At 35.2% G+C, this 72089-nt stretch overlaps 1 protein-coding gene across 1 annotated transcript; it reads right to left on the reverse strand.

Moving 5' to 3' along the window:
* Positions 1–24113: 24113 nt before the first annotated feature.
* On the reverse strand, positions 24114–51666 carry LOC145691820 (uncharacterized). The gene is made up of 2 exons (XM_081767133.1): positions 51567–51666; positions 24114–28264 (listed from the first exon to the last, which is right to left on the reverse strand). The coding sequence occupies exons 1-2, from the start codon at positions 51621–51623 to the stop codon at positions 24320–24322; spliced, it is 4002 nt and encodes a 1333-aa protein (XP_081623259.1). The 5' UTR covers positions 51624–51666; the 3' UTR covers positions 24114–24319.
* Positions 51667–72089: the final 20423 nt, after the last annotated feature.

The following is a 72089-nucleotide window of genomic DNA, read 5'->3' on the forward strand; positions in this document are numbered from 1 at the left end:
ACTACCCTACACATAAAATGACTTATGTATGGCTAATCGGACAGTAAACACGTGAAATACCTGGTAATAAACTACCTTCTAAGCGAGAAGCAATGGCTTTTTTTTTTTTTTTTTTTTTTTTTTCATTTTCATCTGACTGAAAAGGAAACTGTTCGGGAAAGTGCGACTTTAGCTGCTGATGCTACCATGAAAATTTGGGATAAAGCACGGTTTCCTACTCGACCCTAGAAACACGTAATTGAAGCTGTTGAAAAAGTTTTCCATGAGTGCCGGAAACGTAAGAGAAACCAGAACAATGAGAAGAAAAGATCTGCAACATTGTTTGAAAAGGAAACAGTCTTCAGTGCCAGCCTTGATGATGCGCTTTTTGACATTGCCCATTCAAACGCACTAACAATGATTAAAATAGTAGAGGACCAACAGTTTCTTCAGACGCAGAGGGAAGAAGGGCGACGCGGGAAAATGTCAGGAGTTGATAAGGCTCTAGAAATTCAAGAAACTAGAAGAGAGGAGCGAGAGACGAAATGTTAATAACGAATTGAAAAATGTAAGAAGGAAACTAAAGCGAATTATGTTGTTACTTTGTGTTCCTCATCCTCCAGCAGTGATTCTGAGGAAATGGACCGTTGTAGTTATTACGGTCAGATGTTCAAAAAACTCAACAAGACCGCACAACATCTCTTGAAAAATCGTCTCGGAAACGAGGAAGAAATCAGTTCATGACATCAAGCTTGGTATCTGTATTGGATCGTACAAAGGTGAGCGACTCAAATGCTACTGCGTTACTTCTGTCTGTTGGGGATAGTCTAGGAATGACTTTTCTGTAAATCGTTCATCAATTCGCCGCAGTCGCAATAAGCAAAGAAGAACAACGGCTATGAATATAATGTCTAATTTTAATCCAACAGTGCCCCTGCCCCTGGTCGTACATTGGGACAGCAAGTTGCTGCCAGATGTTACTAGAATGGAAGTGGTTGACCGTCTTCCTATTATAGTTACAGGAGATGGAATCGAAAACTGCTTGAAGTTCCTAAACTTTCAGCTGGGACTGGTTTGGAAATGAGCAATGCTGTTGTTCATACTTTAGAACGGCGGAAGCTTGCAGAGAGAGTGAAAGGGATGTGTTTTGACACTACTGCGTCAAATACTGGACGAAAGAATGGAGTTTGTGTCTTAATTGAACATAAATTAGAAAAGAACCCTCTCTACCTACCCTGCAGACATCATATACTCGAGTTCCTAGTAAAAGTTGTCTTCTCTGTCACCAAAAGCAAATCAGCAAACCCAGAAATAACAATTTTCAAGAAATTCCAAGTGCAGTGGACTTCACTTGATAAGGCTGTATACAGAACTGCATTAGATGATCACTTTACTGCCAATGCTGTTTCCGACAGACTAATTAAATAATAACCAACCTCGCGATGACTACAGAGAGCTTCTGGAGATCTCAATCACCTTTCTTGGAAGTCAACCTGCTCGTGGAGTTAGATTTCATGCTCCTGGTGCAGTACACAAGAATCGCTGTATGACCGAAACCATTTATTCCATGAAAATATAGATGTTTTAAGGTCAGTTTTTGTTAACTAAAGAAGAGGAATCTGGGCTACGGGACAAAGCCATTTTGGTTGTGAGATTCTATTTAAAGACATGGTTCGAAGCTACACTTCCAAATTGCTGCTCCTTCAAATGACCTGCTCCTATTGAAAAACCTCCAAAGATACAAGACAGTAAACTTCCAAGTTTGTAATATTGCCATGAAGGAGCTTGGCGGTCATCTATGGTACCTCAGCGAAGAATTGGCTGACTTTGCTTTCTTTGATGAAAGAGTGTCAGTAAACACCAAAGCCAAAATGATTCAAGCTCTCCAAAATGAAGGTTTAGAGAACACCCCAAAGCGAGTAACGGTTGATCTGGATACCATCTTGGAGAAATATTTAGACCATTTTGCGTCAGTCAACACATTAAGGTTTTTCGACATACTAGGACTTGACTCGAAATTCACTGAATTAGATCCCGAGTTGTGGCCTTTTGATGTAAACTACATTGCCACGAAAAAATTGATCAGGTTCATCAAATGCATTAATGACACGGCAGAAACGGGAGTTGCTCTGATCGCGGAATACTGCCAATTGTATACAAAGGATGAAGAGGAAAAGCAGTTTCTTTTGCAAGTTGTCAGTGATCACTGGAAGAGATATCCGGACTTCAGGAAAGAAATGCTTACCAATAAGAATTAATGTTCCAATGTGAGTGCATTGCTTAAGTATTGTTCTGTATTTGTATGTTCATTGTGTTTTTGTAGCATGGATATTGTCAATTGTAAGTTAAAAGTTTTTAATAATGTATTACGTTATATACTGCTTAAAATACAGAAACGTTAGCATTTCAAACTTCGGTAGCGATCTCTAAATTTTATTCAAATTTGCCCAAATTTTGGAAATATTAGTTTTTTTTTTTCAATATTGAAAAAAGGATGAGAGGGTGCCCCGATGAAAATTAAATTTTGTCCCTATAATAAGGACCAACCTAGTGGAGCCTATCCTCGGAATTCTGAATCGATTGCCAAAAACCGCATCTTGATATCTTCATCATTTTTTGCTCTGACACCTGTTGACAGACAAGCGGACAAAGCCGTTTTATAAGACTTTCGACACTTATACATAGCAGAGTTTGGAAGTATAATAATAATAATAATAATAATAATAATAATAATAATAATAATAATAATAATAATAATAATAATAATAATAATAATAATGATAGTTTTTAACTTTAAACAAAATTAGAGCTTTTAATTAAGTACGATTTTAAACTAATGTACAGAAAAGTATACAACGATCACGAATCAGTGAATTATGTGTTTTCTCCGGTTAACCCGGCCCTAGGGTCTCGCTTCTCAAACCCGGTCTCACTCGGTCAAACCTCCAGAACTGATGACCCAGAAGCAGCCGAAATACCAGCTCTAAATTATTACTGGAGAATTTTGAGTGAATTAGTTATGTGCTCTACCGGGACCTCGAATATTCACATGTTGGATTGTCGGTGTGACATTTCTTAATCAACATACATCTTGACTCACTGAAATATAGTTTCTTGTTTATTCGTCTTCTCATCATAAAAAGTACTGTAGTGTTTTAGAACACAGACTATAGAATAAGATTTAACAAAACACTGTTATACTCTTATATTCTAAACAACAAGTTTCACGTTCACTATCGATTATATTTTGTCGATCCCTTACAAGAAAAACATGTAACTTTTCTTATCTGTGTTTTTCACGCGTTTATACTTTGATAGCCTTGTAGTTCTTTCAGTAAAATGCTTTGACACACAAACGCATACAACGTGCGATAAAGAAACAATATAGATTTAGCAAAATGAGGGAGAGAAGAGAATCGTGTTTCTTAGAAGTACATAAGCAGTATCTTTACATACGATGACAATCATCCGTTATCTCCGGATCCTAGACTAAATCGAGTATCTTCAACTCACTGGTTTACCCGGCTCATGGGCCTGTTCGGGTCAACAGACTTGCTGGGTAAGGGGCTTCACTGGTCTTGGGTCTTTTGGGTCACGTGCTACGAAATGCATGACCCTTCCATCTCTGGCAGCGAGTCGAACGCATGGGGGGAAAGAATCAGTACAAACAATAAAAGAGAAGTACAGTTAAGAAGGCGTCTGCAATGTATTACAATACAAAAATACCCCAAATAACAAATATACTCTTATAATGTTGTTACATTATATGTAATAATCATACAAAAATACGTTATTCTGAACAATGTTATACAGCAGAGATCTCCAAACTCGCTAGCCCTGATAGGGCAGCGGTGGCTCAGTGGTAGAGCGTTCACCTCTGGTGCTTGGGGTCCCGGGTTCGATTCCAGCCCCCGCCAAGTGAACTTTGTGGTGGACAAACACCGTGTGCGGGGGTTTCCATGGGGTTCTCCTACTTTCTTCATTCCACCATTTTCTTTCATTACTCATCGTCACCGTCTCCTTTAGCCTAACCGGCATAACCGTGGTACGTAAGACTCAAAGATTTCATTTAATTTTTTTTCGCTAGCCCTGCTACGTAGGCTATATAATTATGAATGCTAACAGAGGCGTCGTGAGAGAATGGGTGATGATAATGCCGGCCCAGTGTGACACAGTTTATTGGAATGAAAGGGAAGACACAATTTTCACATAAAAATATATTTTTCCGTCGCGTTTTCTTTTGAATACATAACACCATTATTTATTTTCATTACGTCATACAATGATACGTATTATGTTTTCCCTTGCCTACATCTATAAGAATACAACACAATATGCATGTACTACTATTCCCACGTATATTTTCTAATATAATTTCATAATATTTGCAAATTTATCTGGTAATGAAACATATAGGTCTACTATGTATTTAATGTTCTATTTCATCTGCATAGTCGTTTTAGCAATAAACTTTATTTTTTTATGGTTTCTTTAAGTTTTTTTTTTAATCTTGGAAAATGGATCTAATGGTTCCAAAAGAGAGAGATCCGTCATTGGGTTATAGCTTCTGTACAGGGAGTCCATAAAGTCCTGCTGGAAAGTAAAACTCTGTAACTTGGAAAGTACGTAATGTATTAACAAATACTTTTTGGTGTACTTACAGAAAGGTTCAAAGTTTTGTTTCAGCTAGTTAAGGTTCATCGCCAAACCTCCAATTGTACACCATTCACGTCCAAACACTCTTGCAGCCTGTTTTGGGAAACCAAGAATTGCGTGTTGGCGGTGCTCGTCTGAAATGTTCAAAATTACATCAGTTATTTTGCTCTTGAGATCATGCAGATTAGCTGGCTTCTGCGAATACACCTTGGTCTTCACTTGTCCCCACTGCCAGTAATCACAAGGCGACAAATCTGGTGCTTTTCCAGGTGTGGGTCCTTTTCGGCCAATCCATCTCTCCTTAAATTCTTCCTTAAGAAACTGTCGAACTTGAAGGACATAGTGTGGCGGTGCCCCTCTAGTAAGTTCTGGCAAAAGAAATGTCTGTAGCATGTTCAGGTAATTATTACCATTTAAAGTCTCTTCCTAAAAGAAAAAAGGGCCGATAATGTGGTCCATGTGCAGTGATACCCTTCTGCCTAAGCTACTCATTAATTGAATAATCATCAACTTTGTTATTCTCACATACTTAATTGGATGCACATAGTTATGATTTTATTATTATCCTATTGCAAGCAGTGTCAGATAGTGATATTTTTCTTTTATTTTTCCCATTTCTACCATTCATATAAAGTCGAAATCAATCGAATGGACTTCATAAAACATTTTTTCTTTTTGTATAAATAGTTTAATAACACTTTTTTTACAACTTGTGATCTTAATTTTGGTTTGTGTCAAAAATCCATGTTCCAACTGTAAATAATAATAATAATAATAATAATAATAATAATAATAATAATAATAATAATAATAATAATAATAATAATAATAATAATAATAATAATAATAATAATATGTGTGCATGTAGTCTATGCATAGTGAATTATTAATGCTTTCACATCCTGAAACAAGACTTTCGGCTCGCTTTTAGTATGTAAAAGTACTATTTCCCTTGAAAAAGAAAATCATTCCTGCCCAGACAAGCTGCTGGGTACACCCTTGCAGGCATATATACAGGAACTTATTTCGAGGATATCCAAAGCTTTTCGGGGGGTCCAAATTCCATATAAGGAATTAAAGTTTTTAATAGCACCCCTAAAATTAAGCATATTCTAGATTTCGAGGGCGAATCCTCAGAACTCATCCCTGCACCTTTGTGTTGACAGTCTTAAAATAGGAAGAATTTATCAGAAACTTCGTTCCCAAGATACAATGGATACATATACGTAGATAAGATAGACCATAAATACTTCCTCGCTCTCAGGAAGTTTACAAACTGAAGATTATCCACTCATTTTCCTTCTATTCTGGTGTTGATTACAGAAGTAATTCATTAGTTATTTGGTAGATGGCAGGCTCTTACGTCAATTTGAGTCCATTTCCAGCTATGTAGTACATTTCCTCGCCAGCAGATGGGCACAATCCATCAATCTACATACAATGACTGATGTAGTCATTTTGGCGTCCAGTTTTATGCACAACCTTCACTACATGAATTCACTTGAAAGCTTTATTTGCTAGAAGGTGACTATAGCTCTTTTCGCTTGCTATATTCAAGTACAGTGAAACCTGTGTATGTTGGCCACTAACGGTTCGGCTGAAAAGTGGCCAACTTAGAGAAAATAAAAGTATTTTTCTAATTGAGTCCCTGTTTTTATTAATGTTCTCAATAAGATGCTTTGAGAAGGAAATTCATAACATCCGCTACCTTTCGACAAGCCAGATGTCAACAGTTGACAATTGCGATGGTTAGCTTTAACCTTGACAATTTTCCGAAATTATCAAAGCTTTCCAAATGGTTTTACCAAAGCAGACAGGGTAAACAAATACGTACTTACAACCATTTCCTGAATTCCTGTACGTGTTTTTTGTTATTCACATCTTCCTTCACCACCCCTTTATCAGGGTAGTATTCTGGCCATTGACCTCGAAGAACGAATCGTGGGAATCCATGTTTCTTTGTCTCCAGTCACAAATACAGAACATACTGTATGCCTCTAATATGAAAATACGAAAGACTTAAGAAAAATAATAAAACGGTATTTTCAATGGCCAAAATACTTAGGTAAATTTATCATTATCATATAGGGTAAACCTTGCTTCAATGCAGCCAACTTCCAAGATAGAAGTGTGCCCAACTTACAGAGTAACAAGTAATGAATGTCTTATGGGAAAATGCACGTTCAAGACGAACCAGGCCAAGATGAGCAGGTGACCAACTTAGAGAGGTGGCCAAGTTGACAGGTTTTACTGCAGCATACTTCTTAATTAGCGAAAATAGAAGTTTAAAGACTAAGTGTAAGTTTATTCTCTTATAAACACAAGTTAAGTTCTTCGATTAGGTAATGAATGAATTTAGTGTTTTCAGATTTTGTTGAGGTTGTCACATTTTGTAAACGAAAAACCGGAACACCAATCTCAGGTTATATATAAGGCCAGGGTTCCTACTCATTCGGTCAGAATCAATTACCTGTCATTTCCAGATTACTATACTCAATTTTCCAGTTTATTCTATACATAGTTAACACAAATGAAGTCCAACAAGGGATGTACTAGGAAAGTTTTGCAATACAGTTTTATTTATTTATTTATTTATTTATTTATTCAAAATAATTTCCACCACATTCAATACACCTCTTCATCCTCCGAAATCAATCGTTAAACCAGATCTGCCAATTTTCACTAGGGAGTAAGGCATACTCTTTGTCCCAAACCCTCATAAGATCCTCATCACTGTAGAACCGCATCCCTTTCAGCTTCATTTTCACATACGAAAATAATGCAAAGTCGCAGGAACCAAAGTCTGGACTGTAAGGAGAGTGCTCCGTAGTAGTCAAATATTCGGTGCAAGCTTTCGCGCGGTGAGCTGAAACATTGTCGTGATGGAGGAAGCAGGTATCCATTCTTGAATTTGGTCATAGGTTCTTCATAGATTCGATCTCTTTAGGCAGGCACTGTTATGTGTACCAGCTAGCTGTGACTGTCTTTTTTGTGTGTCCAAAGCGACACGCTCCACAATTCCACTCAGTTTGAAAATTACAGCTATCATTTTCTTCTTTGCTGATAGGGATTTTTTGCCATCTAGAGATGTATCCTCATCTTCAAAGACCCGAACTTCGTTTTGAGTTTTTCTGCACATTATAATAGAGAAACAAGTCTCGTAACCTGTCACGATGTTGTTCACATAATTATCCATTTGTCTCTAACCAAACATTTGCAGCATCTCCTGCAGCCATATCACACGTCATGTCATCTGCTCTTCAGTCAGTCTATGCAGCACTCAGAGACAACAAAGTTCCTTCATGTGCCAACTAATCATGCAGAATCGAACGAATTGCTGGTACATTTACGCCTAAGATATCCTCAATCTGCTGGTAAGTCACTTGCCTGCATTCGTCAAGTATTTTCCTCCGTAACTGATGTTTGTGGCCTTCCACTCCTCTCAGCATCCTCCATACTGAATAGTGTTAGGAGCCAAAATGGATTTTACTGTCGCTGTTGCTTTAGTTCTCTCAAACGCAATGTTTATTGTTTGGGAATCACTAAAAATGTTAGTTTAGCTTACTAGTACAATCAATCTATTTAAGTGACATAAGATATTTCATTGTATGGAAGCACATTGTTAATGCAGCCGCTTGTACCAATTTTTCCTGTTCGGAAGATTTGGAAACAAAATGACTGTCCAGTCTTTTAAGAAGTGCTAGCAGAATACATGTTTGATTTATCTTTTTTGCATGCTATGTGGTCTTTGATATCTGCTCGTCCCCCATGCGCTATGTTAATGTAACACTTACACATTTTAAACTCCACTTGATGACGATTCCACTGAATATTGCGCTTGGGCATGAGGGAAACACTATACACCAGACCAGCAATGTGAAACAAGAATGTTGACTTCACTCTTCACCGACAAAGAAATTTAATTCATTCCACTTCGCTTGCAAAGATATATATATACTGTATATATATATCACAGTATGTTGCCATATATCCGTATTTTGTACGGACTGTTTGTATTTTTGAGTCCGAGTCCGTGTCCGTATCGTACAAAGCATGAAATAGGAAAATGTCCATATTTGACAGTTTTTGAAGCTGCCCGAAACTTTCCGAGTTGGGAATCGTTAAAATCTCCGGCGGAAATAATTGTTTTTATCATATACAATCATAATTTATACTTTAGGTTCTATTAATAAAGTACGTTATGTTTTTAAAAAGTGTCTAAATTTTCTATTCCAGGGTTTTGGTAAGATTTAATGTATGTAATTTAATGGAATGATTTATTATATTTGTGTTAATGAAAAATATAAAACATGTTAGCTTGCAATAGTCTTTTAAATATTATAGTAAACAATTGTGATAACCTAAAAAGTTGATTTTTAGTTAAGAAATTTCAAAATATTTATTCTGTGTTCGGGCTCCGTATCTTTGATGGGTCGTAATTTAAAGGCTTGTACGCATTTTGGATCAAAAATTTATGGCAACCCTAAGTATCGCCATTGTTGATTGAAGTTCCAACAATGAAGCAGTTCTGCGCTGTAGATTGAAATACAGTAGAGCGTCGATTATCCAAACGTCGGTCAACCGAACGACCGCTTAACCAAACTGTGTACTCTCTCGCACCTGTTACTCTCCCACCCTACCGTCCATCATCCCCCTCACTCCCAAACCAAGTTTCCCACAGTAGTCGCCGCACTGAGCCACCGCTGGCGGAACATTGCTTCTAATGGGGTCTTCATAAGGCGCTGCTGACCGGCCAAGCCGCCAGTCGCTGTGTTTCAACAATCAGCACACTTCTGTCGGTTTGGCACTGGCTGTAAAAGTACAGTACAGTACAGTACAGTACAGTTCGATTATCCGAACAAACCAGTTTTCCGAACACCCATGTCCCCCAATTACTTCGGATAATCGACGCTCTACTGTATAAGTAGTTAAAGCCCGTCACAAGGAAAAAGACGTTCTTTTCTACTGAAAGTGATGTTCAAGAAAGTATTACCATACCATATCCCCCTCTTTAATATTTTTTTAAAATCCCTTTTTCCCCTTTGGAAGCTAAACAATCCATAGGACGAAAGAATAGTGTGATATTCAAACTCCTTGTTGTTTATTTAATAAAATTAATTGGCTACACACATTTTCCGAAAATCTGTTTTCAAATGTAACATACTAGTTCTTGCAGGTTGATATTTTTCAATCTGAAGAACGAAAACCGGGGCAAACAGGAGTTCCGAAAGCAATTTTCGGGACATTTAATTCTTTCATTGAAAATCGGGACTGTCCCGGAAAACCAGGACGTCTGGCAACCCTAGAACGTTAAGTTCCTGAAACTGTACCAGTTTGTATTTCAGTTTTTAATAAGTAAGTACAATAAGCTCAAGTTAGAAAATATTAGTTACTTGTGTAATAACTTTCAAAACTATAATTTAATCTTCGTTTGAAAAAAATTCGAAATTTTATAAAATCGTTTTATATTTTTCTAACAAATAGGGGTGCAGATTAAGGATATGAGGTCTATTTTCAAAATACTGGACTATTTTGAAACGCAAGAGACCTCTTCCTCCCTGGCGTAAATAACGATAAAACCATGAATGGCCTACCTATCCATATGGATTGTCAAATTATACCATTTCGACGAGTGTCGAGTTGTTTATTTCCTAAATCTTGTCACCTAATCTACAGCTTTGCACTATGCACAGGCACTTATGAACCAGATTTCATTTTAGATGTTAGAAAAACTTCGTAATATATGTAGGTAAGCCGTCCGTGGGAGGACAAGTGGAGCGATCTCCCCAGTCATCGGAGGTAAGAGTTAGACCCTTCTGGAAAAGTAACAAATCTATTAGTTCTAATTCATTTTTGAGATTAAAAATACTGTTTGGAGGTTGGATGCAACCTTTGTTTGGTGCAACATTTTCTATGATTCTACCGTTAATGTTGCGAAATATAATGGGATATCACTGTCATTGATATAAAAAAATATGAAGTTGGTGCAAAGTAATTTATTTTTGATGGACACGGATTGTTATTGTATTAGTATACAGTTGATTAAAACAGTTATTCCCAACTATCGTGTCGCAAAACAACAGAAATTTTAAAATTTAAAATTCGTGAAAATTTTCATAATTAATTATTATTGTCAATTTTGCGAGAGACTGTATCAGTCAGCGCTCTCAGCGGTAGCAATGATGCTCAGCACTACATAGAGTCACTACTCTAGACCTTATTGAAAGTTATATCCTTGCACTATTATACATTTTATTACTATTGTTATTAATAATAAATCAAACAAGTATGTTACGATGCCATAGCTGTTCAGTAAAATGTACCATGAGCCAAAAAAAGAAAAAAGAAAAGAAAACTATTCGATTAAATACAAATGTATATGTGATTCTCAAACTCAGGGATAAGGGCAAACCTTCTCTACTCCCGCTAAATTACGCCCTTGGTTTCCAGTTGTCAAATAGTTGTACTCTTACAAGAGTACCCTCACTGCATGCTCCTTTATGAGGATCACACTAGTGGGCCTCATAACATAGTAATATTAGTACACTCTTTACTCCACAGGACAACTTTTAAACAAAAGCGAATTTTCGAATTGTGTTTTCTGCAGTAGACAGCTTAGAGCGATTATATTACCTCAGCCATGTTGGTTAATAGAGTCAATTCGTTAACTTTTTCCCTGGAACGGTGACTTTAGAGGTGACTATGTATTACCATATATGGAAATATGCGCTAAGGTTAAGGGTCTTCACTACAGCGAAATTAAACTACCGCTAATTTTAGGTTTTTTCTATAATACCTTCAAAACAAATAAAAACATTCGAAAAGCAGAAACGTAGTGAACTAGACAATACAATTTTACATGTGATACCGTTATCACAACTCATCTATCTGTTTTCGATTTGGAACTGTACATAGGTTTAGCATTTTTTTTGCGGGTTTTGTAAATAGCGGCGTACCAAAAGCAGATTGGTGAATTGTGGTAAAGGTATCACATGCAAAATTGTATTGTCTAATTCACTACGTTTCTGCTTTTCCAATATTTTTATTTGTTTTGAAGATATTACAGAAAAACTCTAAAATTATCAGTAGTTTAATTTAGCTGTAGTGAAGACTCTTAAGAAGTAAATATCTTTGGAGGTTTAAAGTTAACATTGGTTGAGTCTTAAAAGACATTGTTTAAGTAAAAATCCCACATACTTCTGGTACAAGAGGGTATATAAAATCTCTAGCATTGTTGTTGTTTGGCATTAGTTTAATCAAAGCCTAGAGTTTAGTTGTTGTTTGGTATCAGTTTAATAAAAGCCTAGAGTATTGTTGTTGTTTGGCATCAGTTTAACCAAATCCTAGAGTATTGTTGTTGTTTGGCATCAGTTTAATCAAGGCCTAGAGTTTAGTTGTTGTTTGGTATCAGTTTAATCAAAGCCTAGAGTATTGTTGTTGTTTGGCATCAGTTTAACCAAATCCTAGAGTATTGTTGTTGTTTGGCATCAGTTTAATCAAGGCCTAGAGTTTAGTTGTTGTTTGGTATCAGTTTAATCAAAGCGTAGAGTATTGTTGTTGTTTGGCATCAGTTTAACCAAATCCTGGAGTATTGATGCTGTTTGGCATCAGTTTAACCTCCAATATGAGGTTTCTTTGTTTAAATGATGATCACATACTTACGTTAGTGTAAGAGAGGATAATGCTGGCAGTTTCAAATACAGCATAAATTCATAAATAAATGTGTTTCGCAGTATCCTCTTTATTGCCTTTACTTGATTTTATTAAGAATTTCGAAACAAATTAACCAAGCTTAGTTCATATTTAATTTCATGTAAAAAGTACCGGTAAACGTAATTATCTGCCAATTATTAAAAACTAGGATGGCATATTTAGTGAAATGGTTTCGGTCGTTACTGTCACACGAACATGTAGTGTGAGTATATATATATATATATATATATATATATATATATATATATATTGTCACTGACTGTCTAGTAATGGGATGATTAAACGAGTCACTTGGGGGTCATGACCTTTTGGTCCGGCTCATTGGGGTGTGGATGTAGCTTCTCAAATTCGGTGACTTGGAAGCTGCGGAAATTATCAGATCCACACTAGGCATTACTACAGACTCTTATATTTGTGATGTTCACTTCCAGTACTTCAGAAGGAATATCTGTACAAGTTTGACTTCCTTTATAATATATTTTTTTTTCAAGATATTATACCTTGATTATTTCAAGTATAAGTTCATATTTATTAAACTTTTCGTCCTTGAAAATAGTGGAGTGGTTTTGAACACTAGCTATGTAAAAGCAAAAGATTTGACAAAACACCTCTTATATTCTACACTACAAATTTTACAGACTCTCTCTGTTAAATGTTAACGATCTCTTATAAAGAGAAAGTTTGATTTTTCTTTTCTGTGATTATTCTCATACATTTGTTGTCTGATAGACCTTGCACTTATCTTTCAGTACAATGCTTCAGTACAATCAGACGCACACAGACACACAAAAAGATAAAATGATAGATTTAGTCAGAAGAAAGAGGAGAGAATCGTTTTTATTTCTTAGAATTACGTATACATTAGTTGCCTTATACTTCCTTTTCATGTGAATGATGTTCCATCGTCAACCGGCCAAGGGCTATTTCGTTCATACCAGGTCTGTTTGGTCCACTAGGTTTGGTGAGTCACACGTCACGGGCCCCATTTCATCACCGGGCTGTACACCAACGCAAGACAACGTAATTATTTATGTGTATCCAATATAATGTAGAGATATGTGTATTTGGATTTTTTGTGGATTTTGTTTTCTGTCTTTTCTTTAATGCAAAACTTTAGTCAAAAATGCAGTAATTTTTGGGAAACACAACACTAATTTCCTTCCTCCCCCCAAAAATCATAAACTCTATGTGAACACTTACAGATACGCATATTTTGTATTGATTTTGAAGAAACTAATTAGTGTTATTACATATATACGTATATTAATGATACACAATTCAAATTACACTCCCAGATTTTCTATGTGCATTCACTATTTCGCAGTTGCACCGGAACTAGGTGAAGTAAAATCTTACATTTCACCTGTTTTGACTTACTTTGTCAATTTAATTTGATTTTATATTTTCTTGTCTGATAGAGTAGGAATTAATCCCACACAAAATAATAAAAAATAGTCCATTATTTACTCTGTCTTTAGTGTCACTTGCAAGTACACTGCATGCTATCTCAAGTAAAAGAAAGTAATCTCCCAAAGATGAGATGCTAGAATGTTACTTTCCAAGGCAGTATTAATTTCCAGAACTAGCTAATTTCTATGGATATCAATTAAACTATTGTTACTTGTTTTATAGTTTTGACAGAACTATTTCAGATTCTATATTCATCAAACTGTATATTTTGCCAATAATTCGAAACGAGTAGACCAACTAGACTTCTGTTTTCTTTGACGCACTCAGAGAGATTGGTTGGTTGATTTAGAGTTCCATTTCAGTATCGAAGCTATGTGAGACATGGACATACATCTTAACGTGGGATCGAAACCAATTAAGCCCACTCCAGAAATCCAACCCGGGTCCACTTAGCAGAAGGAACGTAGGCCTATGTTAACTAATGGATCACGGGGAATCTCACAGTCAAAGAGAATATAACTTATGTAGCTTTCTGTGAGTTAATGAAAAGAAATGATGGATTGAAATATCTCATCTTAATTACCGACAAAAATATGTAGATCTGTTGAGTGAATATTTTCCTTTCCTGGTGGTTATACATGCGTACGTAATACTTGATACTTACACGTGTGCTGTCTTGAGTAGACTCAAATCTATGTAATCTTGTTCCGCATGTTAAAACATGAGTAACCTTGAGCATTTTTCCACCTGCCACTGACAGCAACTATAAGTGTCCAAATCAGGCGCCGCACTCGACTACTATCAATGACAGTATAATGAACAATGCTGGGCAATCATCATTTTTCTTCACACTGACTGCTAAGCTGTCGGTTAAATCTCTTTTCTCCGTTCTACGGACGTATGCACAAACAGAGGCTTCAGAAGAGTTTTTGGACAAAGGTAAACTTCTGGTTCAAGGTAAGGCAACACTTTGGAGATCGAAAAGCGAATCCAAGGCGATCCTATTTTGGACTACTACTCATTTTTGTATCCATAAACCCTCATCCAATGTATTATTCAAACAACGTAGACTGTTGCATATATATGGAACCGTCAGTTTTATATTTGGCAGCTATTACTTGTACGCGAAAATTTTTTTAAACCTAAAGCATTACCAAAGCTTGGATACTCGTACGTATGTTTGGGGCCGCGGTGGCTCAATGGTAGAATGTTCACCCCTGGTGTGTAGGGTCCTTGATTCGATCCAAGCTAGCATAAAGTGAGCTATGTAGTGGACAAACACCGTGTGTGTGGGTTTCCTCGGGGTTCTCCCGTTTTCTCCCACTTCCTTCCTTCCACCATTTCATTCATTTCTCATCACCCTCTCCTTTGTCGTAACCGGCGTATGCGTGGGACGTAAAACTTAAAGATTTCATTTCATTTCATTTCGTACGCATGTTCAGAAATAACTTTTTGTTACGGAGGTATTGTATTTCAGTAAGAGCAGAAGAGTTGGTAGCTAGGTGGATTTAGATCTCCGAGATAAGAAAATATTTATTACAGAAGTTTGAAATCTTATTAATATTTTCAAAACTTCAATACTATTAAACTTCAATAATAACTAGAAATTCTCTTTCCAGCTCGAGAAATAAATCAAACTTTAAGAGTCTCTTTTAGCCACAGAGTTACAAAGAGAAACAACTATTTTTTATTTAATCTCGTGTATCTCATTTGCATGCATCTTTTTTATTTCTTTTTAAATGAAAGATGAGTTATTTTGATTCCTTATGCAACACCCAGATCATGAAAAATGGATCTTCTATTAACATGAATTTGAACCTCGAAAAGTTCTTAAACTCGGCGCAATTTATGTGTGTACAGACCATCGTGGAAAATCACCCCTCACAGCAGAAGTCGTTTCCCAAGGCAACATTTTGCCTGCAAGGGAGGTGGATTACAAAACCAAGTCACCGGCTCCGTTTTTTTAAATACATAAAGTATTGCAACTAGATTCTATGTGCCAATTTAATTTTTTAACCACTGTAGTCTCTTAGTTGCAAGCAGATCATATTGGAGTCAGAATACCTTCCTAACATTAATATTTTTTGTAAAATAATCTTTGTATTACTTGTGTATTTACTCGTTTCTTGAAATGTATCGTCCTTTTTCAGTGCCGAGCCTTTATCAAATCTGGACCTACCGTTAACATTTAGTCCAAACCACCGTTACGCGTTCAAATCTCAATATTCTTCTACCGAGAGTCAGACCCAGGGCCCCATGTGTCAAAGGAGCACGCGCTTCCATATTATTTACGTATTACAGTATAAGCGAGCCATGGCCTTTTTTTCTCTTTTGGGGAGAAGGGGAAAACATACCCCCTTTATGTTACCCATTTCCAAGACAAATACCCAGTAAGTATTTCCTCAGTATCGAATGAAACACACTATTTTTCATTAAAAAATGGGCATTTCTGCTAGCTAGGATCGAATCAAGGACCCCACACACCAGGGGTGAACATTCTACCATTGAGCCACCGCGGCCCCAAACATACGTACGAGTATCCAAGCTTTGGTAATGCTTTAGGTTTAAAAAAATCTTCGCGTACAAGTAATAGCTGCCAAATATAAAACTGACGGTTCCATATATATATGCAACAGTCTACGTTGTTTGAATAATACATTAGATGAGGGTTTATGGATACAAAAATTTCAGAAAGAGTATGGCCATCTCAAGAAGGACGAGGGAGGGTTTAAATTAATCTGCCAAAATTTAGATTGGTAGTTTATCCCAAGAATTCCTGCCCAATAGCGGGCCTAGTTTTTCGTATAACATTAAGATGATGGTTTCAATTTTTCCCTATTTAAAATACCCATATGAAAAATATTATCATGAAATAACGTACGAATAAAGATATTATTCCCCAAAATATAGTTGCTACTAAATTATCCCGAGCTTCCACATTAATTCTGAGTATAATTATAATCACCTGGATATCATATATGAATCGAAACATATTAAAAAAGAATGCATGGTACAGTACGTGATAAAATTAGTGGACCCCTCCGAGCGAAAATTACATTACATAGTTGTAATGGTACATTACAAAGATTCACGTCATATGATTTTATTACAGAAAAAGAATGTTCCAGAATTTACGAAAGGATGTTAGAATGTTGTTTCCGGATGATCACAGGATCGGAAGTTAACTTTGGGATTCACTAAGGAATATGCATTGCATTAAGTTGTGCAGCATAAAAAAAAAAAAAAAAAATACGATGTAGATACATCAATTTGAGACCATAAAACTAATCAAGGTAACTATTAAGTTAAATATGAATGCCACTGTGGACTTTAGTTTAACATCGGTGTACCTCAGAAAACAAAAGGAGCAAAGGAACAACAATTCTTATTAGTTTTTATAGGCGCAAGTAGGATTGTTACTAAGCACAAAATGACTTAAATATATGTCAATATAAGCTATGGAAATTCCAAGAAGGAATGCTTTTAGAGTATTCCTATCTTTCTGTTAGCTATCGGGTGTTATTAATTTAAAATACTTAAAAGTTCCCTCAGATAATGGGACACCACCATTACTCTGTATTTAAAAAAAAAAAAAAATCTTTCATGGAAAAGAGTAGAGTTGTTATAAAATTCAGCTTAAAATAGTTTTGGAGGGTCTAATTTTAAAATAAAGGAGAGATTTTTCTTTAGTTTAATGTTCCACGAGATGAAGCGAGATTCAAGGAAATGGTGATAATAAGATGGATCATAATGGTTGAATGAAGAAAGTGAAAGGAAATGAGAGAAATCCGGGAACATCCACATTTACGGAGTTTACCTACAATAAAACGCAGGGACACCACGCGCCAAAAACAGATTGTTTAAAAATAGATTTAAAATTTCAAAGGCTCTTCTCAACCGTGTTTGTGTCTAAATACTAATCACAGAATTACTTGCTGATAAACTTTACAGAAAATAAATTACAGAAGCTTTTATCTGTTTTTCTGAAAATATATCATTTTAAGAGCCCAAATTAAAACCGAAAAAGAAAAGTAGCTCGCCTTATGTGCAACAAAATTTATTCAAATTTTGGTTTATTTTCTCCTGTAGCATAAGGGAACTTTACTCTGGCATGAAGGTTATAGCACTGTTATTGCAAATAAATCTGATTTTACTTTGATTTTTGAAATATCCAACTCTTTTTAGAAACAAAGACCAGTTCCTTTTTAATATCTTAGTCAAAAGATGAGTCAAATGAATACATGTTATATCAGAAAACAGCAGAACGTTTTCAAATATTTTTGCTTTGATCATGCTAATATCAATGTTTCATATATATATATATATATATATATATATATATATATGGGGTGTCTCACCTAACCTTGCGACCTCAAATATTTCCCAAATAAAAAACAATTTGACAAATCTGGTTAAGCAAGAATGTATACTCATGACAGGGGCCATAAAAGTTTGTAAACAACAAGTGCCCCCAGAGGTCCCATCATAGGGCCCCAGGGGACAACTTGAAAGTTTTAAATGGAAACTCCCTATTTTTGTTGCAGACTCGAATTTGGGATCGAAAATACTCAAATTTTACTTGATATACTTTTCGTTACCCGCCTAAATGGCGTTGTAATCCCAAAAAAGAAATATCATTGTACGCTACCTGGGATTGATAATAAACTAAATTTCAAATAAAAACGCCCTATTTTTATTGCAGATTCTGATTCTATGATCAAAACTAAGCAACTTTTAGTTGAAGCAATTTTTCGTTATTCTAATAGATGGCGCTGTAATCACACACAAAAAAAAATGAATATCATCATACGTACGTCTCCTAACTTTGCAACCTCAAATATATTCTAAATAACAAAAAAAAAAAAAAAAGTAACAAATCTAGTTACGTAAGTATGTACACATGTCAAGGACCTATAAAACTGTGTAAACTACAAGTGCCCCCAGGGGTCCCATCATAGGGCCCTAGGGGCCAATTCGAAAATTTCATAAGAAAAACCTTATTTTTATTGCAGATTCTGATTCTACGATCAAAACTAAGCAACTTTTTCTTGAAGCACTTTTTCGTTATTCTAATAGATGGCGCTGTAAAAAAAATGAACATCATCGTACGTACACCCCCTAACTTTGAGGCCTTAAATATTTCTGAAATAACAAAAATGTAATAAATCTAGTTACGTAAGAATGTATACATGTCAAGGGCCTATAAAATTCTGTAAATAATTGCCCCCAGGGGTCCTATCATAGGTCCCTATGGGCCAACTTGAAAATTTCAAATATAAACTTCTATTTTTATTGCAGATTCTGATTCTACGATCAAAACTAAGCAACTTTTACTTAAAGCACTTTTTTGTTGTTCTAATACATGGGGCTGTAAACGGAAAAAAAAGAATATCACCGTACGTAAGCCTCTAACTTTGCGACCTGAAATACTTCTGAAATAAAAAATGTGACAAATCTATTTAGGTAAGAATGCACACATGTCAGGGGCCTATAAAATTCTGTAAACAACAAGTGCCCTCATGGGTCCCATCGTGGGGCCCCAGGGAACAACTTGAAAGTTTTAAATGGAAACTCCGTATTTTGTTGCTGTCTCGAATTTGGGAACGAAAATACTCAAATTTTACTTGAAGTACTTTCCGTTACCCGCCTAAATGGCGCTGAAATCCCAAAAAAGAAATATCATCGTACGCTACCTGGGATTGATAATAAACTAAATAACTCGGGAAATACACGTGCAATCAAAAAGCACGAAATATGTGACCAGTATTTTAAAAAGGCTTAGCATAAAACAAAATTGCTTTCATTTCAATGCGACCTTGGTAGACAATTACGATATGGAAAAGAAAGATTTTGTGTTTTGCAACAAAAACATCTTCCCTAGAATTGTAAAGGCCAAATAGACCAATATGTTCGTTAAATATCACGTGGCATGGACAGATTAAATAAAATCATTATTTCACACTAATACACAAAAGCACAAATGACAAAGGAGATTTCACAGGAGAACAAATTTACAAAACCTGGATAAAGCGCAAAGAAACTTAATTGATATACTGGACTATTTAAATGATCTTCACCATTTCAAAGGTTAGTAACTCAACTTTGTTTAGTCACAATGACTTGCAGCTTATGTTAAATTAGAGAAAACTCAAAATTATTTTTTGTTTATAAACACATGCGTGTTGTGTTCCTTGTCAAAGCTGCTCAAGATGAGTGCAGTTTGTAATTCAACATACATCAGTTTGCCAGTATAATTCTTGGCACACTCTTTTTTTACATTCCAGAGGCAGTAAATCCATATGCTTCTTAAATAGGTTCTCAAAGTTCAGTTAAATTGTTAGGGAGGGGGACTGATACACTTGGATTTAACATAACCCTAACTTCGTTGAAAATTCTGTTCCACATGAAAGTAGAGAATAAAGAAACGTTGTCCTGTCTTCGTTTCCTGCTATCTAAAATTACTGTTACTCTCGTTAGAGGGAATGCGTAACTACACATCAGCTTTACCAGCCATATAGTGTCTTCTCGTTTTTTTTTTTTTTTTTTTTCGAAGAACTTGATTATCATGAGTCCCCTTGCCTCTCTCGAGTTGGTTGTCTAAAATTGCCAGATGAACAAAGTGTAACTGATATTTCACAACATACGCTCAAACTGCAAACCTTTCTTGGTCTGGCAGTGAGCAATTCGATGGTAAAACACAAATACTGCATTCCTGGTGACGTTCAGTTCAATAAGTGCAACTTCAGCAACAACCATTTGACGAAAATTATCCAAAGTGGTTGGTATTGTTTGATATAGAAAAAATACTCGGAGTTTTAGATAAACCCAGAAAAGTAGTATAGCAGATGTAAATCAGGGAAACAGAGAATGAGTTCGGGCCACCGAATCTCACCTCCTTTGCAAATCCGTTATTTAGGAAATTCCGTGTTAAGAAATTGCTACATATTTACACAGTTGTGCAGTCTTGTACATCTTACTGAAACCATCTGTGGGCAAAATTGTCTTCTGCGGTATCTCTTATTGCTGGAACTATTTGGTTTCGAAGTATCTCCTCACTCAGTTCAGAAATCAAATTGTTATTAATAAAAAAGGACCCAATTATTATATATTTAGCACCGCCGTCTAGATATTCAACTTTTCAGGATGTAGAGTGTGTTTGAAAAGACCAATGAGGTAGTTGTCAAATCAAAACATGCTATTACGTCTGTTAATGTAACCGGTTAGGTGGAAGTGCCTTCATCAGAGAACACAATGCTGGTAAGAAACATAGGATCATCATTGGTTTGTTTCATCATATCTTTACAAAATTCTACACGGCGATCAAAGACATCTTCATTCAGTTGGTGTATCACATGAAATTTGTATGGGTAGAACTTCATTTTCTTTAACATTCTTCTCGCAGACATGGACTAATGTCATATTGTTCCGCAGCTTTGTGAATGCTAAGTTGAGTATTTTCAACAAATGACTGCAACATCAAGCTGTTTGTCGCCGATTTCGGACGACCAGGAATGTTACAATCCTTTATAGTTACCGTTTTCTTGACGCGCCTTACGATACACTCGACAGTAGGTCTCGAAATGGGATTGTGTGGAACGCGAATTTTTTCGTTAAAAATTACCCTTACTTCAGCACATGACCTTCGGTTATTGCCCATCCTCGTATCATCAAGAGCGTTAGAACTATACTTTGAGAGCAGTTGAAATACAGTAGAAATATAGTTTGAGTGTTGAGAGGTTCTCTGTAATAACGCCTACTGCTACCAATATCTAATCATGGCTTCTACGTTGCTGGACCGTAATTTACAATCAACCATAAGTATTACAGAACATGACATAGGGGTGACACATATGTGTCTTCAGGTCGAATGTTATTTGTTCCACTAAATTTGTAAGAACCCATTTGCTCTCTTAGATCTACCGATCAACTTTACATGTTCATATTTACTTCCACTTCTCAAGTGGAATTATATGCAGTTTCAAATCATATCGTAACTATGCACATCTACATAACCATAACAATAAAATAACGATGTTCTTTTAAACTTTAATATATCCACCGATCAATCTTAGGTGTTCACTTTCAATGTTATCTTTCAGGTAAAATCACATGGTCAATATTCAAATCAAATCGCATTATACATATCTACATAAACATGGCAAAAATGAATAACCTTATTCTCTTTTGACACTATGCCCGATTATTAATTGAAACTTTATGGCCCAACGGAGAGCTAAAGTAAATCAACTTTCATAGTGTCCACAAGCTCACAGAAAAAATATCAGTTCTTGAAGAATATTATTATCACAAACTTGTGTTCTAACTTTGTTTGCAACTCTTAGCAACAACATCACGCAGCATATACAGTTCTTAAACCATCTCTTTATTTATCAACCTCAGGTACAACGATATTATTATTTTTGCGATTTATGTGTTATCTAGCAGGACAACGAAAAAGTACTTAAACGAAAAGTTGCGTATTTTCGGGCGCAGTATCCGAATCTGCATTAATGGACTGGATATCTATTTGGAATTTTGGGAAGATGAAGATAACTTCATTTTATGTTAGTTGGATAGATCTTTTAAAATGATTCGACACGTACTTAAATTGCAAATGTATTTCTCGGGGTATTTAGATTATCACTAGCCTTGGGTGACGTACAAGGGTACGATGATATTCAATTATTTTTGCTACAGCTCCACCTAGTAGAATAACGAAAATGTACTTCAATTAAAGTTTTTTTTTATTTTCGATCGAAGAATCAGAATCTGCAATAAAAATAGGGGGTTTCTATTTAAAACTCCCAAGTTGGTTTCCGGGGCTCTATGATGGGACCCGTGGGGGCACTTGTTGTTCACAGAATTTTATAGGCCCCTGGCACTCTTAGGTAAATAGATTTGTTACATTTTTGTTATTTCGGAAATATTTGAGGTCGCAAAGTTAGGGGACGTACGTACGATGACATTTTTTTTTTTACGATTACAGCGCCATCTATTAGAATAACGAAAATGTGCTTCAAGTAAAAGTTGCTTAGTTTTGATCGTAGAATCAGAATCTGCAATAGAAATAGGGGGTTTCCATTTGAAATGTTCGAGTTGGCCCTGGGGCCCTATCATGGAACCCCTGGAGGCACTTGTAGTTGACAAACTTTTATAGAACACTGACATATGTACATTCTTACGCAACTAGATTTGTTACATTTTTTGTTATTTCAGAAATATTTGAGGTCACAAAGTTAAGGGACGTAGGTACGATGATATTAATTACTTTTACGATTACACCGCCATCTATTAGAATAACGAAAAGGTGTTTAAGTAAAAGTTTCTTAGTTTTGATCGGAGAATCAGAATCTGCATTAAAAATAGGAGGTTTCCATTTGACATTTTTTTGTTATTTCGGATATATTTGAGGTCCGCAAAGTTAGACGAGACACCCTGTATTTATTTATATATATATATATATATATATATATATATATATATATATATATATATATATATATATATATATATATATATATATATATATATATCCTTTCTCGTTTTGCTTCCAGGGAAGGTGAACGCAAAAAGGCATGTTTTGGGGAGACTTGTATTTGCAGCGAAACAATTAACAAATCCTGTAAAGCAGATGGTTAATCATCTGTAGTTATGATATTCTCCTATTTCTATCGCTTTTCAAATTGTTCTAGATTGAACATAGAAATAATGTAGTACATGTGCAACTTAAACTTACAGTAATTTTCTATATTGTAGCTATTTTCTTTATCTACAACAAAATTATCATATGCATACTGCAATATTATCGTTCAATTTCTGCCCTGACTGGCAAAAATCCAAGGAAAATGATTCAGACCTAAAGGAATTTCGTAATGATCTAGGTTCATTTTTTCGGACTTTGTCTCTGGAAGGTATTTTAGGTTACCTTCAACAGAAGTGTATATAACCTCCTTTTAGTTGGCTTGGTATATTTGTGATCGTTCCTTTATAGCCCAGTGACAGTAAGAAAACATTTGCTACTTATTTTCTAATGGGAAAATAAAACATTTATATATGCTTCTTTATACTCATGTGGTAGTAGAAACCGCTTCTTGCCTTGTTTTCCAATAGGAATAACGCATATTTATGTACATTTCTTTATATCCTTGTGACAGTAAAGAAACACATCCTGTCTTGTTTCCCAATGAGAAATAATGCAAATGCGTATATTTCTTTTTGTTTATATCTATATAATAGTAAGAAACCCCTTCTTGTTTTGCCTTTAGATGGACAAATTATGCATTTTTGTGCATATTCCTTTGCATGCATGTGACAGTAAGAAAACACTTCTTGCGTTGCTTTCCGATGCATTTGAGAAATGTATTGCAGTTTACATTGAATTATAATTGAATCCAAAATATTTAAGTTGTGAAGTTAAGTAAAGATATTTAAATACTATCAGTATTGAAGATAACGTATTTTCTTTATTGATGAATTCTGTAATACACTTTGGGTTTGTGACAATTTCAAACAGTTGTCCTGGTCACATGATGTAACTGTAGTATAGTTAAATCTTCAACACTTACGGTAACTGCGAAATTTCTTCATTTTGTATAAGCTTTGATTTTGGACATGTTATTAGAACTGAGTTTCCTTTGTACTGTACTTTGGGTCTTCGACTTTTCCTCGCCTTCTTCTTACCATAATTCATAAAAAGTGATTGCAGACTGGATTTTGGTTTCAACACATATTTTTTCTGCTTTGAATGGTCCATAATGCTAGACGGACTTGTGAATTTCATGGTTACTTCTTCTTGCAAGACCTTTAAATCATCATCTTTGTTAGTTGGATCAGGTGAAATTAGTACTGGATCTTCTTCTTCTGTGAATAAACTACGCGCCTTTACTTCTGTTTCGGCTTTCTTGGAGGATATGTTGCATGCACTTCCATTGCACTCTGGATTACAAATATCATTGACACACGTAAGTTTAGGCTCATTAGTTGAAGTGGCACTTCCATTTTCTGAACTAGTTACAACAGAAATTTTATCATAGCTACTAAGTGAGTTCGAAGATAAAGATTTGTTATTGCTTTGAGATTGTGTGGAGTCCGTTTGAAATAGAGAATAGTTATTATCCAACTTTTCCAAATTCTCATTATTTGCCTTACCTAATGAACTGTCATTGCCTTCTCCAACTTCTTCCACAATTGAAGCACCATTTTTGTTAACAATAGTATCATTAATTAGATCACTGTTAGGAATTTGTTTGATATGTACGGAATTTTTAGATAATGGATGTTCCGGGAATAGAAGTTCACCAACTTTATTCTTGGTATCTATTAGTCTATTCATTATTCGGGAAAGCAAAGAATTACTACTACCTTCACCATTATTGTCCGTTATGGCATCGTTCATAATTGCACTATCATTCGAAACTTCATTGATTGGTATATGTGGCTCTGGTAATTGATGCTCCTCGAGTAATATTTCGTGTTGGAAATCGCTGGTATGACCGATAGTTGACATATTTTTATTCTGTTGTAAATCATTCGAATTTTCGTTACTAGAAAAGGCCAAAGCTTTCTTATAGTCATTAATTGAGCTGACAGACAAATTCAACTTCTCCGAACTTTCTTCGCTCTTCTTACCTAACGAACGAGGAATGTCTTTAGAAATTGTTCCCAAATTTAAAGCGTCTTTCTCGTGCCCAATAGCGGCACTTATCAGGTTCTTTTTAGGTGTTTGTGTGGTAGATACGGAATGTTTAAATACTGGCTCAACCGATAGTCCATGCACTGTTCGGGGAATCAAGGATTTACTTCCAGCTTCATACTTGTTAGCCATAAGGGCATCGTTCATGGTTGGATTGTCACTGAAGATTTCATTGATTGGTATTTGCTCTCTTGAATGTTTATAGTTATTAAAATACTCATCATCCTCCCTAGTTAACGAACTGTAAGAGTCTTGAGGAAATTTTTCGTAAGCTAAAATACTGTTCTCATCTATGTTAGCGCTATTCATTTTGCCATTATTAGGTGTTTCTGTGAGAGGTGCGGAATGCTGTAATAATGAAAGTCCTGGAATCAAGCGTTTGGCAAGTTGTATCTTTTTATTCAGTAATCCACGCACTAGCCGGGGAATTAAAAAGAAACTTCTTGTTCCATAGTTGTAATCTGTAGGAGCGTCGTTCATGATTGTACTGTCATTGAAAGTCTCATTAATTTTTACTTGTGGTTTTGTATGTTTATAATTTTTGAAATAATAATATTTTTTCTTATCTAACGAAGTGTCCTCATGAGTTGTATCGATAGGTGTAGCACCATTCTCATCTATATTAGAATTATTCATTACGTCCCTGCCAGGTATTTGCGTAGCAAGCACGGAATTTTTATATAACAAAAGATCTGGAAATATACGTTTGACAGGATGTTTCTTGGTATCCCGTATTCCATTTATTATTCGTGAAAGTGAAGAATTACTTCCAGCTTCGTGATTGCTAAATGTAAGGGCGCCATTCATAATCGTGCTGTCACTAGATGGTTCACCGATTGATATTTGTGATTCTGTAAGTTCGTGGCGCTTGGGTAATGAAGCAGTTATTTCGTCTTCTAATTTGTCACTACGACCAGTAGTTAACCTATTTTGATGTGCTGTACTAATCTCTTGTGAAACAGAAGATTTGATACTTTCCTTTTCTTTTACGTTTGCATCTAACACTCTACTTGCTGGTTCGTCACTCATTAGTAATATATCTTGGCCATCTTTCTTAACATTTAACAATTTCTCTAGACCTTGTATAGGTACTTCATTAATGATTGAAGCACTATTGTTTTTATGTGAGGCCGCTTTCCTAACTCTTCCCTGTTCTGGTTCATTTGGTTCTTCAACATAGCCTTGGGGCACAGGTGAATCCGCTAATAGCAGCAAATTTCCATTTAATTTGCCTATATTCTCATCAGTCCTGTTTTGTGACAAATTATACGTATCCTCTGAAGTTTCTTTGACAATTGATCTACCATTTTCGTCCATAACAGCATAATTCATTAGGTTAATATCAGACGTTTGTTGGGAAGGTGCTAATATTTTAAATAATGGAAATCGTGAAATTAACCTCTGACCAAGTCGTTTCTTGGTCTCTAATAATCCTTGTAGTATTGATCTTGGTTTGAATAGGGATGAAGGAGTACTGTCATCCTCGTAGCTGCTTTCCGGTACGACGTCACTCATGAGAGTATTATCTCTCTTCGTCGTTTGAGGAACACTAGAAGATTTACTGCTTTTTTCTTGATTTTTTACTAATCCACTTAGTATAGGTATATGGGATATAATTTTGTTAAGCACTGTACTAATAGGCCCATTATTAAACAGTGCTGTGTCTTTAGCAGGTTTCTGCACTTTTAATGGCACATCTTGATCTTTGGCATTGGAAAATTTTCCGTTGTGCGTAGAAATGTTATTGATAATAGTTGAAACAGCCTTGTTGTTTTCATGATGCTTTTGTCCATTTGGTTGAATGTTGTTGATAGAATTGTGTGTCGGAACAAATCCTATCTGTGAGTACTTATTGATATTTTGATTTTCCACAGTTTGGTCTTGTCGTTTTGTTTCCAGTATTGTTGATACAGTTTCTTCATTTGTTTCTTCAACAGGTAAATATCTTCTTTGTGATATGATTGTGGATTCAGACTTTCTAGAGTTCTTCAAATTATTATTATCACTTTTCCCGAGGTTTAATACAGTCTGCACTCCTTTGTCTATGCTTTTCAATAGCATACCGCGTTTCTTCGAGATCACATCGGTAATATTAGAATCGTCGTCGGGGAAAAAGTCGTTTGTTGAGTAGTCATCGCTTTCTTGTACATTAATTTTGTTTGTTTCTTGTGGATGTTCTGTTTTTATTTCGTCACTAATATCACTAAGTTGGTAATGCATTAACGATGGCTGTGTGGATTCAAAACTGTTTGATACAACTTTTGTTTTCAAATCGTTTCTACTAGCATTTTTCCCTTTCTTTAATTCATTTTGTATGTCTTTCAATATAACTTCACCCTTTCTCGACAGAATATTACCAATACTGGGCAAAGAATCAGAGAAAACGTTTGTTGACAGATCGTCAGCTTCTTGTGCATTATCGTTGTCTGGTTCCTGATCCTGATGTCCCTCTATTTTATTGCCGGTACTTATGCTTATAGTTCCTGGATTCACAGGCAATGTTTCCTCAGAAGCACTAGAGAGTGTGCTACTTACAACATGGTTTGTAAAATATTTTAATAGAAGTGTGTTTTGGTTTTTGGAAGCTGGTGAAGATGACGTTACATTAGTTACCTGTTGGTCTTTAATATTCGCATCCAGAATATTATGGAGTCCTTGTTGAAAATATTCATAAGATTCGTCGCTTGATGAAGCGTTTTCTTCCTCACTGCTTACGTCATTACCATATGATAATAGAAGCAAATGCAAAAAATCAGCGGTGTGATTCTCATTTTTATGATTTTGGTCGGGTTGTTTCAGAGCCGAATGCGAACCCTGAAAAGAAACAAAAATATTTTGTCTTAGTGATGATATTATATTTTCTATTGATTAGCGTTACAAATACAAAATTTTATTTATAGAAATGTTTTTGAAAGTTGAAGAAAATGAACACTTCTGTGCACAAGCAAAATTTTAAAACAAAACTATCACCTTCTGTTTTGGTTTTTTGATTTATTTTTTCATGTAAATATGCATGACATTTGTCACAATTTACATTTAATACATTAAGTAAGTGATTGAGAAAAGACCAATATAAAAAGCAGTAGAATTCCTCACTGGAACAACTCATTTAGGTTACAAAAACTTTGCCTCGGCCATGTAAATGAAAAGTAGCAAATATTCCGCTTGATATAACAACCAAATACTGTGAAAATAAAAAAGAAATAAAACAAGGGGTAGATATCTAAGGAACATATATACGAAGAATCCATTTAAATAAGGTGAAATACAAGAAGACTGATGAAGTGCAAGTACAAATGTTAATGGAAGTGTTAACAGTTCCATTCCCTTATACATTACTGATCCCTTATAACGTCTAAGGCTAAACATTTTATCATCCCTCCATAATATACAACCATTTCTATAAACACCACCTATAAGAAGACCTTTATGTGTGAGGAGGGGAGGATTCGTGCTACAGTTAAATTTAGAGTTATGTTGGCAGTAGTTCCCTGCCGAATTATTATAAATGGACTAGCCAGCTGAAAAATGTTCTGGGAGAAGGCAGCATTCTCTAGAAGTCAAATTGGCTGAAATCATACGGATTGGTATGGCAAGTTGGACATTAGTCACAGGCGTGGTCAGAGTGACTTTAACGGCTGGGGCACTGAGGGGTGAAAGGCAACGGGAACCCACCACTCTATTTTCACAATGTGCTGGCAGCTAAAAGAGAGCATATGTACAATGGTCTTTCGCAGGTTAAAATATAGTTCCGGAGGTCCCCTTCGGATCTCCAGGAAGGAGATAGCTTAGGAAGGACTATTGGACGAGAAAGTAACAACGTGGAGAAGATAGATAGGGAAAAAAATACACGCTAGAACAAAAGATTTAGAATAGGACGTACGTACCATGTTACAAATAGGGAAATTAGAAAATATTAAAGAGGAAATGAAACAAAGTACTCTAGATATGCTAGGAGTCTGTGCAGTTACATGGGAAGGAAATGGGATGTTGAACAACAAAGAATGTTTTACTCAGGTAATGAAAAGGGTGGTCATAATGGTATAGGAATAATTCTTCGTAAACACTTCAAAGAGAATGTAGTGAAAGCAGAATGTGTTGATGATAGAATTATGATCTTAAGACTTAAAGAAAAAAGAAGGATCTAGTAGTGATGCAGACATACACATTGATCACTTCGCATACAATTGAAGAAGTAGAGGAAAATTATGAGAAAATAGAAGAAATCATAGACAGGGAGAAGTGGGGTGCACGAATAATTGTAGTGGAAGAAAAACAGGAATGTAAAGTCGCAGGCAAATACTGTTTAGGCGAAACAAATGAAAAGGAAAAAAGTGATCAATTGCTTATAGACAGAATTCACTAGTAATGGGGAACACGTGGTTCAGTCAGCGCAAGAAAAGATATACGTGGAAATCCTCAATAGACGGCTGAAGACATCAGATAAACTATATTATGATTCAGAACAAGTATCGGAATAGCTTGAAAAACGCAAAGACTCTTCGCGGGACTGACACTTTTCCTAATCATTATCTTGTGACGGCCGAAGTGGATATTCAACAGAAAAGTGAAATCAGATGAAAACTAGGCAACAAGATGCTGAATACCGAAAAGTTGAAAAACGAGGAAGTAAGAAATTTTTCGTTCTAGAATTCCAAGAAAAATACTCAAACGAGAAAAGAATAGGTGTAGGTAGTAATAGACGATGGGAACATAACAAAATTTGTATTCAGCAGGCTGCAAAAGAAGTAGTTGATTACCGCAAACACAAAACTGCTAAGAAACCATGGGTTACAGAACATATGTTGGAGAAAATGAGTGAAAGGAAGACGTGGAAACAGATTGATACGAAACAAGGCAGAACGATGTACAGGAAGTTGAACAACGAGTCACGAATATAACCAGATAGAGGATATAGAGGAATTGGAAAGAGTTTGGAAATTTGAGAAAATGTACAAGAAGATGAAGTTTATGGGACTTCGAAGGAAACAAGGGGTATTATGATGGCAGTAGAAAAATGAGAATAGAAAGAAAGTCAACAAGAGAAGTGAAGTCTTAGGAAGATGGACAGAATATGTTGAGGGCTTATATGAGAGTAGGGATAAACACTGTGGCCTAGGTATTGAAGTAAAAAATGAAGTAACCGGGGATGATAGAGTGTTTAGTCTTCTTCAGGATGAATTTGAAAAGCCATATACGAGATTAGGAATGGAAAGGCAACGAGGATAAATAAGGTAGCAATCGAATTCGTTAAGAATGTGGGAGACAAGGGCAAGGAAAAGTTGTTCTGAAAATATGAAATATGAGAGTAGCTAAAAGACTTCCTGAAAACGATCATGATACCGATAGCTAAGAAATCGAATCCAGAGGGATGTGAAGATTATAGAACTATTAGTCGCATATCTCACGTAGCAAGATTTTTGCTTTGAATTCTGAATAGAAGGTTGTCTGGAAGAACAAATGAAAAAGTTGAGGAAGAACAGTCCGGATTCAGGAGAGATAAGAATACAAGAGAAGCGATTGTATTATTAAGGGTGATCGGTGAAAAAGGAAAAGAGGAGTATGTGGTATTTATTGATCTCGAAAATCCTTTTGACAGCGTGAACTGGGAATTGTTGTTGGAAGTTCTTAAGAAAGTTAGATTGGAATGAAAAGATCGTAGACTCGTAATAAACTTATATATGAACCAACAAGTAAATGTTAGAATATAGAAGGAAATGGCAGAAGAGAGTGCAATTGGGAGATCGATAGGGATGCTGTTTTTTTGGCAAAATTATTTAGTATCTATCTAGAAGAGATAGTGAAAAAGAGCCTACAAAATGAAGACGGCACGGTTTGTACATGGTATGCTGCTTAATGCAGAATCTGAAGCTAAAATCAATAAGATGTTAGAAAACTAGAGGAAGATCTGTGAAGAATATGGGATGAAAATAAATGTTAGAAATGCAAAAGCCATGATGACTGAAACGAAGCTGTGTATGGCAACCATAGAAGTAGGAGGGGAGAAAAAGGACAAGTGATTAGTTTTCGATACCTGAGTAGTATTATTAGTGATGACATGAAGTGCGAAGGTGAAATAAAAGCGAGAATACGAATGGCGAGAAAATTCGTACGTGAAGACGTGAAGAGGTTAGCGGAAATCCATGGAGTATGGAACCTTCTCAGTTGCGACAAGTAGTCTGCCAATAATGACAGAATACCTATGAAGACGATGATAATGTACAACGCAAATTCATGCATAAAAAAGATAAAGGAGGCTGGATTTTTCACTTATTTCTTGTGGAGCTTATTTTCCTTTATATCTATTCAAAACACTCTTCCTCTCATCCAGTCTACATATCAGTTTAGTCTTCCTAAGTTATTTCCTCTTATTCAAGAGTATCCAAGAGTATTATTCCTTGTAAACTTCAGCTATATATGTACAGGAGGATTCAATTACATATATTTCCAATAACACATTAAAAGTAATCTTCATGGATTTAACGAACGCTTTTGATTCGATCATGCATACGTATCTAGTGTAGAAACTTTCTAACAGGTTCAAATTTATAGAAATTTTCTGGCCTCGATTGGTTCTTATTTGTAATATCGCTTTCAAAAATTATTTGTGGAATATACTGCATCCTCTATTAGTAAGCAACAGTTACAGTGATGCGTGGAAGTGTGATTGGGCACTTTTACTGCATTAGATATGGGCAATCTAGCTAGTAAGAGGGTCTTTTCATAAATAATGCACGCTATTTTTTGTTTACTTGTTTAGTGTTTTTATAGTATTGTGTTACAAGCCTTCAATGCTGTACGCCAATGTCTGCTCGTCAATGAGCGATATCCAATGTCCAGGAATATTTAGTATTCCATCCAAAACGCCATTTTTGTTCAGTTGTCGAATGGCTCTGCTAGAAAAATGGTCGCTTTTATTGGAAAGATGGAAAGCGACGTCTATGCATACGTTATTTCAACTTTGAGAATTGGTCTAAGTCTGTCATCGGATTCATGCCAGAATTGCAGGATGTTTAAAGTAACACTCCTAGTCGTATTCGCATAACTTTCCATTTTCGATTTCCCGAAATGTTGGTGACCATCACTATGCAGAATAAGTGGCCGAGCTTCGAGCAACCAAGGTTCGGACTTGGTGCATATTCTCTCCAGTTGTAGCAAGAAGTCAAAATAATATACTGCTGTGCAACTTCTTTTACATAAAACTATCTGCCATGATGATTTCTTGTTGTCCATAATCTTGTTAATTGAGCTCGTTGACATTTTGTTGATCTTGGGGAAGGCGGAGTTCCCCACTGGTTGAACTATGATTTCAACTCCAGCTCAAAGACTCTGACCCATATTTCATCAATAGCAACAATTCGATCCTGATCTTCAAGTAGAATTTTTGTTGAAGCAGGGTTCCATTGTCTAGATGTCTCTGTTTCTATTCAGCAGTCAACAAGAGACGGTTTCATCGAACACAGATTTTTATCTTTAAATCATTGGTTAGAATTCGGTATGCTGAGGCCAATGGAATACTTGTGGTTTCAGAAAGTTCCTTACCTTACGCACATGGGCGTCATTTGCGGAGGACAAGGAAGGCGAATTCCCCTTCTGAGTTTGAGTGATACTGAGATTGAGTGATCTGATTTCAAAAAGATCTATTCAACTAACATAAAATGAAGTTGCTCTCCCCCTCTTCTACAGGGAGGGGAGGGGCAACTTTAAAATTTTAAATAGCAGATTCGGATTCTCGCGACCAAAATTAAACAACTTTTGCTGGAAGTACTTTTTCGTTATCTTTCTAGATGGCGCTGTAATAGCAAAAATGAATATCATCGTACCGACGCGACGTCCCCTAACTTTGTGATCTAAAATATTTCCTAAATGACAAAAAAAATTGACAAATCTAGTGACGCAGGAATGTACCCATGTCACAGAACTATAAAATTCTGTGAACAAGTGCTCTAGTGGTCCCATCATATGGCCCCAGGGGCCAACTTGAAAATTTCAGATGGAAACCCTCTATTTTTATTGCAGATTCTGATTTTGTGATCGAAAATATGCAAATTTTCAAAGTTTATTTGAAATACTTTTCGTTATCTACCTAGTTGGCGCTGTAATCTCAAAAGAAGAAATATCATGTACTTTACCTGGGATTGATAATAACCTAAATATTTCGAAAAATACACGTGCAATTAAAAAGCACGGAATACGTTATCAATATTTTAAAAAAGACTTAGCTTAAAACAAAATTGCTTTCATTTACATTGCAATGCGACCGTTGTAATCCATTACGATATGGAAAGGAAAGTGTTTGTGCTTCACAACAAGACACATCTTCCCTTCAATTGTAAAGGTCAAGTAGACAATATGTTCGTTAAATATCACGTGACACGGACATATTAAATAAAATCATTATTTCACAGTAGTACGAAAAAGCACAAATGACTAAGAATATTTCACAGGAAAACAAATTTACAAAACGTTGATATAGTCTAATTCTTGGTACACTCTTTCCTACAGCCTAGAGTCAGTAGATTCACCTGCTTTTTAAATGCGTTCTCAAAGTTCAGTTAAATTGTTAGGGAGGTGTGACTCATACACTTGGATTCAACATAACGCCCACTTCGTTGAACACTAACTACATTCCGTTTCACATGAAATTCGAATGTAAAGAACGTCGTCCTGTCTTCATTTCCTGCTATCTTAATTTATTGTTACGCTACCTGCAGAATGCGTAACTACACACTAGCTTTACCAGCCACGTACTGTCTACCCGTTTTTCTCGAAGAACTTGATTATCGTGGTCTCCGTGCCTCTCACGACTTGGTTGTCTAAAATTGGCAGATGAACATAGTGTAACTGATGTTTCATAGTCTGTGTTCAAACTGCCCACCTTTCTTGGTTTGACAGTGAGCAATTCGTTGGTAAAAGACAAATACTGCATAACTGATGACGTCGTTCAGTTCAATAAGTGCAACTTCATCAATAATCCTTTGAAGAAGATTATCCAAAGTGTTTGGCATTGTTTGGTATACTTGGATTTTTAGATGAATCCAGAAAAAGTAGTATAGTGGCGATAAAATAGGGGAACAGAGAACAAACGAGCCACTCAACCTCGCCTCTTCTGCCAATCCGTTGTTTAGCAAATTCCGTCTTAAGAAATTGATGCATATTTTCACTGTAGTCAGGTCTTGCACCATCTTCCTGAAACCATCTGTGAGCAAAATTGTATTCTACAGTGTCTCTCCTTGATTGAAGTACTTGATTTCTAAGCATCTCTTCACACAGTTCAAAAATCAAATTGTCATTAATAAAAAGGGAACAGTTATTGTATTATTTAGCACTGCTTCTCAGATATTCAACTTTTTAGGATTTAGGGTGTGAAAGGACCAATGAGATTGCTGCCAAATCAAAACCTGCAATTATATCTGTTAATGTAACCGTTTAGGTGGAACGTGGCTTCATCAGAAAATACAATGGTAGTAAGAAAATTAGGATCATCATTGATTTGTTTTATCATATCTTCAGAAAATTCTACACGACGATAAAGACATCTTCATTCAGCTGATATGTCATATGAATTTTCTATGGGTGGAACTTTCATTTTCTTCAACATTCTTTTCGTAGACATGTGGCTAATCTCATGTTGTTCAGCAGCTTTATGAATGCTAAGGTGAATATTTTCAACAAATAAGTGCAACATCAAGCTGTTTGTCGCCGATTTCGGTCAACCAGGAATGTTACACTCTTTTATAGTTACCGTTTTCTCGACGCGTCTTACGATACACTCGACAGTAGATCTCGAAATTAGATTGTGTGAAACGCGAATTTTTTTTGTTAAATATTACCCTTACTTCTGCACATGACCTTTGGCGATTGACCCATCCTCATTTCATCGAGAGCGTTAGAACTTTACTTTGAGAGCTCTGAAACAAACCAGTTGAAATACGTCACGAGTGTTCAGAAGTTTTCTGTAACAATGATTACTGCTACCCATATCTAATAGCTTCTACGTTACTGGACTGTAATTTATGATCAACGATAAGTATTTACAGAACACGCCATAGGGATGACACATACCTATGTCTTCTGATCAAATGTTATTTGTTCCACTAGTTTTATAAGAGCACATTTGCTCTCTTTTCTAATGACTAATTGATCTATCGATCAACTTTACATGTTCACATTTACTTTTACTTCTCAGATGGAATTACATGCAGTTTCAAATCAAATCGTAATTATGTACATCTACATAAGCATAACAACAAACTGATGGTTCCATTTTAAACTTTAATAGATTCACCGATCAACATTATGTGTTCATTTTCACTTTTACCTCTCAGGTAAAATCACATGGTCCATGTTCAAATCAAATCGTCATTATAATATCTACATAAATATGACAAATATTGAATAACTTAATCGTCTTTTGACACTACGTCCGATTATTAATTGAAATTTCATGTCCCAACGGAGATCTGGCGTTAATCAACTTTCATAGTGTCCACAATCTCACAGAAAAATCTCAGTTCTTGAAGAATATTATTACAAACATGTTCATAACTTTATTTGTTTGAAGGTCTTAGCAACATCACACTGCGTGCCCAGTTCTTGAAGTAGATTTTCATTTATTAACCTCAGCTGTACAATGGTATTATTAAATTATTATTATTATTGCGATTTATGTACTTTTTATGAGGATAACGAAAAAATACTTAAAGTGAAAATTGCTTACTTTCAATCGCAGAATTAGAATCTGCAATGAAAAGGGGGGGGGGTTCCATTTGACATTTTTAAGTTGGGCCCTGGGCCCCAATAATAGGATCCCTGGGAACACTTGTTGTTCACAGATTTGTATAGGCCCCTGACATGGTTACGTTCTTGCGTAACCAGATTGTCACTTTTTTTGTCATTTTGGAAATATTTCAGGTCGCAAAGTTATGGGAGCTCGGTACAATGATATTCATTTTTTGCGATTACAGCGCCATCTAGAAAGATAACGAAAAAGTACTTCCAGCAAAAGTTGCTTATTTTTGGACTCAGAATCCGAATTTGCAACAAAAATAAGGGGTTTCTATTTAAAATTTTATAGTTGCCGCTTCATTTTATATTAGTTGAATAGGCCTTTCTTAAAATATTGGACACGTGTTTCGTGGTTTTTGAATCTCAAGTGTATTTCTCGAGGTATTCCACTGTCCCGACTTTTTGTTACACCGTATATATATATATACATATATATATATATATATATATATATATATATATATATATATATATATATATATATATATATATATATATATATATATATATATATATATATATATAATACTGTTTCTTAAAGCAAAACAAAATTGTAGCTGATAATTGGTTTGTATGTTTAAATCAGTCTTTTCCGTCCAGCCCCTAAAATTTCAATGACTCATATTTGGCTCATGACCCTCCTTGTGTAACCCAAATTTAATATCTCCTCTTCTTAACCATATAAACTTCATCATATACACTATAGTAGTAAAATTTAATTTTGTGCTGTCTGTTTTTCTTTAAATTTTGATTTACAAAGGATAAAAGAGTTTTTGACATACTTCAAAATTTATTTGACACTAATTTTCTATGTTGTTTTCACTCATTTCTAAATATTTTGACATTCCGATACACCAATGGTCATATTTAATTATAAATCCTTTTAAGAATATCAATCATCATGATTATTTCCGTCTTCCCAAGGAGACCATGCTGCCTTAACAGCTGGCATTCTAAATATGCTCGCGAATAGCAGAAATGCCTATTTGCATAGCACTGCAAAGACCTTGACAGCCATTTCTATAGCTGCTTGTCTTTCGTGATTTATTCTGTGATCGTACTTGACTGAGTTATGTTCTCTAGATCTACCAGAAGAATGTTTTACTCTTTTAGATCTTCAATAGCTGCTGTTTCTTGAGTTGTACGTATTAATATATAGAATTTATCTACGTAGACGCCTTCTTCTAAGGGAGATATAAATAATTTTTCCCGAGGTAAACTAGTATATTTTATACTGTTATCATACCACATGTACTGACATTTACGTACGTGTGTATTTGCATAAGAAACAATGTTGTGATAACTTAATTTTGTTACGATGTGTCTTTATATGTACTTGTAGCACAGATATCTAGAGGGAATATTCCTTCGTTTAAACTTGGGCCGCCCAACTACCGCCCGCTGACCACATCCAGTCAACAACGATTTCTCATGTAGCCCAATGTGCTACTTTAAAAGTTTGACTCTAGAGTGTTAATTTACCTGTGAATATAATCTAATAGGCCATCAAATGATCATCCAAATATTTAGCTGGTCGTGCATAGAATAGTTTTATGATTATATTATATTATTAGCAGAAGTGCTCGTTTTCCGTACATGAAGAATAAGTGGGAGATATCAGTACGAAATTCAACTTAACTGCCATTATTATTATTATTATTATTATTATTATTATTATTATTATTATTATTATTATTATTATTATTATTATTATTATTAGTAGTAGTAGTAGTAGTAGTAGTAGTAGTAGTAGTAGTTGTTGTTGTTGTTGTTACTGTAGTAGTAATAATAGTAATTGTATTAGTAGACCCTAGTATTTCTTTGGATTGTTAAAACATCAGGATACTTTCATTTCTCAAACCGTTAATTGAATCGAATGCAGCGAAGTTTCTGTCACTCAATTCGATCCGTATTTGTATCTGTCCACAAGGACGCCGATCCTGGGGGGCCAGGGGGGTCCGGGCCCCTCGAAGGCTTATGTGGGCCCCTATTGTATTTATGAATATAAAATATTTGGCATAATTTGAATGCAATTTGTCTTAAAATCCTCATATATATACCTTCTGCATTTGAATGTTCCCCCCCAAATTTACAGAGAAATCGGCGCCCTTGTCTGTCCATCTGTTCCACAATCAACTTAATAAAACTTTCGATTTTAATGGAACTTGTTATATGCTTTTCTTCAATTTGGAGAAATAACGCTATTCATCAGATTTGTAATCCATCAAGCTTAAGAGGGTAAAATGGAGTAAAATCCACTTTCATGTTGTAAGTAGAACGTGTACATTCAAGACAGTTTTTCATTATAAGCCTCGTAAAAAATATTCGATTGCGACAAAACATAGGGTATAATTTCCTTAGGACATTCTAATCATCCTCACAGCTTGGGGTTGGAGTTGTAACCAAGTTATATGAAAACTTTTCTGGCTAGCTCTCTTAAAGTCACAGTCGATCATGAAATTTTACTTAAAAATCATTTATACATCAACCAGTATCACTATGTAGCTTCTCGTAATTTTAGCTCAAACAATCTTTCAGAACACAGGTAGGAAACAACACTATAAAGCTATGACTTGTTTTAGAAGTAGAAGAATTCTAACAACTGCCTAACGGTATATTCTATCTCGTGGTAAATCGACGATTATAGGATTCGTATGTTTCCATTCTCTTATTATTCTATCATTTAATTTTTAGTGTACACAAAGGTATTTAAACAGAGTTGTTTCAATTGAAACTAAAATTTATGTGTTTTCTACGAGAACAATGAATTTAGTTTGTCTCAAGCGTCTTCGTCTATTTAAATGTAATACGATATATTCGCTTGTTTGTACTTCTTGTCGAGTTTCGCGACATTCTTCATTCGTCCAATTGTTTGCTTGTTTGTGCGCGATATGCATGGGCATCGGGAGAGAGAGGTTATGTGGTAAGTCCCCTCCCTGGATTTTAATAGCTAATCTGTTTTCATTACATTAATATTAGCCTATTTAGAATGACTTATCAACATAAATTAAAGCAGCTCTATTATTTTTATTGTTTCTAAAATATTCAAATATTCATCTCTACTTATAATTTCCATGTTTGTGATGGACGACGGCGGCAGCACGTATTTTGGCACTCTAAAGAAACTTAATGTTTTTATTATTATTATTATTATTATTATTATTATTATTATTATTATTATTATTATTATTATTATTATTATTATTATTATATAACAAGAATGCCATCCAATGGAAAGAACTACCATAAGTAGTTCCTAATAAGTATTAGCTGACGAATCCGCCGATATAGGAGGAAAGGAACATTTGTCGATAGGAATCCTTTTGATGGTAATAGCAATAGTAATGCTCATTTTTGGAAAAGAAAATCTTGGATTTAAATCACTTAATGACCTGGCCAAGAATGTAGCAACCACGACTGTTTCATTTCTAACTGAAGCTGGTTTCAATATGAATAAACTAGTTGATCACAGATACGACGGTTGTTTGATTATGGCTGGTAAGCAAAATGGAGTCTAAAATCCTAGATACCAATATCCAATAGCTTTGTTTTTTTCATTGTAGTTCACGTAACTTAAAATTTAGTAGTAAATTATCTTTACAGCGTTCTAGAAATATGGAATTGTGTTGCTCCCTTAAAAGAAATAATAATTTTCCCAACAAAGTCTACTTCGCAGAAAGTTGATATCAAATGTAGGGCTACTCTTGCTCTGTGAAACTTGGTGGACATATTATTTGACAATTCGATTATTTGGTGAGAAATTAGTTCCTAATATTGGAGATCTCCTATTCTTGTCAAATTGTCAGTGTGACAACAATACAATATACCAATATCCATATCTTTTAATTTGCACAGCTCCAACATTTTGAGTTTCTTGTGTCACTCCAAATTATAATGAAATATTCTTCCAATTGGCTCAAGTTGCTAGCATTATTCTGGGTGCTCAAGTTGGTGTTCTTTTTCTGTCCAAGATCACGTAATGCAGTTGATGGCTAAGATCACTAAAGTGCTCGGTTGAGGTATTCAACAATTTAATGAAAGCTTTTAAAAAATGTTTTGAGTGAGCTAAACATCAAACTGAGCATGGGTGGCGATTAGAGGGGGCAAAGGGGGGCAGCTGCCCCTACTTTTTTTTTGAAGTAACCCATTAATGTATATAGTTTCATTTGGAAATTTGATTTTTGAATAAATTTTTGAACTTTCTGTATGTATTACTGGTTCATAAAAAAATGATGCCATATAATATTTGCCGTTGCGTGAGTACGCATTGTTTGTCTTCTCGTGGAATTAAGAAAGCTACAGATATTGAGTTTTAATTTCCACAGCTCATGTACTTCGAATTCCACGTTAATCAGTAGAATATGTCTAGTCTCATACAGCCTAGTTGCTGAAAGGGACGTCAAACTCCAAATCAACTCAACACAACAATTAATTGTCACCGAAAATAACCCCTAAATGAACCCATTGGAGCACAACAATTCCAGCATACTTTCAGTTTTTCTTACAAGGGCTGGATATGGTAATCAGCCGCTTTGAAACTAATTGAGAGAATATTTCGCCAAAAAAAAAAAAAATCCACAAGTTATTCTTTAATTGCACAAAAATTAATAGTTCCAAAAATGTCTTTTCTTCTCTCTAATAGTAAGGAATATTGATTAAAAAGAGTAATAAAAAACTTCTACCTTTTCCATTGTTTTGCATTATAATATGCGAGTGAAGTACTGTGTTTAGGGGTGTACGAGTGTATATACAATTAAAATTAGAGAATTCAACATAATTCTAGGTTTTATGATTATTTGCGTGAGTTATTTTGTATAACTGGAGTATGAAGTTATTCTAAGTATTGTGTTCTGATGTGTTCCAAGAAAGTGAATACTCTATCTAATGGACACGAACATGTCTCTGGAAGCTGCAAAAGCAAATATTTCTTTAAATGTCGTAGCATATGCTTGTAGTATTTACTGTCTTCCATTTTCTAAGAGTAATAACATACGTTTAATAGCATGTGTGGAATTAAAAATTAAGTTGTTCATTAACCCCCAGTTTCAATATAACTTTTGCAAAACAAGCCTCATTGTTCCTTACTATGATGAATATTATAGTTTCTATATATTTGTTTTGCAAATTAGTTATTAAACAGTCTGATCACAAAATTTTCCGGACAGAATTTTAAGATATTCATGAGCAATGAATCAAATCTCTTCTTACATCTTTGTTGTTTAAGAGTACAAAGGGCTATTACCTACTTCCGTTGCTCTTTTCAATTTACTTAATAAAATATGAATTACGGTATTTTAACTAAAAACGATAGTACCCTATTAGTTATACAACCTTTCGTCAAACGAATGGTTAGAAACAACCAAGGAGACTAACATTGACATGGTGGCGAGCGACCGGAAAAACCTGGAAAAATCATGAAATTGTGAAGTTCGGGAACAGGGAATTCTGCTAAGAGTCAGGGAAATTTAGTCCAAAATCTAATGTTTTTGCAATGTAAATTTCTTTTGCTGGGAAAAGAAAAGCCTAAAAAGAGTCCTCCTTCTGTGTATCGCTAACGTGTATTTAATAACGCTTCTACCAGGAACTCTACTTGATAGAACTAGAGATATGCTTATAATGCAAAGGGGAAGCTAGAAAATTTTTCGATTTCTATCGAACTGCCCACCTGCTAGATCCGGTTCTATCAGTCATTTCCAATTCCACCAAGGTATATGCTAATGGGCGCTTCCAAAAACGTCCTCCGTCACATCGCGTAGCATCCTTCCGCTATTCTCACTCGATTATGCCGTTACTCTACGTATCCGAATTGCAACTGATATTCTTTTGTTTTAATTGCTGTTTCTGACAGCAGGGGGCAGGTGTGTCGCGGTCCGCGCCTAAAAGAGGCCTCCATTTTACATATTTGCTCAAATCATTACTTTTGAAGTACTTTCAAAACATTTTTAAAGGTACCGATAAAATTATCTCTCTATGGGCCAGTCCTACCACCTCTTGTTATCTCTCCACAACCTGTTAAAATTACGCGATGCACCCACTGATCACAGTACTAGTGTGTAGCTTGTGTGTAAAGTGAGAGTTACTGCCGCGAAATCTTTCTAACTTAATAGGTTGGATAAAGTTATCCACACATTGTAAGATTGGCCCTATAAATAGTCCATTCCTTAAGGATATTTGGAATCAAACCAGTAATTATAACTGTTAACTACTCATCTTACTCCCACCGTTTACTAATTACATTCGTTTTACATTGCTTATCATTTTAAATAAAAACAATAATGAATATATCAAACCGTTCCTGCTGAATTAGGTCACCCCAAACGTTGGATACCGACTGAGTGATGGTTGATCCAGTTGAACGGAGGAACAATTCGGAGGCACCAATTGTGGCTGGTAGATCTTCTGTTAAATCGGACTATATCCGGTAGATTGTTGGGTAGAAACCGAAAAATTCCCTTTGCGATATCTCCGTGATGAGCAATCGAATAACTTCGAACGTATCCTCTTGCTCGCTACGTGGCTTTCACTTGTAATCCAGCGGGACTATTCCTTTGTTGTTTCGAGATGAGGTTGGTTAGTGTTCATTAGTTAAGTTTTCGTCGAGTAGCATAATTCCTGTTCGCGTTTAGTGATAAAATTAACTTTCAGTGAGTGCAGTTATAAAAAAATTCGTGTGATAATGTCTAAACATACTGTATTTCAGTCTCATTGGTTAAATTATCCTTTATTTCGTTGTTGAATCCAGTGGTGGCTCGTGAGTATATGATATGGTAGTGCCAAAACGTACACAATAAATAAGCGCATATCCGTAAATAAGAGTATATGTAAAGGCACGAATAACATTATTTTATTCGTGCCTACAGTAAACTTATTATAAACATAAAGTAGATTTTGTCCAGCTGGCGACCCTTCCCCCCAAACAACACACGGAAAACAAAATAAAGGATTGGCTACATCACAACCACAAATTCGAACTGTTTTCCAAATATATGTTCATGCTAAATTGATGCAAACTTTCCTTATTACGGATCACTTGCTTAACATATAATTTTAGATTAGGCATTTGCCTTCCTAAATTTCCTGCTTCCAGTTAGATTGTCGTCATATGATAGGGATGAAAACGGATATTTCACTAAATTACTTGCCCCATTCATCGTAATGTATTGTTCTAGTTTCATGGAAAATAGTTACAAATATAGAGAAAGAAGGAAACAGCACTGCACTTAAATACTCAGCATCAAAACTTCGCAAAAATATACACACCACATTCAACACCACAAACACTCAGGCGCACAATGTGTTTATGTTTCAATCAGGGGGGGGGGATCATACCTGGGTTGACAACACAATAACGAAATAAATTCCAAATTGATTTTTGGGAGGGTCAAATCTAGATGGTACATATTGGTATGTAATAAGTAACTAGTTTGTAAACACTGCAATAGGAACAAGTGAATCAGGAGTCACGTGTTAGAATTCCAGGCGACTTAACTCCAAAATAAAGCCCCCTTTCCTAGAGCATCAAAACATAAGACGAAACAAATCTCCCGCTTTGAGCCACCTTCGATCGTGGCACAAAACGCTAGTTATTTCTCCGTACTTTCCTCTTGCTCTCCAACTAACGAGCATGCGCACAAACCATTTTTTGAACAGTCGGGAGAGCACGGGAGAACTTGGCACGAACAGAGTAGATATAGGCCTATGTACTGTACTGCTAGCGTGCGAGTAATTCTGAGCGCATTCAATCACTGAGCGCGACTCAAACCAGCTTCTCGTGAGCATTGATGACGTTGCAAGTAAAGTATTGTGCATAAAATTAAAAAAGTTTGCTATTTAGTAAGATGCAAATATTATTTATATTATTTTTTGTATTATTTGTGGTAGTGCCACGGCACATTGGCTCCCCTTCAGCGGCCGCCGCTGGTTGAATCCAAAATGTGCCCGATAACACCAAAGCTTAGTGCAAAGTGTGTAAAAAAAACTTTTAATTTGAGCAACATGGACCGTAGAGCTCTTACAAGCCACCTGAGTGGTGACAAACACAGAAAAAATTTTGATGCTGTACGTAATTCAGCAGTGTTACATTGCTTTTTCGAACAAGGAAAGACAGTTCAAGAAAATGAACAAACTGTGGAAACGGATCCCAAAAGTGTCAGTGTTACAAGTGAAGCTTCAACAAGATCGGAATTTCAGAAGGAAGAAAGGAAGGAAGCTTCTTCAACAGGTAATCCTGGACAGAGTAAGCAAACTCAAGGTACTTCTCCCCGTGGATTAGACTTATTTCTTCTTAACGATAGTGTAACTAAAGCAGATATTTTTTGGTGTCTGCAGAGTGTAATGAGCCATTCTTCGTTACGTAAAAGTGGTAGTGACGTGTCTATGTTTCCAGTTATGTTTCCGGACAATGCAATTGCCGTCAAAATGCAACTGCAGTGAGATAAAATAGGATATGTAATAACATATGGTATTGCACCCCACCATTTCACTCATCTCTCATCATCACCGTCTCCTTCAGCTCAACCGGCATAATCGTGGGACGTAAAACTTAAAGATTTCATTTCTTTCAAACATGAACTTTTGCAAAAAAAAAAAAAATAAATAATAATAATAACCAAAGTGATTTTATTATTGTAGAATTTGACGAGTCATTAACTAAAGTCTCTCAGAAGCAACAGATGGTTATACATGTACGATATTGGGATAGCGTGGAAGAGAAAGTTAATACATGCTACCTAACTTCAGTGTTTTTAGGTCTGTAAACAGCTCTTGACTTACTTCAAGGATTTAAAGAAGGCACAATGGAATTGGATGAAACTAAGATAATTCAAATATCAATGGACGGGCTGAATGTGAACCTTTTTTTTTTTTTTTTTTTTTAGAGATTTAAAAGAAGACCTCAAAAGTAAGTTACCAAGTGGAGGATCTGTCTTGGACATGGGAAGTTGTGGATTACATATAGTGTAAGTATATGTAATGTAGCCCAAGTCTGTGCACATTTGGGTGTTAAGTGCATGAGATGTCCCCCGTTGCAAACTAAAATTATAAAACAGTTCTGTGTAGAAAGAAGAAATAAGGCTGCTGCTGTGTCACATAACACATATCATGAGGGCAGTTCCTGCTGCTGTGTCACATAATACATATCATGAGGACAGTTCCTATTATTTTAGCAGAAGTGTATTGACACTACTCTGATACATGGTTCCACAGATTTTGTTCAGTCTTGTATTTATTTTTTTCGATATAATTTTGGACATTTTTAGTTACGTTACGTTGGACCATCTTAAGTTAGTTTTGATATGAAGAAAACGGGCTGTGAGTAAACACTGACTGCCATGTTGGTTAGCCTGTAACCACTTCGAAACTAGAGTTGGCCATGAAATCGCTAAGAAACTTGGGTTTTATCCTATTCTACCTGTAAGTTTTATATTTGGTAGAACCATGTTTCAGAGTTAATCCAGTGTATCCATTCAAGGATAAGAGACATACATTACTTTCTGTTGGAAGTAGGCGACCTAAACTAATCGAATTTATCCTGATCTAACCTAAAACAATGTAAAGAAGCGTAAATTAAGAAGCAAAAAAAAAAAAAAAAAAAAAATCTAATGATCTGTGTTTTCGTTTGCTAAACAACCATGGCATCTTCTGCACTTTGGCCTATTTTGCATAATGGAAATGGTAAGTTTCTGTGCATTTGTTTACGTGTATTTACGCGTATGCGCTAAATAACCTACATGAGAAAGGAAATTAAATAGGATATACACAAAATATTGTTATGTAAATACTATTATTGTTATGTAAATTCTTGTAGAAGTAACCAAAACAAACTTATATTTGAAAAATATTTGACGAATTATTTGGTTACGAGTATTTTAATCAACAATTCTTTCAAACTGAAGGACATTTCTGTCTATTTTACTTGTGACTATCCTTGATGTACACACAAGCAATTAATTGGCTTACTTCCTTAATGACCAACTTGATGGGAAGGAAATTATATCCGCAAAGTTTGGCAACCGTGTGGCATGTTTTCAGATTCTGATATAACTAATTCGAAATTTAGAGGGAATTCGTACTCCTGAATGCTGAACATTGAAACTTCAGTAGGAGGAAGACCAACGTACGAAACACCTATCAAATTTTCTCTAGTCTTTCTCTGTCATGAAATTATTGTAAACATAACTGCAGAATCCATATTTCTCCCTAAACATTGATATATATATATATATATATATATATATATATATATATATATATATATTGTTCAATTGAAATATTGAAATATGCGAACAGTAAATTTCTTTGACAGTATTCCTAACTAAGCCAGCAAATGAGCCTTTAGAGTAGAGGTCTGCACGGGCTCGGGCTGAGCCCGCGGACCGGACTTGGGCCTGAAAAGCATATATCACTTCAGGCCCGGGCCGTAAACTTTTAAATATGCAACCATATTTCTCGGGCCTTTTCGGGCCCAACTATGTAAATATACTGTACAACGGTATTTATTGCACCGTTTTTTTCTGGAGAACTTTTAAAGCACAAATAAAAATACAATTTTGCGTTAATCATTAAGTTTCTGTAATTCGGGCTTATTTCGGGCTCACTTGATTATAACACGAGCTCGGACTGGTCTCGGGCCTAAATACTAAAACATATTTCATACCCGTACTCGATCTCACATTATAAATTCACGAGGCAGGTCGGGCCTTGGTTAAAAAATCCGGCCCGTGCAGACCCCTTTCTTAGAGCAACCGGACAGATAGATCTGTGGGTAAAGTAATAAGAAAAACAGAACTAACAGAGCCAAAGATGAGAGCTTCGAATCAGCTCGAGGAAGGTGTGTTTTATTCTTTCCCAATAAAATCAGGAAAAAAGACATCTGATGACAATACGTGAACACAACGATGAGACAACTCAGAAAAAGATACAACATTGAATAGTGATAGAATAATATCTGACACTAAATAACACCTTGCTTCAACTGAAATATTGCTTCTCTAAAACAAATGCTTTCAGCGTTCGTCAATAATTCAAACGTAGATAATTCTACGTTAAGAAATTTAACCGCCAGTGCATGCTTTATTACTCTCGACTATTATTTTCACAATTTTTTGTGATCTAGGATAATTATTGCGTAGAAGAAGGAATTTGTTTCATTAAAATCTCTTTAAGGTAAATATAAAGGTTCAACTATTATCAAGAGATGGCATCACGTGCACCCTATCTTTCCAATGTATTCTGTAAGCAACAAAAATACTCAATATAACTCAATGAAATTCAAGATATGAAGTTTTCTAACCTCTTTCAAACACAAGTTGAATCGAATAATCCGTGGAATTTGTTTTAATATTTTGTTTATTTTAGTTGTTAAGTGCACTTAATTTTACTATTCGGAAGCATGCTTGCAACAGTAGAACTATCTCAACAATGAAACAAAATCTCACAAAACTTCTTCATTATTATTAATTCAACTCATCTTTGAATAAAGTTTGAAAATTCGTCCCTTGAATTTGATAAAGTTAACTTCAATATTGTTGCTACCTACAAAGTACATTGGAACTATAGGATGCATGCGATGACATCTATTGTTTACGAGGGGGGTGGGAGTGGATAAGTTTCCGACCTAACACAGTAGAATATATCAACTCATATTTCAAAATACTTATATTATGTTATATTACTATATTTTAGAGGATGTTTTGCAAAAAATCGTAAATATACGTCAAATACTTCTCTTTTGTTGTTGGTTTGCAGTGACCATGGCGGAGACATTATGACTTTTACCAAATGTGAGAAAAGAGTAGTCATTAAATACCTCTTCTCGAAGAATAGAAGCGGAGGGAAATTTTGATGAACTGATACCAGTGAAATCGTGGGTAGCAGAGTTCAGGGGGGGGGGCAGAAGGAGACCTCGAAGTGAGAAGAGGTGTAGAAGACCCAAACCAGTGATGACTATAGAAACTGTGGATCGTATGCATGACGTGATTCTTGCAGACAGGTGAACTGGTATTGCAAGACCTTAGAGATCATATGGAACGTGTACATTACATTGCGATGAAGAACTTGGTATGAAAAACTTGTTGGCAAAGTTTGTGCCCGAACTCCTCACAGCTGGTCAGAAGCGGACAAGAAGGGTTGTGCACATTGTGTGTTGCAACGTTTTTCAGAGAGTGTTTCCAACTTTATTAAACAAATTGTTATTGGTGATGAAACGCGATTCTATGCGTATGATCTCGAGACAAAGACTCGGTCTATCCAGTGGTGCCATAGTGGGTCACCAAGACTAAAAAATGTCGAAGAGAAAAAATATGCTAGAAAAGTGATGGCGTTGTTATTTTGGGATTGTAATGGAGCAAAACTGAACAAATATCTGCAAAAAAGGAACTACGTTCAATACTGATAGATGTGTGAACCTGCTGGAAAATCATGTGCCGTATTGAAGGAAAAGAGGCGAAGAAAACTGTTCAAATGCATCACCTTCTAGCAAGAATATGCTCTTTCCCACAAAGCAGCCGTCGTAATGTACAGAGTGGCCCAAAAGTAGGTATACAGTCCCGTACTGATCAACTCATTACTTTTTATGTCATTTCTTATTGTTATCCATCATATAGACTTAGTTTCCTTATTATTTGTTCTTAATCTTTTTACATGTATTTTAAGCTCGGAACAGCCGAAGCAAATAAACCCATAAACTAGAATGTTATACTTCATCAATGCAGGGGTGTATATCTACTTCTGGGACACCCTGTATAAACTGTATAAACTGAAGTTCGATATCATTGACCATCTCCCTCTTCTCTAGATCTGTTCGCGCAGGCAAGTGTGTTTGTTGTCTCGAGGGACAGTGTCGAAAGTGATGACGGCCTGCAAAACACATTGCAAAACGACATTGGCGGACAGGAACAGTCGTTGGAAGAAGATTCTCAACGATAGGCTCTGCCGAGCCAATAAAATCCACTCAGAACCGTCGTAGTGCAAAAAACGGAGGAAATCATCTTCCACACGCTGTGTGGACGATCACAGTCCTCCTCAAGTTACATGACATGGACATACGGGATCGGTTTGCACCGGTGAAACCACTGATATAGGATATATCATTTTAGCACGACGCCAATGATGTCGTAAACATGCAACATGCACTATTGATGACTGGAGACGTGTGAAATGATTGGATGAATAATAGTTCATCTTATTTCAAATTACGGGACGTGCGTACGCGTACTGGACGTCCAATGAAGTATATGGTTCTTACTGTTTCCTCCCAACCATGAAATATTGCAGCGGCTCTATGATGCTATGGGTCTGTGGTTTTCAGTGAGCCCTGCGCTGACTCTAACCGGTCGCTCATTGGCTTTGATTATGTTGACATTGATGGGAGCATGTTCATGCTATGGTTCAGGTGTTGTTTCCGGGCAATAGCGCTATGTTCTATTAAATGCGCCTATTCATCTAGCTGAGGCTGTTGCAGTTTGGTTTGAGGAAGATAGGGTGAAGATTATCCCTCCCCTGACTCACTCAATCTCCGGGCCTAAGATAATTGAATATATATACTTCGTTTTGGAGACACCATTCCAGCGCAGATTTTCACCTCCGTCTCTTCACGCAACTGAGTGATGCACCCTCCACGCGGAACGATGTAGTATTTCACTTGTTACCATTAACAACCTTTATGACTCCATTCCAAGTCGCACCAGAGCTGTTCTGAGAGCGAAGAGTAATTTAACCCCATGTTATCCTGGTATGTTGCATTTTTTCATGAGTTTTCGTTATTCTGATAATCTTTTGTAACTTTTCTCGAATCCGTCCAAGAATAATGAGTTGAAAATATAGGTATAAAAGGGAATCCTACATTTTAGGGTCACAAAGTATCTTTTCTTAGTCGAAATCAGATAACTTTCTAATTTGCGTTAGGGAAATTTTGCTTAATATTCGTTAAATAATGTAGTCTAATATTCTGTATGAACACTTGCTAGACCATGAAACTTTCCATTACATACATGTTTCCGCTAAGATCACCTTCCTTTACATCTACTAATTTCACTGTAATTAATTTGTATTTGAAGAGAGAGTATTTTTGTGAACAGTTATAATATAGGGGACGTTCAGAGTACAAGGAAACCAGGCCGATTTACCAAAATTCTGAGAGAAAGAGACATGAAGTTTGTAAGGTATGTTTACTGTATATCGAAAAGTTAACGCTTGTTTCATGATATACTAGCTACTTACAATATATGAATCTCATAAGCTCTGAAATGAGCTTCAGATGGAGATATTAAAGGTGAAATATGTCCAAATGACTTGAAGTGAGTTAGATTCTCTTGTGCGCTGAACGCGTCTTATGTAAGATCTACAAAGCATTCTTGAATGTTTCGCTTGCTTAGCGTTATTTGCTGATATTAGAAGACAAATCCATATTTCTTTCTTATTAGAGAATAATATTAAAATTTAATTGTTTTGGGGTTAGCGTTCTTTTCAGTACTTAGGCTATACGATACGCGAACCTACGGCTTAATGTGGGATCCGAATTATATATTTTGTCACTGGGAATCGAACGCGGGTCTCTCACGCCAAAAACGTGTATGGTTACCATATAGCCACGAGGGAATTCGAATTTTGATTACGAAATATAGTTTTCGGCTAATAGTAGTCAACTAAACAGCACCTTTTTGTCTTAAAAGAAATCAATCAGAATTGTTAATATATGGGGTTATCTAGTAAACACCATCACACATTCTTATCCTTAAACTGAAAGCTATAGAGATCATGAAGTTATATACTTGTTATTCGTAGATTTATACAGAGTAATTGTTCATGTTACACAAAGATAACATAAATATTAGAAATTTTAGGCAAATAAATATACCAATAACAATATTGTAAAACTTAAGATGGTCTAAAATTATTTAATAAATTAACATCTTCAGTACAGTAAATGGTATTTAGAAGTTTTTTTTTTTTTTTAATATTAGTAGCAATTTGAAAGTCAGTTTCTTTCTGTAGCTAGATTAATGAATATAAACAAACGTTTGACAATTTGTATGATTACACTGTATCTTTTTTTATGTGATACTAAAATTTCAACGCTGTCTATCTTTTCCTATTATTCTGTTATAATCTAATATCAATATTAATAAACTATCTTTAGAATTTATCGTTAAATTAATTAGAATTGAATGCAAAAGAAACTAAAGGTGTATTATAAGCAGTAAACTGAAATTTCGTTATAATTACTTCATTTATTTTGTTTAAAACTGAGCACTCCCTTTTCATTTTTTAAATCATAATTTAGTGAAACATTAAAATAGAAAGGAATTATACATTTAAAAAGTCTACCTACATGTGTGGACCAAAGCAGAATTAGAAGTATAAGATATTGACCAGTGGTGATTGGCATCCTAAAAAGAACAACTCAATACATCAAACTTCCTTGATCAACTGTTCTTCAGAGAAAAAGAACTAGCCATAAAAGAACTGTCTTTAAAACTGAAGTTTTAACCTAAACTTTTCCACACTAACGATATCCTAACGATTACGGTTAGTAGCCATTTCGTTTTCACATTGATTGTCAACAAAGAAGATAAAATTCTTGTGCGTAAATTGTGTATTCAGAAGCTATGAGTTGTAGAAACATTTGCAATCAGTAAGTATAGCTAATAGGTCATAACGCTAGTTATTAGCCAATGAGTGTTAATGATAATTACTTGGAGCGTTTTGTTTACACTGTTGTCAAAGGTAACCGATCTATTAAAGCATTTATATAGTTTCTTAGATTATGAAAGTTTGTAGGAATATTTTTTATGTTTGTGCGAACCATGGTAAGGTTTTGTTACAACCGAACATTGACATAAAATCCAGTCTTCTTGGCTGTATTGTGGAAAAATTAAAAGTGCCGATTTTAATTAAGGAAGCATGACCGGAAACGAAACACAAGCCAAACAAAGCAATTATATTTAACGTTGAAATTAATTTATCAGGAGAAAATTACTAAAAATGAAATAACATTTTCTAAACTAAGAAGAAGATGAAGGATGTCCAAAAAACAGCTGCTGCCTAATGATTTTTCCAATTTGTAATTCGCCCAACTACCTTTAGTCTCTATGACAAGCAAAATATTTAAAATTGTATCTCAGCAAATTTATCACAGATACACGACTAAAGTTCTTCGAGAAGTGCTCTTACGAAAACGTGGAAAAATAGAAGGATTTGCTCTATGAAAGGCTGGAATATGTTATGTTCTGTGAAAAGAGAAAGATCGATGAATTTTTTAAAAATAAAATATGAATTAAGTGTTCAGAACTGTGAAGAATGATTGTCTGTATCCATGAGTAGAATAAACCATGTTAAATGTATTTTTTTAAAATACCGCAACGTTAACAAATATATTTCTTTCATTGCGTTGTGTACGTACAAGAAATATCTATAAACTAAGTCCCGAAATATCCATAACCATTGCTACGTTCATGATGGTGTGCTTAAAACTCATTCGTGGCTAAGCGATTAGCGTGCGAGACTCAGATTCGATTCCCAGTGGGAGCTCATGTGGTTCGGATTTCATGTTAATCAATAGGTCCCGCTCTCATATAGTCTCGCTGCTGAAAGGGACGCTAAACTCAAAATCAAATCAACTCGTAATGGTGTGCTTATGTGTCAAATTTGTTGATTTTGTGGCATTGCACAGAAGCTGCGAGTATGCTACTCGGATTTACATACGCTCTAATATAGCGTTTTATGCACTGTATTTAATAAAATTGAAAATCCTACTGTATTTCTTCCTTGATTTCCAAGAACATGAAATTGACTTAATTTTTTTTAACATGTATGCTAAGCATTTCATTTTATTTTTCTCAAAATTCGATGTCAGCTCTTGAAAAATGTAACAAATTTGTGTTGAAGGTAGTCTATTAATAATATTTGTACAGTCTACAGAGTAATGGGTGCCTTGATACTTATAGAAATCATATCCAAAATAGGACACAATAGGTACTATAGTGTTAATAAAAATTATATTTCGTCTCACTTGGGAAAGTCCTGTACTCATACCGTATTCTAGGAAAATTGGTATCAAACAAAGAGTTATTTCATCATTTTGTTGCAAGTTCATTAATAAAATATTGTTACCATGATTGTAAGTAGAAATCCTTTACGATGGAGATGGGTCGCCAGTTTCTTTTAAAGCTCCTCACACCGAACAGGAATACATATGTTGTTTGTAAGATAAATTTTCTCTTAAAAAAGTCTTAGAAGTTTCAATTTACTTCCCAAATAGCCTAATTCTCACTTCGCCTAACATTTTATCAGCTGTCATTTAAAGATCACATCCGCCATTTTAGGAAAAGTATATAAAATAACAGGTAGCCCCAGTTCTCATTTAGCGTTCTGATTGGCTCCCTATCTGTGATGTTATGTGGAGAGATTTTTGCCCATCTTGAAACAGTATACCAACTAGCACGATTGCGTATGCGGTATTTCACTTGTTCTCGTGAACGGTACCTCGCGATTTCCAAGCATGTTATAAAATAGAGGATCTGCCCATATGTATCTTCATCTTATTGACCGAATGAAGCCAAGAAAACAACCTAGCATTTGCACGTCTGATTGGCTACTCTCGTTTCCGCCATAAATGTTGGCTCAAAAGATTGTGATCTTCATATGTAGACATGTAGTGTGTCTGTTGTTTATTTTTATTTAAGTCGTTCCTTCAGATTTATATTATATAGTTACATATGCTGCACGTATGGGTGTACACGTCACAGCCTTATGTATCCTATCATGGCTGATTTCCTTACCTGTGGAAGGTTATTCCGGGTAATTTCTTCTTCCTCCTATTTGTACACTATGCATCAAAAAATTGCGACAGCTAACGCCGTGCAAATAGGCCACCCAATATACACTTTCTTGTCCCATAATCGTGTCTGGTAAAGAGACCCCTCTCTCTCCTCCTTTCTTCTCTCCCATACTAAAATTAGGTAACAACATGACCGCAATTCTAATTTCAAACTACACAGTATTAGTATCGATAAAATGAAATAACAAAACAGAGACGACACAAGATTCATAAGTTGATGTAGGAAGAAACTGAAACACACATAATGAAAAATTGAAACCAATGGATGTCTATTACACAGAGATTCAGAAATGAGGCAGAGAGAGCGAGAAGAGGAGAGAAGAAAAAGAAAAGGGAGAACAGATAAATATGTGGAATTTAAACGTAGTAAGAAAAGAACCTTACATTATAAAGTTCCGTTTCCAGAAATCCAGCAGTAATATAGAAATAATGTTTGTTTCTATACGTTTTTTTTTTCAGAACTACTCGAATATATAGTGGATGTTTTAAACATTTCTTAAGTCACTTTCGTAAAGAATAGCATACTCAACTTGCAGTAGAACTGTAGATCTCCGAGACACATCTAGGATAATGTTAAAAGTTTAACACAAGCTTTGTTTCCTCGTGGTTCGGTTGCAAATTCGGTAGCGTTCATTGTAAGTTCTGATCCAAAGTACATTCTAATAAACCTAGTAGGTAGCGTAGGTACGAAATGGTCATATCCTCCATTTCAGACTACTAATGCAAACTGAACAAAAAAAAAAAAACTAAAAGAAAAAGAAAGAAAGAGAGAAAATTGAATGGGTGCTATTTTACTGCTAAAGTTTCGTTAGAGATATCCCATATTAAAAGTCCAAACCGTATCGTAATGACAACTTACAAATGTTCGAAAGGAAAAGTTTATGTTCTTTACAGGTGAAGCATGCTTCAAATTTCAACGTGAATAAAACACGTTGAATTACATGATGGAAAATTTTTTTGTGTCGAACTAGTATAAATAAAATTTTGTTTTAAAATAACCAAAGAGGTTATCATTTTCTAGTCTTTTCCGAAGATTTATCTGTACCAAACATCCAGCATCGATTTCATCTCTTGTGGAAATAACTTAATTTGCACAGATAGAATGAACAGGCTAGAGCTCAAACGGGTCATCGTGTCAGTCGGATGATGTTGGTTAGATTATAGACCACCACTGGGTGGAGGATTCAAACCCGTAGTGACCAGGTAATTCGACTGACACTCGGTAACCCAGAGAATAAAAAAGAGATTTCACTTATTTCCTTGCGTTTAAACAGCATTTGTCAGCGATGACCAGGACTGGAGATGTTATCCCCAGAGCACGAGAAACACGACGCCGAACATTCCGGTTAATTAGATTTTCCAGACTAGGTATATCGGGCTCTTTGGAACACGCACACGGACATGAAGATGTGTTCTGCAAATATGTTGCAGTATGAGAATTACTGCAAAATATGTTTTATTTTTGTATTTTTTCCTGAATTGTATGTTTTTTCTTTATTAGTGGGCATTAATTTCTCTCTAGGTTGTCGAATAAATGAATTTCGTTGTGCATTTTATTGCAAATAACCTTACAGGAAGAAGCCGGTTCAGGGCTAGAGTAAGTAATATTTGGCTTGTAATTTCAGGTGGCATGATAGTGTAGGGGTAACATAAGATCATTATGGATAATACAACTATTTAACACAGGTTCAAATCCTGTTCACGCCAAGATTGATTTTTTACAAAGTGGTTGTGAAGAACCGACTTATCACACTATACAAGCAATACGTAAGAATGTGGAAGCAAACACCTGTATCGTGATAGAGACGATTTACGAATGTTGATTGGGAAAGGGCAAGGGAATCATCAGGACATTCAATTTTTCATTATGTGTGTTTCAGTTTCTCCCTACATCAATTTATGAATCTTGTGTCGTCTCTGTTTTGTTATTTCATTTTATCGATACTAATACTGTGTAGTTTGAGATTAGAATTGCGGTCATGTTGTTACCTAATTTTGGTATGGGAGAGAAGAAAGGAGGAAAGAGAGGGGTCTGTTACCTGACACGATTATGGGATAAGAAGGTGTATATTGTGTGACCTAACTGCACGGTGTTAGCTGTCGCAATTTCCTTTGATGCGGAGTGTACAAATAGGAGTGAGAAGGCTTCACGATTTTGTGATACGGACAGATCCTTCATTTTATAACATTCTTGGCGATACCTTCACGTGACGTCACCCACAGCAAAATATCCTGGGAAAAATGAGAGCAGGAAGGCTGAACTGAGAGTTCCCTTATTTTAGGTAAGGTGCGAATTCACGTTTGATTTAATGCACATTCTGCTTTATAATCTCTTCAATGGTGAAATAATCTTTACTATACGCACACTGTAAATCTGATAGTGTTCCTGTATCTATCCATAAATAAGTGATTCTCATAGTAAAGAGCTTGTTGACAAAAATAAACACACTAATTACAACGATTAACTATCTTACACACACACACACACACACACACACACACACACACACACACACACGCACACACACACACATATATATATATATATATATATATATATATATATATATATATATATATATATATATATATATATATCAAGTACAAGTAACTATAATATAAATTATTTCAAGTACTGAAGAAATAACATACAGTATATTAGAAAAGATCACAATAATTATATTAATTAATGTACCCCAAAATGACTCTGACATTATGGATAACTGTAACAATCACAGAGCCCATCAGCAACAAATCTAGCAGTTGTCAGCCATTATCGAATATACATGGCTGTATCACAAACTTACGAGAGAAAATTGGTAGATTTTAGAGAGTAGCGTCTCTATCAACACCGTAACTATTAGAGACTTGGACCTAGGGTTTAACAACGTAGGATCCGAAGCACATGTGCTATCGCTAGGATCTTACGTACTTGTTTTGTGATGTTTTAAAAAGAATACCTTTATAATAATTTCTTTCTACGCTCTAAACACTTCTTCATCAGTCATGAGCACACATTAGGATATAGTTTTGATACAGCAAAGATACACACGTACACATAATATGCCCTTTACACTTATTAGGATCACGAAGTGAGACGTAAGATTTATAACGAAATACTTTGGATAGATTATTAATTACCTGTACCTTGGGCAGAAAGTGCTCATACATATGCACTATACTTAATAGAATGTTAATTTAATATTAACAAAAGAAGAATGTTTTTAATATCTGTAAGAGATATTGAGAGTGTTATCTAATTAGTTGCTAGGTAGTTGTTGTTTATGGATACCGAATCATCATGTCTGTGTGCATGACAGTTTGAATGAAAATACATAAAAGTGTATCAACTAATAAACCATTTGATACCGTTCATCGACTTTATAATTCTGATAGAAAAGGTGAGAATAATAGTATATATAATTATTAAAGATATTTTTGCATGCAAACAATTGTTACCACTCGAGATTTATATATCAACGATCGAACCATTTTGACGACTACCCTTGGTGAGTCGTTATAAAAATTTTGGTTTACCTCACCCGGGAATTGCTGTAAATTCATATCCCGAAGCAGAGTAAGGGTGAATTTACTTTTGTAATAACGTTAATGAATACAAATTTCACAAGACTGAGAAGTGGTAAAATAATTATAAGAAAAATGAACGGTGAGGCAATAGGAAATGAATCCAATGATGGTGATAACGGTGAACATAGTGTAGCACCAGGAATGACATTCGAAGAACGAATCCTGCTAACCTTACAGCGGCAAGAACAATGTCGAAAGGACGATTTTGAAGCCATGAAACAAAATTTGGTCGAATTGAAGCAGACGATAGAACAGAAGTCCGAAGAATCTAACCAGCAATACGAGGAATTGAAGCAGACGATAGAACAGAAGATAGAACAGAAGTCAGATGAAACGAAACAGTCAATTGTCCAGGCGATGAATGACATCACCTCGCAGTTCGAGGAAAAATTAAAAAGAATATCCGAGGATTGTCAGGATAAGCACAACCACCAAATCCAAGAAATCAGTGGTGTAAAAAAAGGATTTAGAAGTAATAGAATCTTCTGTTCAACAGCAAAAGATTCAGGTCATCAATAATTCTAACAACATACGTGCAAATACGCAATTGATAGCTACTCTACAGGAAGAAATTAGAACGCTACAGGTTAAGGACAACACATACCACAATAACATGGGTAGTGATCGCTTGGATTTTCCCCACTCACCAGAGATGACTTCGCCTTCACCCGTGTCTGATGAGGATATTATTTTGGAAGAAATTCATCCGAAGAGGACAGATGGGCGGAAAAGGGATGGTGCAACGACACATCACGTCATGGATAGGAATTGTCACCCAATAAGTACATGGAAGGATAAAAGGAAGGTAAAGTTAAGTGTTAAGATGAGTGAAATACGGGCTATGAGTAAATTCAGTGGTAAATGTAATGAGAACGCTACTTCTTTCCTGGAAAAATTTCAGGACGAATGCAATATAATGTGTATAGATAGATCACAATATATGAAATTAATCCCTCATGTATTACTCCCACCATGTTCTTTATGGTTTAAAGCCGTACGTGATCACATCAATACTTATGAGGAATTCAAAGCAGCGCTAATTGCGAATTATGAAAATGACTTTTTGCTTGCAAATCGAGATGCCACCATTAGAAATCAACATTTCAATCCTCGTTTGCACAAATCTGTTGTTGAATTTGTTGTAAATACATACAACGAATTGAAAGTCGTTAATCCCTTGCAATCGGAATCTAGAATAATAGCATCGATTCGAAATTTGCTCCCATTTAAGTTACAACAGATCTTGTTTTCTACACAGTGTATGAGTTTCAACCATTTATTAATGCTTGTCCAATGCTATGAAACTCAATACCATGCTATGAGTCAACAAGCAGGAGTAGGTAAAAATAAGAATAATTCAGATCATTTTGTACCTGTTCGGAATCTAAATATCAGAAGTGTGAACGATACGGAACACAACCTAAGCCGAGTAAACTCTAGTAATCAAAACGAACAAAACAGGCAAAGTTACGTAGGGAATACGCCTAACCTAATTAATCGTAGCAATCCTTATGTTAGATCATATAATCAAAACAGGTTTAAAAATAGACGGAATGTATGGCGAAATTCCAGGAATACAACAAACTACGTGGATAGACGTAATTGGAGAACAAGAGATGGCACTTCACATCAAGATCCAGGTATCGAAGTAATTCCTGTACAGAACAGTAATACGGGACATAACCATGATTGTGCTATACAGTGTACTTTATTGGAACCATACACGAGTATGAATTTAAACTAATTGCGGCTGATGTGGTAGGGGTTAAACCCATATCAGCTGTAGATTCTCATGAACATTTATCTACAAATTTAAGCGATAATTCTTATGAACATTTATCTTCCAATTTACATGTTCATGTTAATGATGAAAATGATCTTTCACATGACGTCTCTGTAAATAATTATTCAGAAATAGCAATTAATAGATGTCAGTACCAATTTATACCTGTTGTAAATCGTTGTTGGTTCGAAGATGATACTGTCAATGATGGTATTAATATTGAAGAAAATTTTGTATTTTTAAAATCATATAGTACAGCTAAAATACCTATTAAAGTCAATGGGTTAAGTACTGAAGCTTTACTTGATGCAGGAGCAAATGCCTCTCTATTATCGTATTCGTTGTGGAAAGCAATTACTAGTAATTATTCGAATCCTAAGCTACAAAAGTATATATATAGTTGATTTTACCGGTAAACATAAAAAGAGAGTAGCTGGAATTACTCGTGTGACAATAACTATTCAAGATTTTGAAATATCAATCCCTATTCTGGTAATAAAGGAACTTAACGAGAAATTAATTATGGGTTTAGATTTATTATCTCAATTACGTGTCATGCTTGATTTTAAAAACCAAACGTTGACTATACCTGGTATACCTCAGGAAATCGTTCAGAAACTGCTTCCAAAATTAGATAATATTGCTTGTCAATATAATAATATTTCTCATGTAGTGAATAATGTTTCTATTAGTGCAGAAAGTGGTAAATTAAATGATCAACGCATGGAAGACACACAAAATTTGGTGGATTTAAATGACGATGTATTGTTTTCTGAACGCGTTAAATCACTCGAAAGCAATCTTGATTTTACAGATAATACAGTAAAAGCTGACTTTAAGAATATCCTATATAAACATAAAAATGTATTTTCAGAACGTCCTGGGCGTTGCAAGGATTTTGTTTATTCTTTTAAAGTTAAAACAGACATACCCATAGTAACCAAGCCTTATATAATTCCATATAGATACAGGGAAAATGTACGTCAGCAAATTACAGATATGTTAAGAGATGGGATCATTAGGCCTTCACGAAGCGTGCATCTTAATCCATTACATGTTGTTCCAAAGAAAAATGGTTCTCTACGTGTGGTATTAGATTTGAGACGTACGAATTGTCACATTGATCTGGAACAAGTGAGGTATCCTCCAGTGGAAGAAATACTAGCCTCTTTACAAGGAAATGCAGTCTTCGGAAATTTAGATCTAGTAATGGCATATAACCAGGTCGAACTACATGAAGATTCAAAACCGTACACAGCATTTAGTTTTGAAGGTCACTTATACGAATACAACCGGGTAGTCTTTGGGCTTATCAATGGTAGTGCGGCGTTAGCATCTTGCTTGAATAAAGTCTTGGGTCAAGACTTACGTAGCAACGTGATAACTTACGCTGATGACATCTTAATAATGGGAAAAAATCCACATGAATATTTGAAATACTTAGATATAGTTTTAGACAGATTGGAAAGTTCGGGCCTTACTATCAATCTACAGAAATCGAAATTTCTGCAGAATTCCATAGAATTTCTTGGATACCAAATTGATCCCTCTGGTTTACAATTCAGTCAATCTAAAGTACAAGCCATAGAAGATCTGCCTGCCCCATTAAATGTGAAACAGACACGGCAAATATTAGGGCTCTTCAATTGGTTTCACAAAGCCATCCCACGATTCGCTGAGATAGCCCAGCCTTTATTTATGATTATAAAGAAAGGAGTACCATGGCAATGGGGTCCGATTCAAGAACACAGTTTTAATAAGTTGAAGGAGTGTGTAAAACGAAACATCCATTTGAATCACCCCAGATATGACGTTCCTTTCTATGTTCAGTGTGACGGTTCCCAACTTGGAATCTCTGCAGTACTCTGGCAATCTAATCCAACTATTCAAGAACCAGCTGTTATTCACTGCGCTAGCCGTACTTTAAAGAAAGCTGAAAAAGGATACACCACGACAGAAATCGAACTTTTGGCTGTACGTTTTGCGATACAAAAATTTGCTCCATATCTTAGCGGATGTCATTTCATAGTACTTACCGATCATAATTCATTGCGATACCTTAACAGCGTACAGGGATATAATAACAGACTACTTCGCTGGTCGTTAGATCTTCAAGCTTATGATTTCGAAGTACGACACATTAAAGGGGAAGATAATGGACCCGTAGATACCTTATCACGTCTGTTTCCTGGAGAAGAACAACATATCTTGTCCATCAACGAATTTAAGATCTTACAGGATGAAATAGCAACCATTTCAATAGAAGATCTACGAGAACATCAAATGAATTATCATGAATATAATCAAATTATGGAACATTTATCTTCATGCAGTGAGGAATGTAATTGTCCCAAACATTGGAATTCCAGATTTAAATTATCCAACGGAATTCTACTTATTAAAGATTTTAAATTCAAATCTAGAAACAAAATTTGTATTCCACCTACGCTAACAACACGCATATTAAAGGCCTATCATGACGATTTCGGTCCTTTTGGTTATGTAAAGGTATGTGCCTTGATTAATAAATCCTTTTACTGGAGGGGAATGAGAGCTCAAATCAAAAATTATATCAAGGACTGTATTGAGTGCATGCGAATTAAACATAATTACCAGGCTGTACAAAAACCAATGCTCTCAATAACACCTGAAAGACCACATTCGTTTCTGTCAATCGATCTATATGGACCTTTACCAAGAGCAGCTACTGGAGAAACTTATTTACTAACAACCATGGATATCTTTTCACGTTATGTAGTAGCTTATCCTCTGCGTAGAGCAACTTCCGCTGCTATCATAAATAAAATCTTGAATGTATATATTCCACATTGTGGCCCTATCGAACACATATTATGAGATAATGGTTCACAGTTCAAAAGTGATGTGTTCATCAGAGCCATGAACAAGGCTAACATTAAAATTCATTTTGTAACTCCGTACCATCCTAGTAGCTCTGTTGTAGAAAATGTACATCGCAATTTTGGTATGTTGTTTCGACACTTTTGTAAAGACAAACATGCCGAATGGATCAAGCATGTCAATCAAATCACGTACCTTTTGAATCATTCTATATCAGATACTTTAGGCGTGTCTCCTGCTAATGTACATAATGGTTCTGATTTGATTTTCCCTGTAGAACAACATTTTGATGTCAAGTTAGAAGATTCAACAATTATAGATTCTTCCAGTTTAGTGAATATGGTAAAAATCCGAAGACATAACAAATTTTTGAAACGTAATTCTCAAGTAGAGTCTTTGCAAGAAGGAAAATATCGGATCAAGGTCAATGACTTAGTTTTTGTTAAACAACATCCACAAAGTAATATGTTGTTAAAGAAGATTTATAAATTTTGTGACATTTTCTCAGGTCCTTATTTATGTTTTAAGGAAATAAATCCTAAAGTTTTTGAATTGTTGAACGCTAAAACGGGTATGTTAGTTGGACTTCGTAATATAGATGAGTTAAAGGTTTGGAAACCTACTCAGTATTCAAAAGAAAAATGGATGCATCTAGTGAAAGAATTAGTTGCGCCTGACATTCTTGCTCAAATAAATAGGAATGAAGAAGACTGAAAAAAAAACATAATAACAAAAGGATGTCTGCTGTTTATGTAAAAATAGATTTATTTTCTTCCTTTTGGTCATTCGAACGTAGGTTATGTTTAATTTTTGGTTTTTAGCCAATTTTATTTTCTTTGATTTTCATTAATCAACGATAAGTTTCCAATGATTTTAATTCTTTCTTATTAACGTGAAGGATTATAATTTAATTCATGATTGATTAAACACAAATATTGTTTTCATTATATTAATTTGTGTTGAAACTTTATTGTCAAAAATAAGTATTAATGAAATGAAAGATTTGTTATAAATGTATCTATATCTATGATATGTAATGAAGATACATACGAGGGGCGATCAAAATGTGAAAGGCATAAGTAATGTAAGACCATTATTGTAAACGGACCAGTGGTTCTTGAAGATAAAAGCCAAGCTCGCTTATGACTTTTATATTCAGTCCAATTGTCGGGCGACATTTTATATAACGAAATACTTTGGATAGATTATTAATTACCTGTACCTTGGGCAGAAAGTGCTCATACATATGCACTATACTTAATAGAATGTTAATTTAATATTAACAAAAGAAGAATGTTTTTAATATCTGTAAGAGATATTGAGAGTGTTATGTAATTAGTTGCTAGGTAGTTGTTGTTTATGGATACCGAATCATCATGTCTGTGTGCATGACAGTTTGAATGAAAATACATAAAAGTGTATCAACTAATAAACCATTTGATACCGTTCATCGACTTTATAATTCTGATAGAAAAGGTGAGAATAATAGTATATATAATTATTAAAGATATTTTTGCATGCAAACAATTGTTACCACTCGAGATTTATATATCAACGATCGAACCAGGTTGACGACTACCCTTGGTGAGTCGTTATAGATTGTAGTGCTACTAATTACGTCATCAGTTTGTTACTTCACACGGTAACTTCTAAATGAAAGCAAATTTTTTAATTATCTTTTTTTTCCTTTTCCTTATATTTTTCTTACTTTTATTTATTTACTTAATTCTTTTTCAATAGACAGCGAGATCAGTTATCAATATTTAATGGATAATGTTTAATGGAGTCAACCTTTTAACATTTTAACTGGTAGCCATGATTTTAATTGTGGGTATACATTTTGCATAATATTCTTTACTCTCTTTGCCAGAGTTCATTTCTTAATTCAGTTGCTTTTAACATATTTTGCACTGATGTTGATTTTCAGTCTTTTTATTTCAGATGTTCCTATTTCAGTTTAGTCAGTAGATTTAAAATAGAAGAAAGTGAATGGTACGGGTAAAGCTTTCCTAGGCAGCTGTTCTTTATAACATAAGCTGTTAACAACTGACATGAATGTGAAGTCTTCTAATGTTGAAGGGAAAAAATCAAAGAGGTTTTATTTTTGAACCCTTGTAACATAATTTTTTAATGTACGATCAAACCAATATATATATATATATATATATATATATATATATATATACTTTAAGAGAAAGACGTGATCGGAAAGTACTTGTAAATAAAATGCTGAAAAGAATATTCTGACCCAAGAGGGACAGGAATGGGAAATTGCGAGAACTTCGTAACGGGGAACTGCATAATTTATACCATTTATTTAATGGCGTGCTCTTCCTTGGAGGTTTAAGAATTTATTCTTGTTGATTGAGATGGAAATCGCTGAATCTTGAGATGGTGAAATGCTTCATTTTATATAAGAACGTTGTCCTTGCTTCTATAGTGTACATCACTAGTATATTATTGTTATTTACTATGTACTTATCAACTGAAGAAATCCTAACTACAAGTCTGTAGACCAGGTGTATCAAAAGGTCAAGAAAATAGGTGAACTCCATTATAAGTAAAGATAACAATAACTCGAAAGAAGAGGAAATTTATTACAAATAGGTGGTTTTCAATTTAGAATGGTAGAATTTTTCCAATCGGACCAGCAGTTTAGGCTCTAGGGTCTTCACTACAGCGAATTTAAACTACCGCTAATTTTAGAGTTTTTCTGTAATATCTTCAAAACAAATAAGAATGTTGGAAAAGCAGAAGCGTATACTCGCCGCGACCTTATCCTGATAGCCGAGATACCCAGCTTCAATCCAGGCGACTCCGCGCACATTACATAGTTCTTCACGTTACACACGTAAAATATTACTTAGGAGATCAATTCAAAGAGCTAATTGAGTTTAAGTATATAAAAAATGTCAATACAGAAACAATATTTAAAATAAAAGGTACTAGATTTATTAGTAACGGGTTATGAAAATGACGTCACGACTCAGAATCGGAAAGAGAGAAGGAAAGAAAGGAGTGAAAAGCTGGCAGGTAAGATGCGAGTCTCTTGCAAGTGTTGCAAGATTAAAAACTTGAAAAATCTTATATCAAAAACAGAGGAGCAGTAAAATTAGTTAATTGATCAATCTTAGAAACCGTCCACAATGGATAGGAAATGGCTTAATATTTTTATATGATATATAAATTAAATAGAGTAGCTACCCCGTAAGAACCTTCTTTGCCTGCTGATAAATAAAACAAAAGAAAGAACGGGTCTCACATGTAACTTCTGCAATTTTTGTGCAGAGAGTAACACTGCTCTGCCAAATATCGTCTTCCCGCGTGCGTTAGAGTGGGTACATGGGTGTACTGAAATTGAAACCATGAAGAGTGTTAAGCGCGAAGTTGAAAATATGAATGAATCCGTATTATCATCTTCTCAGTATTATCGCAAACACGAGGAAGGGAAACCTCTTTAAAGTCAAGCAAAGTAAATTGTTATCAATGTGTACGCTCGACTAAGAGAAAAATATGCAGACAAAACTATTGAAGAAATTGTTGATATGATTGTTGCCGGTTCGCAGCTGGTTTACTCTGCCAATGTAGAGTTGCTGTGCTTTGAGAAAAGAAAAAATCGTATTTTTAATTTATTGTGTGGGAGGGTGGCTGCTGTATGTTTCTGTTTATGATTGACCTTTTCCAGGTAGATATATGAGAATATCTTCATTTGTTATCCTTTCTTACCTTAATCAATTGAAATGAATAAGCAAAATAGTTTTCATGCTCTCGGGTTTTAATTGTGAGGATTGCAAATACATGACGTACGAATTTCCAATACATTTATTACTATTGTCGTGTCTTCATGAATTATTAAAACAAATACACCAAGAAACATATTTTTCGTAACCGGCAGGAAAAGGACGAGAAATCACCGCTCCGTTCATATCAGCTGAAACCCAGAGCAGCGCCAGTTGAAACCCTGGCGATTGAGAGCCAAACCAAAACACACACACATACAAAGGCTTCCCGGTGAAAAGGTTCGCGCGCTGACATGTACTAATGCGCTTGTGATGCGGCTCTCAAGTTAACATTGCGTTTAGTATAGTGAACTAGACAATGCAATTTTGCATGTGATATCTTTACAACAATTCACCTATCTGCTTTTGCTATGCCGCTATTTACAGAACCCACAAAAAGGGCTAAATCTATCTACAGTTGCAAATCGAAAGAAGATAGATGAGTTATGATAACGGTATCACATGCAAAATCGTATTGTCTGGTTCACTATATTTCTGCTTTTCGAATATTTTTATTTATTTTGAAGCTATTACAGAAAAACGCTAAAATTAGCGGTAGTTTAATTTCGCGGGAGTGAACACCCTTAAAAGTAAAAGCAAAGCTTCCATTTCAGAGGCTGTTTGAATCGGACGTAAGAAGTGACAACATCGCAACCCTCTCATTTGCCAACAGCATTTAAAGGGAACTCAGAATTTAAACGCTATAAACATTGGCCATTAGCATAATTTATAATTTCAGATACCAATGAATAAATTTTACTTGATATGATTATAATGCCGAAAACTAAAACAATAGATCGAGTAATATGAATTTTACACTCATATAACGAAATCGGAAAAAAACACACATGAAATGCATTATCCATTTAACATCGATTAATGGACTGGAGGTGTTTCCAATAGCCAACATGTTTTCCTAACATCTTTCCTTTGTTAACATGTATAATTTGAAGGTTTTAAACACTAAGAGATGACTCAGTAGTACAGAAAAGAACGTACGTAAATTTCTCTTCTTTTCTAGTATTTATTTCATTCAGCATGATAATACACTTTACACTATTTTATTCGATCAACAACGGTGGAAAAAGGTATGCTAATACTTGGCAAATTTATGAGAAAACTTTAAAAATACTCCAATTTCACCAATAAAAATATCGAAACTGTACGCATAATTTGCCGGAAAATAAAATATTCTGTATAGAATTAAGCCTCTATGATGGTGTCAAATTAAGAAAATTATTAAGTTACACTTTTTAAGTCATGTTTATATAAAATTTTGGATACAGAAAACTTACTCTAATGTACAATATTTCTTTACTTTATGTTCAGGGTCGTAATTTGTGGGGGAAGGGGGGGCAACTGTCCTACAGGGAAGCTCCCCGCCGTTCGAGGGGGGCCCACTCTAAGACAAAAAATTGTCAAACTCCATGTACGATACGAACATGAAATTGTAAATGAAGCATCAAACAGGTTCTCTATATTACATAAACACACCAGCACACAAAAGGTAAATAATGCAAAAAAATGAGTCATGGGCCCATTTCAGTAAAAAGATGTCTACTACTAGGGGCACTAGAAATATATTTATTCGTATGGTTTTGAGCTTGTCCCCTTAATTAATTTGTCGTGTATGGAATGGGCTCAGGGGCATAACTAATTGCCCCACGGACCTTGCCGTGCGATAGTGCCCAGATGCTCCGGAAGCCCATAATGAGTAAGAGAAGGATGGAAGGAAGGGACACAAGAATCAGAAAAATAATTTTCTAGGGAGCCCAAATACGCGTGTTAATGTTTGCCCTACTAGGGGTTAGCACTGGCGTCATCTAAGGTGAGTGTCCACGGAATGGAATAGGTGATAATCGGAGGGTGCAATGGCCAGGGAGAATGGCGGATGAAATAGTATTTCCCGTCAAAGATGTAGAAGGTGTCCCGGGTCATCCTAGCAACGTCCCGCTTAGCGTTGTGTTGTAACAGGAGGGCCCCTTTGCGATTTAGAAATGTTTTTGCTCCAGAGTTTTGAGCTTTTCTTGAACACGGCTCAACTTCTGACAGGACACATTTTCATCGATGCTCTGACCAGCTGGTAGCAGCAGCGAACATTCCACCAAACATACAGGAGGTTCTTCTTCTGATGCAGTGCTGGTTTCGGCTGTTTTGGGATGCTAACCAGCCGGTTTCCGGTTTATGGGATGCTAACCAATGATGACGGCGGAGGGGACCTTCGTACAGGACCCACTTCTCATCATCATGTCTACATCCTGTCCAGAAAAGGCTCCTTCCTTAGACAGGATAACAAGGAAAAATAGGTGTATGCACGCTTTGAATTCTGGCCAGAAGTCAAATCATGTGGGAGCCACCCACCCTACTTGTAGTACTTTCCAAATTGATAGAGGAGCTGCCGAATGGTTTCTCCACTAACACTGAATTGTAGTCCCAGTTCCTCACATATCTGGCCACTGTTCTCCTCAATTGCTACCAGAAGATCTTCATTTTGTAAATGTGTTGGTCTTCTGCAACGTGGAGCGTCTTCAAGTGTTTTGTCACCGTCCTGAAACTTGTTAAATAAACAACCACTGTTCTTTCCGCATAGTCACGATACCCTCACCAAAGGCCTTGTATATCTTCCGCCCCACTGCAACGGCGTTGGACCTCAGTTTGAAATCGTACAGCATGCAATACCTTATGACCATATGTGCATATATCATGTTCACTCTATCATTATGCAAGTTCACGGTGTAAGTGAACTGCCACAACCAGGTAGTGTGCTCGATATACAGACACCAACAACTGACCTTCGCATTATCTCCATTCTCATTCAACTCACAGATTGATGGCCAATTGAACACACACCTCCATAAAAAGCGACAGAACTACCTTAGTTACTTTATATAAACTCTTGTAGAGAAAAAAAATCACAAAAATGCAATATATTACACATACATTATCAGAAACAAAATTTATTAATATAATTGAAAACAACAGCAATAAATAATATATATATATATATATAAATACATATACATGTGAACAGAAGTTGCCAACGCCTAACCATTACACAATATCAAATCTCCATCTATCATAATTACGAAAACAATTTTCTTAAAAATTTCTCTCAAACTGTTAGGTGTTCTGAAACCATACACACAAGATACTCCAGAGAGCTCGATCCAATTTGCCCAAGCTATTTGCTCTTTTTAAAAAAATTTCCTTACATTTTTTAGATCTTTTAAGAATCTTCAAAAATTCTTTGAGGTTATTAAATTAAGTAGGTGACATTCTTTATAGGTGTCCAATATCCATCGTCAAATATTCTTTGAGGCTATTAAATTGAGTAGGTGACATTCTTAATAGGATGTCAATATCAATCTTCAAACATTCTTTGAGGTTATTAAATTAAGTAGATGACATTCTTCAGAGGATGTCCAATATCCATCTTCAAACATTCTTTGAGGTTACTAAATTAAGTACGTGACATTCCTCAGAGGATGTACAATATCCATCTTCAAACACTCTATGAGATTATTAAATTAATTAAGTGACATTCCTCACATGATGTCCAATATCCATCTTCAAACATTCTTTGAGATTATTAAAATAAGTAGGTGTCATTCTTCAGACGGTGTGACATATCCACCTTCAAAAATTTTTTGAGGTTACTAAATTAAGTAGGTGTCATTCTTCAGACGGTGTCCAATATCCATCTTCAAACATTTTTTGAGATTATTAAATTAAGTAGGTGACATTCTTCAGAGGGTGTCCAATATCCATCTTCAAACATTTTCTGAGGTTATTAAGTTAAGTAGGTGACATTCTTCAGAGGATGTCCAATATCATATATTCTTTGAGGTTATTAAGTTAAGTAGTTGACATTCTTCAGAGGGTGTCCAATATCATATATTCTTTGAGATTATTAAAATAAGTAGTTGACATTCTTCAGAGGGTGTCCAATATCATATATTCTTTGAGGTTATTAAAATAAGTAGTTGACATTCTTCAGATGGTGTCCAATATCATATATTCTTTGAGATTATTAAAATAAGTAGTTGACATTCTTCAGAGGGTGTCCAATATCATATATTCTTTGAGATTATTAAAATAAGTAGTTGACATTCTTCAGAGGGTGTCCAATATCATATATTCTTTGAGGTTATTAAAATAAGTAGTTGACATTCTTCAGAGGGTGTTCAATATCATATATTCTTTGAGGTTATTAAAATAAGTAGTTGACATTCTTCAGAGGGTGTCCCCATATCATATATTCTTTGAGGTTATTAAAATAAGTAGGTGACATTCTTCAGAGGGTGTCCCCATATCATATATTCTTTGAGGTTATTAAAATAAGTAGTTGACATTCTTCAGAGGATGTTCAATATCAAACATTCTATGATGATATTAAATTAAGTAGGTGACATTCTTGAGAGGATGTTCAATATCAAATATTCTATGATGTTATTAAATTAAGTAGGTGACATTCTTCAGAGGATGTCCAATATCAAACATTCTATGATGTTATTAAATTAAGTAGGCGACATTCTTCAGAGGATGTCCAATATCAAACATTCTATTATGTTATTAAATCAAGTAGGTGACAATCTTGAGAGGATGTCCAATATCAAATATTCTATGATGTTATTAAATTAAGTAGGTGACATTCTTGAGAGGATGTCCAATATCACACATTCTATGATGTTATTAAATTAAGTAGGTGACATTCTTGAGAGGATGTCCAATATCACACATTCTATGATGTTATTAAATTAAGTAGGTGACATTCTTGAGAGGATGTCCAATATCACACATTCTATGATGTTATTAAATTAAGTAGGTGACATTCTTGAGAGGATGTCCAATATCACACATTCTATGATGTTATTAAATTAAGTAGGTGACATTTTTCAGAGGATGTCCAACATCACACATTCTATGATATTATTAAATTAAGTAGGTGACATTTTTCAGAGGATGTCCAACATCACACATTCTATGATGTTATTAAATTAAGTAGGTGACATTTTTCAGAGGATGTCCAATATCACACATTCTATGATGTTATTAAATTAAGTAGGTGACATTTTTCAGAGGATGTCCAATATCACACATTCTATGATGTTATTAAATTAAGTAGGTGACATTCTTGAGAGGATGTCCAATATCACACATTCTATGATGTTATTAAATTAAGTAGGTGACATTTTTCAGAGGATGTCCAACATCACACATTCTATGATGTTATTAAATTAAGTAGGTGACATTCTTGAGAGGATGTCCAATATCACACATTCTATGATGTTATTAAATTAAGTAGGTGACATTTTTCAGAGGATGTCCAACATCACACATTCTATGATGTTATTAAATTAAGTAGGTGACATTTTTCAGAGGATGTCCAACATCACACATTCTATGATGTTATTAAATTAAGTAGGTGACATTCTTGAGAGGATGTCCAACATCACACATTCTATGATGTTATTAAATTAAGTAGGTGACATTCTTGAGAGGATGTCCAACATCACACATTCTATGATGTTATTAAATTAAGTAGGTGACATTCTTGAGAGGATGTCCAACATCACACATTCTATGATGTTATTAAACTAAGTAGGTGACATTCTTGAGAGGATGTCCAACATCACACATTCTATGATGTTATTAAATTAAGTAGGTGACATTCTTGAGAGGATGTCCAACATCACACATTCTATGATATTATTAAATTAAGTAGGTGACATTTTTCAGAGGATGTCCAACATCACACATTCTATGATGTTATTAAATTAAGTAGGTGACATTCTTGAGAGGATGTCCAACATCACACATTCTATGATGTTATTAAATTAAGTAGGTGACATTCTTGAGAGGATGTCCAATATCCCACATTCTATGATGTTATTAAATTAAGTAGGTGACATTCTTCAGATTATGTCGAATGTCCATCTTGAAACATTCTTTGGGGTTATTAAGTTAAGATGATATTCGTGTTTGCTTAATACAGTTGACAAAATG

Source organism: Thermobia domestica, chromosome 8 (assembly GCF_964235325.1).
Source record: "Thermobia domestica chromosome 8, izTheDome1.hap1.1, whole genome shotgun sequence".
Lineage (NCBI taxonomy): Eukaryota > Metazoa > Arthropoda > Insecta > Zygentoma > Lepismatidae > Thermobia > Thermobia domestica.

Coding starts and splice junctions, on each gene's coding strand:
- LOC145691820 (XM_081767133.1), bottom strand. CDS start 51,623: ATGCCAATCACCACTGGTCAATATCTTATACTTCTAATTCTGCTTTGG. Junction 28,265..51,566: donor TTCTGCTTTGGTCCACACAT/GTAGGTAGACTT, acceptor GTTTCTTTTCAG/GGTTCGCATTCGGCTCTGAA.